Here is a 60,948-nt window from a genome sequence, read left to right as displayed (position 1 = left end):
TAGAACATAAATGAGGTGTAAACATACCTTTGTACCTGCAATATTCCCAGTGCACCAGAATAAACCATCTGCAACTTCATTAGCCTGTTCTAATTAAGGCACATGTGTGCTGACACTTGGAATCCTGCCCTTTGTCTCACTATTTGTGTTGCCACTAGAGGGCTGACTATGAGTCAGAACCTGCCCAAAGCTGACACTGCTATCTGTTCCCTATAACCCTTTTAATTTTCCATCATGGGAAAGAGAGAGAGAGGGGGGGGGGGGATAGGTTCACCATCTGTTTAAATTGGGGTAAAGAGACATGTCGCAGTCTGTGGACACTACATGGTTCCAAAGATTTGCTTATTTATTCATCTGTACAAACATACTGTAGTTAAATCATAATCATCATCTCTATAATATAGATATAAATATAAAAAACAAATTCAGACATGATATATGATCAGGATTAAAGCCTGTTACATATATATATTTTAATCGCTGTCCTTTTTGAACTACATAGTGTATTACTTTAATGTCACACCACCTTTAAAGTGCAGATGTTTAACAGAAGAATGTAGTCAAGTAAAGAATAATAGGGAATGAAAGATATGAAATAACTTCCTGTCACTTCTCAAACCATTGAACTGGTACAGTGCAGTTTATCTCATTATGGAATGTAGTAGTGTTGGAATGTACAGTAAGTATGGTAAAAAAAAAAAAAAAATAGATTTTAAGAGCGATAAGAAATAGTCAAATCTATTTTTGCTTTCTGAGCACTTTCAGAAGGTCTTATTGGTAAATGGTATCTTTAGAGTGTGCTTCAGTGCCAGGGTGGAGTCTACCTGCTCAGCTGAGAGCAGGGTGTGCCACTGTGCAATTGGCCTTCGAGGGTTTGATAACATGTCCGCCCAATGACGCAGCTGGTTCCCTGTTGCATCGCAGCCCAGGAAAATCTTCCCAATGGCATCATTCCTGGTAACCTTATCATGGTCCCACACTGAGATCACCAGCTGCACTCTCTACAAAAATGGAAGTGACAGGGAAAGACAGTGAGTCCAAACCAACAGCTTAATTTAAACGGTTTGTTTAAATAGACATGGATCAAACATTTTTGCAAAATGCTAGTGTAAATTCATATAGCCAGAGTTAATTCACACTCTTTCCATACTGAAACCTAATAAATTCATCTTAAATCAATCAATTACACAGTAATGGCAACAGATCCTATAACATTACCTCAACGAAACTAGCAAATTTGGATGTGTAACAACAAAAATATTTTCTGGTGTAAGTATTTGGCACTAAAAACAGGTAGAGGCTAAAGAATCAAAGTGAGTGCTTAGACTAAATTCAAAACATTTACAACAGGAGAAGATATACTAAGATACCTGGTTGAACAATGATACTGCTTGTAACTGTGACTACTTGAGAATGCAGACTGACAAGAACAAAATACTGGATGATTGTGAGGCCAGTTTGGTTCCTGAAGGATCATTTGGTCTTTATGTCTCATTCTAAATTTTAATTTTACTCACTTGAATCTGTTCAAAAGACACTTCAAAGGTGAATGATTCATTGAAATAGGGATTCAGAGTTTTCTTCTTCACAGATGTCTTCCTTTTTTTCCATTTCCTTTTGTCCAGAATCAATTGGACTTTCACATAAGGATCTGCAGAATTTCCAGTTAAGAAAATAGAATGTTTCAGTGTTCACTGGCATAACAGACAGCTTCACAGGACATTGCTGCATTATGACACACTGACCTGATGAGCCTCCTTGATCCATGCTCCTCAGGTTCTTTGCTTCCAGGATCACAACAGTGAGCTTGCTCGCTGTGGGCACATAGCGCAAGGAGAAGCAGATCTCCCCGAGATGACCTTGCTGAAGAAGAGCATACAAAACAAAATGAGGACCCACACTGCGTTTCATATTCTTCAAGGAGACTTGGAGATTTAGCCATTTAAGTGAAACTAAAACATAGAAAGCGTGGTCCATGTTCTTTGTGTGTATGGACTCAAGTGAGCCATGTACCTCATACTTGGAGGCTTCACTCAAGTCTCTCCATTCCTCAATTACATGATTCCAGTCCACAGTGGAAAGCTGTAACCGGAGTTCGCCGATGACATCATGCTTGGAGAATCTGTTGAAGTCATACACCTGCATCACGAGCGTGGACTCACTGAGCTCAGCCTGGGAAATCTAAACACGCAAAATACACACTTACACATCTACAGCAAGATGGCCCAAACTGTTACAATAAAATGACTCAAACATAAAAAAAATTAGGATATTTTCATACTGCCTTGAAAGCAGCTGTTATGAAATGGAGGATTTCGCTGGAGATTGATGATGTTCTGCTTCTATAGCCCTGTTACCATCATACAGATGTATTGTGAGGGTATTTTAATTGATTAATTGAAATATTCTAAGTTACCTTGTATTTAAATCGTTCATTGAACACTGGGTGGAGAGTTTTCCTGAATACTTTGGTTTCGCATGTTTTGGATTTGCTTGGAAGGATGTAAACTTTAACATATGGGTCTGAAGTTCCTCCTGCATCCATAGCTTTTAAATCAGCAGCTTCTTTAACGCCAACAGTTAGCTTAATGGAAACAGAAGTGCAGTCAGTGTCATTCTAGAGCAGTAGTACTGGCTTGTTGTAGTTGGTAATCTCTAATTTATGACTGTAATTATAAATATTCATATATGCAAAGGAAAGCACAGAAAAGAGATGTTGTAGTCACTCTGAGAGTGCATACCACTCTTGACAAGCCAAAAAAATGAATGAATGAACAAATGAGTATTAATCTGGTTGACTGACACACTAACGAACATCTTAATTAATTGCATGTTAATTATCCTGTAACAGTATTGACTGGTATAACCATATAATGCAATGCTGATATAAGCATGATGTATTTTCTTGACATCTTTTCAATGCAATAAACCACACACCACTTAATTTATGTCTAAAAACTGGTATGTAAACCCAAAGCCAACCTCTGAACTTGGTGCATTATACTCCAGTGAGTAGAGAAGTTTCCCTCTTGAGTTATCAGATGAACCATACTCCACATCATCTGCCTCAGGCTGGACCTGCCAGTCAAAGATTGTATTGGTCAAAGAACCAATCAGTGATGTTACTTTCACCGACCAATAGGTTTGTGCCAAGCTGTATGTAGGGAGGGGTTCTTTAAGAACTGCCTACCAAAGCTGTGGTGGTGGATCCAGTCAGTCCTTTCATATTGATTTGCTGGTCCACCTTCTTCTTTTTCCTCTTTTTCCCTTTGCAGCAACATTTTATACAGATGCACAGAAAACACAGTAATACCACCAGAATGATAACTGCAAAAATGGTGTAAATGGCCCATCTTGGCACTGTGAAGAAACAAAATGGGGAAAAGAATCAATTTAAAGAAAACTTTGTGGCTTCAGCTATTTCCCAGGGCAGCTCCGAGATGCAATTTTGCCATAGCTACCGCTATGGTACACACGTAAAGCATGAGACAAGAGCACAGCCAGGAGGATTAAGAGGAGATAAACTTGTAACAAGTGAAAATTGAGAGTTAAGAAATGTGCGCTTGGGGTGGAATTAGATATGGTGCATGCAACAGGTGTCCAGGCATTGCTCCATCAGGGTTAAAATAGGACAGGCTTAGGAAAGGGATTGAGGCCCCCACAGTGAGTGAGTACTCACAGGGGATCTTGTCCAGGAGATGAGATAGAAACCCAGGGTCAGCAGTGGTGGTGCTGGCAGGGATGGTAGTTTTAGACACTGAGGTAGGGTTTACATTGCTGTTAGACTTCATGCCAGTGAAATTTGATGGAGGTGTCTTGTCTGTGGGAGCCATGGTCTATGGGATGAAATGGACGTAGTTCAATGTACACATAAGGAAAAGGAATTAGTGTCATTCATATCTGAGTAATGCTGCTCCACAGTGCACCCTGCTGGTCAAAGCAATAAATGTGTTTTTATAAAGAGGCGCCAAAGGCCTGTCCATTACATGTAAATGTGATAATCTGCTGGCAAACACCTTAGTATTGGCATAAAATGCACATAAACAAACACAATAAATAATGCTTCGTTTGAGGTTATTAAGTTGAATGTTATACTTTATCTCTTTATGTTTTCCTGTCCGGAGTTCAGATGAGTTTATGTGCTTATTATATTACTGTGTAGATCTCTTCCAAGTTTCTAAATATATGGTACAGTGTTTATTCCCATCTTCTTCCCCTTTCAGACACACACACACACACATACACAACAAACAAACAAACAAATCCAGCCCACACACAAACACAGCCCAAACAGCCTTAAGTGGTTGAGAAATACAGCACTGAATATTATTTATGAAATAATTTTGCTTAACAAACTGTTCTCTTATTAATTTTTTTTTTTTTTTGTCGGGTTCCACTTTTCATGTCATTTTCTCACCTCGAAAACACATGTAAACATACGCGTACAAACACGCAAAAAAAATAAACTCAACACAGACAGACATGATCAGCACAGGCACAGTCTTGGGTTGCTGTTCTCTAACTTCCTCAGCAGTTCCAGAAACTAGGTTACCATGATTCGAAACAGATATGGAGCCACCACCATAATTAAACAACTCCAAGCAATGTTGACAGCAATTCCAGGAGACTTAAGAGAGGGTGTGCTTCAGGGCATGGCGATAACATTCTTTGTCAGCGGTGTTTCCAATTGAAAATGTGGCAATAGGGTAAAGGGAAATAAAGTGAACAACTAGACCCTAAATCTAAAATATGCACCTTCCAAATAGTCACAGAACAGTGAAATACAGCCACTATTACTCGCAGTTTAACTAATGCCCGAATCCCATTTCTCAGTACCAGACAACAGAGCACATCTTTGCCTTGATAACATCAAATACATAATGAACAGGGTTTTAATGTCACACGGAAAAAAGAGAAATATTAAAACAATCTTCGGCTGAAACGGGCTCTCGGCCACAATGAAACAGCCACAGAAACTAGCATATAAATGTAGTGTCTCTCAAATGGTAGTCAAAATCATGATGCTCGAATCTAAATTTTACAGGATCTGCTAATCTATATAGCATTATGTTACTACTCACTGTTCAGTTCTGATAAGTCTTGCTCTGATCCAGACTTTCAGATTGGAAACAGTCTCTATTATGGTTCCAGTGATCCATACTAATGGAGTTTGTTCAGCACAAAAATCACTGAGCTTTGAGGAAGGAAGTTGCTGCCCAACAACAAAAGGCTGGACTGGCTGGTGAAAAAAAAAAGAAAAAAAAAACCCCAACTTTTTCCTAAAATAAGATGTTATCTGGTGAAGCAGAAGGTACATAATTACTTGTGCTCTCTATGTCCCTTTAAACTCATTTTATCTCGAGTTGTCCGAAACAACAAATGGCGAGAAAGATTTCTGATTGCCACGAGCTCTTCCATCACTCCTTCTGATTTCTGATTTAGATGGTAGAGGTCCAGCTGGCATTTTAAACCATGAGTGTAGCATTTTACACTTGTCTGGCATTAAGCAGCAATATCCTCGTTTGGTCACGACTGGACAGTTTAGAAAGACGCTCATATCTCTCCATTACTTGCTGTACTCTTAAAACGGTGTCACCATTCAATCAGTCAGCAAGCCTATTGTGATGCACAGAGGTAATCTATTTAGAACCCAACGCATTTGTTAATACACATTTTCTGGGTTAATTTCAGAGGTGTCATTTTAAACCGCGTAGTATTTGAAGAGTGTAGTTAAAGCTATTTCAGAGGATTTTTTTTCTGTATACTGAGTACAGTCATGTAGTGTTTGCACTTGATAAACATTTCGGTCATTAATTCATGGGCAGAAAAAAGTGTGCTGTAAGATCATTTAAGACAGTTCTCTTTTGAACTGAAAGGAACATTAATATGCTGGAAAAGAAAAAGACAGACAAAAACTTAAAAAGTAAACTTTTAGTCTTTGAGACCAAGTAATGTAAAATACACAATATTATTATCAGAGCTGATTCCAAAGTTATGAATTTTGTAGAAGTTATCAAAAGAAAAAAAAAGACAAATTGACCTACCCTCTGCAGTGGATCAGAAGTTTTCTCTTCAATGCTCCACTTCTCTTGTTTAGACAAAACTTTAATTACCTCATAGTTCCATCCCATAAACCATCACAATATGTTGAGAAAGATGAACAAGAAAGAGGCCATCCAGATACCTCCATCTAGTGTGCTTCCTTAACAGAAGAATGAAAAGGGAATAAATACCTACCCCGCCTTATTAGTACACAAAACTACCTGCAGCTATGTGCCAATAACAGAACAATGTGTCTTTACATACCTGAGGAATGTGAGGGACAACCCCTGGAACAAGGTCAGAACTAATAAGGTGACAGAACATTGTACTCATATAAAACTCTGTGATTCCATATTATTAAAATAAAAGTTTCAGTATTGCATGCGACTTACCAAGCCTGACACCTGGCGCAGTTATAATTAGAACAGTGGTCACTCAAGGAAATAGCACTAACCAAAGGCAAAACACAAATATTAGTCTTTGAGTGGAAGTTAGGATGAAAACCCGTTCTGTTACAATCCAAAATAAACAGACATGTAATCCAGTTTCAGCATAAACACTCATTATCTATTCATTTAACCCCTTCAAGCTAATATTCAAAAAGTTTTCTTCCTTTTTTTTCCTTTTAGAATTCAGCTTTCACAGTGTCAGAATGTTATTGCCTTTGTATGAACATATACAAAATGTCAGAAATGACTGATACTATATCACATTCAGAAGCACAATTTGTAGAGCTCTAACTTATTGCCATAGAAATATGACACATTCAGTTACTATGTCAATACTATTGCTATTTTAATAGTGTAGCAAGCACAGTAGCTGTCATGCATGAAAGTAGGTGGTATCACTTTTGTGTCAAGTCAAGTTTGCACTGAAGTGCTTTTGGAAATGAAGAATGGAGTTTTAAAAAGCAAAAATAAATAAATAAGTAAATAAAACTTGCCAGTATATCTTGTACATAAATAAACGGTTAATAATTTAGGGCCCAACAGTACAGCCTGCCGACGAGGAAAGACAGCGTCCTTAAGAACACACATATGAAAATTAAATTCGCCAATGCTATTGCTACTCCAGAACAATCGGTGGCAGTCTTTGCACCCTCGGTGTTGACAAGAGAAGCAGCCCCAATGTGATAAGGTGAAAGCGCGGATGTTTTCCAAAGTTTTGTGTGTTGGATTTTGTGCAATCTTGCTTCGGACTGCTTCAAATGTTACTCTACTTGGACTACCAAACTGCTGCAAGAGCTTTGTTTGCTGTATATGCATATTGTCAGATTTCATGCATGTTGAGCTGTTTTGGCACACGTTGTTTCGTTCAGCCCTCGGCAAATAGAATCCTTACTTCAAATGTCTGACATTAAATTTCTCTTGACTCTCCGGTAAAATGTAATGTAGTAGCATCTTTAATACTTCGTTTCGTTTTCCATTTTCTGCAGAGTTGCTGACTCCACTTCCGCATTTTCAAGGCATAATGGACACAAACGTACAAAACACTGAGGTGAAACAGCTGAACTCATAAACTGGCACGGTTTTTTTAGAACAGGTTTTTTATTATGACAAACGTACACTGCTGAACATTTCCGTCTCAGTAGTCTTCATTATATTGTCTAGACGTTACGTTCACAATACAGTTGTCTACTGTGTTATTACTCTGTTACATACGAGTGTCAGCGCCAATGTATTCTATTCATTTCAGAAACAGACCCGAGCCCTCGTGATTGCTGTATCGGCACGTGCCATTTTTCATCTGGATCAGACCCCAACTCAACCGCCCGCAGAATCAGAACCTCTTCCTCAGGGCACAGCCTTTTCTTTCATCGAGGTAAAAGTTTCCATCAGGTCAGCCTCAACATAACATGTGAACTTGTAAGATTTGTACAGCGTGTTCTATCAATAATTCTTTCTGTAACTTTCCTTATTCCTCAGGCAGTGAAGTTAGTCAATGAGAGACTTGTCAGTCAGAATCAAAAGGAAGACTTGCTCTTAAATGTGTTCCTGATTGAAAAGGACTATGGGGAACAACAAAAAAGGATAGTAAACAGCGCAATGCATTATGGTACTTTCCTATGCTATTTTTCGTTGACTTTAAATTTTAAACTTAATGGTGACGCCACTGTTATTTCAAGTTCGTTTAAACTGCCTTTGTGTTTTGCAAACAGGACTCGATATTGAGCAGTTCTGGTTTTGCAGTGAAGAGGATTTCATCAGTAGTCTGCAAGAAAATCATGTTTCTTTGTTCCTTTCAACAGACAAAAATGATGTCTACAGTGCTCTACAACACGGTACTTAAATCTTAATGCAAACATTACACTAGGGAGTTTATCTGAGAAGACAGACATGTTGAAACAAAATACCTTTTGACTTGTACTCGACTTGTGTATCGCCTTTACTTGTTGTGCTTGGTTTTACTGTTAGTTTGTATCCGTAGAAGTGATTTAGTAGCAATTTCAAAACTTTTTCAGATTCTTCATAGTGTTACAACCAAATTTGTGGGTGTTGTGGTATGGATGGTGAGGCTGTTTCGTTCTGTGGTCATGTTCAGGGGTTCCAGCAGCAGTACTACACCACCACACTGATCAGCAGCAGCCGCAGCCGCTCAAGGTAGTCTTCTCAGGGGATGTCATTGGCCTCTCTGAGGATACACTACGTAACCTGCCGCATCTCAGTTTTAGTGAATCTCAGATAGAGATCTTCAAAGCTGCAAAGGTAAATCACTTTGAAAATGCACAGACAAGCAAAAGAAAAAGCAAAAACAATGGATAGCAAAAAAGATCACTGTCACACCAAATCCTCATCACCGCCTTACCGCCATTATATCATAATTCAGTCATCAAGATGTACACTCAGGTTCTTTTTTTTTCCCTGTGGTCTGCTCATAATGGCACATCATTGAAAGGACGTGTGAGACAGCTGTATTGTCAAAGTGCTCTACATTGCCATGTCGTGATTAATCTGTATCGATGTTTTATCCGTGCAGAGTTGCATCAGAGAATTCGCTGTGTTGCTTGGAGAAATCAGGAGGAAGTTTGAGCGAGAGGGTGGTCCTTTATGTACCAGTCTCATCACTGTGTGGGGGAACAGGGATGTGTTTGTGAACGCTCTAAGAACCCTGAGAGAATGGGGTCTGGACGTTGATGAGGCCTTTTGCTTGGCTGGGGCCCCTCGCAGTCTCATTCTGGATCACGTGCAACCACACATATTATGTGTTGATGGACTTCATCTGTTAAAGGGTTAATCCACAGCGTTGTGAGGTTATCAAAAGGCTGGGGTTGTGCTTTCTGCTTTTTTTTTTTTCCCTTTTTTTTGGCTTTTTAGGTACTGCCCACCGTTTTTAAGTTTTAGCTTTTGCTATGAGAGAAATGTATATGATAAAAAAAAATAACTGCATGGGTATTTGCACAGGTTTTTTGTATGAGATATTGTCTGTGCCAAAAAAAAAGGGATATTTAATAAATTTCAGGCCAGGGTCTCTTCATCTAAAATATGATACAATCCAATATGGTATTTAGAGTCCTTTGTCATAGTGCCAGTTTGGTTCACGTTACTCCTTATGATTAACAGGTAAATCTGTATAAACTTTGAACATTTTTTATTGGTTTTGCAGGGTCCTTGGTATTCTGTTCTTGGATGTTTTAAAACATCCCATAGCTTTTGGAGCTATGTTTGGTCATTAATGACAGACTTCTGTTATCTACTAGAAAATCACTGAAAGGAGAATTCCTTGCATTTCTAAATATTACTGTCTGTGTTTCATTGTAGTATCTACTCATTACTTCCACTGTCCATTCATAAGAAAGAACACTGTAGTTGGTTGTTCAGATCATTTTATGAGAGCTCAGGTAGGATACACTACATTTTGACATCATTTAACTGTTTATTCATTCTGTAAAATTAAAGAAAGTTCTTTTTCCACGTGAGGTCCTAATGAATACAGAAAACCTAGACTTTTGTACATGATATATTACAATATATAACCAGATGTTTTACAGTCATTGTGAATGACAAACATAGGTCCATTGGTGTTACTTATATTTGTGCATGAGTTACTGGAGGAGAGAACCTTTAGAAAAAAAGACTGTGCACTCATGTGAAGCGTTTACTTATTGCATTAGTGAAGTTATCCTTATACAACGGTTCATTTCCATCCGATAAGAGGCTCTCCCAATATTTTGCATTGCAGTGCGGGGTCTGTGCATGAATTCTGCCATAAAGTTACTGACCAACTGAAAAATAAACATCACCAAACAGCACGGTTATATTCAACTGCAAAAAGGAACTTAAACTGCAATAAACTTTCAAAAGAAAAACATACATAAGCTTGTTACACATTGCACTCTCCTGTGACTGTACTTGTGAGAATGACTTTACAAATACCAGAAATATTTCGAATAAAGAATAATAAAACCGATACAATTCCACAGCATTTTTCTATTAAATGCAGTAGGCAAGATCCTTCAAATGAGCGAAATGTAAATGAACAATTTGCTCAATTGCACTACAGAAACATTTTCATGTTCTACGGAGAATGTATGAGAAGCAACAACCAAGCTGTGAATTAAATCTTGATTGTGCTTCCTTTAAAGTTTAAGGCACTAATTATACATTTCACACTCTCCACTTGACAGTGAAGTAAGAATATGGCGTATCCAATACTAAAGATTTCGCAAAGACTTAACAATTGAATACTGGAATCCTCAAAGATAATGTGGATTCTGTCAATCTCCATATTACTACAATGCGACCTAGGGTAAAGCTCATCTCTAGCTGTAGCAAGCTGTACCTACGCAAATACTGCGAGAAGCTTTTAAAGGGTAAAGGGGTGAAGAAAAAGCTGCATAAACTACATAAACATTTATTGCTTTTCAGCTGCAACCATATGGTTATAGTTATGGCTAGATAAAATATATTTGCAGTCATCTTTGGCTCAAAATCTTTATGGCTAAATACACATTAACATGGGGTACACATGACCAAATATGGTAACTAACTATTAACAATATAATACTTTCAACGTAAGAGGTGAAATACTGATATCACTGACTTCACACCTTAATAGCAGTAAACAGTAGTGAGTGTGACGCCCTGTTCACACGGCAAATAAATCCAGAAAAACAGCTACAAAAGTGAACCAGCTACGTTAGGCACTGGCTTTTTTTGTGATTGTATTTAAGTTTAAGCCACTGCATTAGAATATGTTTCTGAAGAAGTCCATCAACTGATCTTTTACATTAACATGCAATCACAGGTCAGTTACTGAATCAACTACTACATCAACCTGTATCATCAATCAGAGTTAACAACATAGGTACATTTTTTTTCATTCCTTCATATCACGTAATCTTTTGTTGCTGTTGTTGTTCTTTTTTTGTATATGTATTTTTATAAGGCTAATTCACATGCAAATCACAACCCCATGGTGACAGCTGTACCTTGTCAATACCTACTCTAGAATTTCTCTTTTGCAAGAGGCAAGTTCGGAGACAAGTTCACTGTGTCTTTGTTCCATGGGGTCAGTATGTCCATCCACTCTCGTGCTGGACTGGGTATGCATGAACATTGCTTACCCACGTCTACATCCCAAATGCAAAGATATTGTTCAAAATGCGCATGCTTCAAAAGCACTGAATCAGACTACTGCTACGGAGTGCAGTCAGTGGGCAGTTAGTCTCCACAGAGACAGGGTACAATAGAGAGATGGAGCGTGTTTGACAGAAGGACATAGCCTTTGGTACGATGTGTGTGTCCGGGTGGGAAGTGCTGGACATCAGACATAGATGCCCTCAGGATTTAAGCCTGAGGTGACTGGAGTCTGGAGGACGCGTTGGTGGCCTGCTGCTATTTGTGAGGACGCTTGGCGTTTCAAGGAACCAATCATTGGTCCAATATCTGGAGGGAAGGATAAAAAAAAAATTGTTTTAATTTACTCAAGAAGTGTTAGGCTCACGACACCTGAAGTTACACTACAGCCTGAACAACCTAAACTTTTTTCATTTCTTGTAAGCGAATTTGGTGAACTGAAATGAATTAACTTCAGCGGTGCCATGGCAACACACAAATGTTGTGACCTAAATTAAAGCAATCGAACAGGGCAACAGAAGCTCTGGTCTACACTAAACTGAAACACTAGATGTCATAAATGAGTCACTCATTGAAATAAACAATAGTGGGAAGGTACTACAACATTGGAGCTGACAGTTTTAACATACTTTCCTGCTGATTTTTTTCTGGACATCTGAATTTTCAAACATTAAAAATAATAACAATAATTACCAAAAAACCTTAATATTGCAAGGAGTATAGAGGTTACCCAACAGTTCTCCGAATTGCTTCGTACTGTTTGTAAAACAGAAATGAACATACACTAATGCTTCACAGCGATAATCATGCCATTATTTTCATCATAGATCAAATCCTGTTTGAAAGAAAATAAATGCAGAAAAATGACAAAGCATAAACATTGCTTTCGACATTGCTTTCCTGTCTCCAGCACCGTCTCTTTACCAACGTCTGGGTCTCCAAAGTCAATTAAAGAAATGGCTTGCTTGTAAGCGGGAAAGCCATAGTGACTGACGGTGGTCAGGCTGTCTCTAAGCAGCTGTTGCCACAGAAACCATCAGTTAAACTAAAGGGGGTGGAACACATGTTGCTCTCAGCGGTAGAGCTGAGTCATTCTCAGCAGTGTAAGGTGGGCAAGGAATATGAGTATGAGGGTAAAGGAAGTGTCTGAAAAGAATGGGATTGTGACTTAATAGCTTTTTTTCTTCCTTTAATGACTTTAAATCAACATGCAATTAACCTGCTGTGAAGCGTTTACACTCAAAACACAAGTTAATAGTATCAGCATGAAACTAACCTAAAGAACTTTTAATGGTCAAGACCATTTACATATGCTGTTTTGGTAAAACTGAGTTAGGGAGCTTGTTGTCAGTTTTAGGTGCTTAGCCCTGTATGTTCTGAGGTGAAGGCTTTTGGGGAAAAGAAAGACTGGAGAGAGATATACCATCAGTGTCTGGTTTATTAGGTATAACACCATGAAAATGGACTACACCTACAGACGGAGCCTCAAGGCTGTGGATTAATATAAAAAGCATGTGTAGAAGCATCAAGGGGTCCAGTTACAATTCACCCGAATGCTTGTGTGAGCAAAATGACTGACTTCAGTGATTCTGAATGTGGTACATTCATCAGTGCCAGCTGTTCCGGTACGAGTATCTGAAATGGCTGCCCTCCTAGGCTTTTCTTTTTTCTGCAAAATATTACAGAGCAAAAGTGACTCTAGTCAGCAGATGATTGCCAGCACTGGACAACTGTGAGGTGGTTTGACTGAATTCTGGTTCCTTTCGTATTGTTCTGCTGGCAGAGTCAGGATTTTGTGTAAACGTGAATCCGCTGATATATCCTGCCTGGCGTCAGTGGCACAGCCTGGTTGTGGCAATGTAATGTCGGGCAGAATGTTTTCCTGGCACACCCAACGGAGTAATGTTTGAACACCGCAGCATATCTGAACTCTGCTGCTGACTAGGTACATCCCTTCATGGCTACAGTTTACACTTCATCACACGGATTCTTCCAGCAGGATAATGCACCATGACACAGAGCATGCCCTGTCTCAGAGTGGATCCAAGAACGCGACAGTGAGTTCACTCTACCTGAGTGGCCTGTGCAGTCCCCAGACCACAACGCTGTAGAGCTTATTTGGGATGAGAGGGAACAAGCTGTTCACAATATGAATGTGACACTGTCCAATCTGCATTAACTGCATGATACCATTCCATTAGCAAGAAGCAATGAAAGTTATGAGGGGCCCAACCTTGCACTACTACTACTACTGCTATTACTATCTAATAATCTGGCCACTGAGTGCAGCACAGTACCTGTGTCTTCCTTGGTGTGGTTGGCCTCCTCCTCCTCCTCCTCAATGGGTTCAACTGGCAGAACAGTGACTTTAGTGCCAGTCTGCTGGATAAACTGCTGTAGGTTCACTTGTCTAAGCTCCTTGGTTAGCTGCTCCAACTCGTAATGGCTTTCCTGAGAGCAAACAAAAGGTCTCAAGTGAGAAGAGCGGATGTACACCATACTGTTTATTTATTTATCAATTTAACATTATGCATGTTTTCTTAAAAACGTTCCTGCCACCCTTTTTTATATAATAATTTATGATACTACAAGGTATAGGCCTAGTCTCCGTTTCTTGAGTTACTTTCTTTTCCACATAAGCGACTTATTTCTGATCCATTCCTAAGTCCTCAGTGGCTTCAACTCTGGGCAAGGTACGAGGCAAGGTACGAGGGTGGTCCACCTACCTGCAGCCTCTTGTCAGACTGTCCAAGCGAGCGGTCCACAGTCCTGCAGCTGCTTTCCAGCTGGGCCAAGTGCTGAGTCTGAATCTTCAACTCGGTCCTGACCCTTTGTAACTTTGCCTGCACCTCCACTTGGCTGAACTGCTGTGTCTCCTTCATCTCCATCTGCAGCCTCTCAGCCTCCAGTTGAGCCTCCAAGTCTTTCAGGCCATTCAGCCTCTGTGCCAGCTCCACCTCACAGACCTGAAGCCGCTCCTGCAGCTCCTGCAGTCGCTCTTCCAGCTGCCTCTCGCTCTCCATTTCTATCTGCAGCTCGCTGGCCCAGAACTCCTCTTCCTCCATTTCGATCTGGTTGTCACGCAGCTGCTTCTCCAAATACATGAGTTCTTCTGCCAACCCCCCGCTCTCCCCTCCACCTCCACCTCCACCACTTCTACTCCTCTCAGCCCACATCTGCAACTCCATCTCGTAAGCCTTCATCCTGCGGTCTAAGACACCAAGAGTCTCCCTCTGCAGCCTCACCAGACGGGTAAGGTCTTCCATGCGACCGCTCAACAAACGCGGCGATACCGATGCGACGTTTTGGCTGTTGTTCACCAAAACTGCCTGCCATCTGGCGTTACTGTCACTCGCCCTGCCGCCGCTCAGGATGTCCCTGAGGCTCCGGGGTCCTCCGGTGAAAGTGAGGGATTTACGGCGTGGCTCTCTGCGTCGGAGAGACAGGTCTCCTGGAGCACGGAGCTTGGCCATTAGGGGAAGGCTCTGACGGTGCAGGCCTCGCTCGGGGCCACGCAGGACCGGGCCTTCGGATGGGGGCCGTTCGGTCAGGGAGGGGCCGTTGCGGTGCAGGATGAGCTGGACGTCTCCAGCGTACTGGCCCCATGTGTTTAGGGAAGCCACGGGGCACTCATGTGGAGCAAGGTGGCGCTCAGTATCCCTCCACTTCTCTATCAGAGTGTACCTCCCAGTTCGACCTATGAGGGAGAAAATGACCCCCCCCTTCTAATCACTGAAAAATCAAGAGCCACAAGTGAACATGACTTACGCATAGCAGCAAACAGTCTGGGTCTTTTCTTTTCCCATCTGCCTTAATAGAAGCAAGCATAAAGATCAACAGCAAAAAACCTTTTCTGAGGGTAATCTGTCTACTAAAATGTAATATTTCCATTTGGCTAATAACAAGTTAGAACTGTATTAAAAAAAACATTTTTACTTAAAAGTAAAAAGAAACCAATTTGTGAACAATTTTGAGAACAGTACAAGAGGAGCTGAGTGTTATATTTCACTGGAAGGATGAGTCAGAGTTTCCATTTAGCCCACCACTCCATGCTTCACTGCTTCTCTTGCTAAGGGGGTGTAAGGGGGAGTATTAGACACAACTTTTAAGCTGAGCTAAATATAGATTTCAACAATGACGTCAAGTGGATCGTTTTCCATTGAAAAGGAACTGCTTGGAGTTGAAATTTACTGGATGCAGTCAGAAGATGCTAGAATCCTGTCATATGCTCTCCTTTCTGAATGCTTCATTTGTCTCAAGGTAAATGTGTTCAGTTGTTAACTGATCTTCACACAGACTGGTGTCTGCCTGTCTTTTATAGGGTTATCAAACAATACTATAAGTTATATTATTAAACATGTGTTACCGAAGTATTTGACATTATGTAATAATAAAGCAAACTCTGTTCTGTATTTCTAGCTGCTGTTTTTCTCAATTTCTCTAACATTTTTTAAATGTATTTCTGACTGATTTTGATATTCAAAATATTACATTTTTTGTGTAATTCAAACCACAAGTTACCTTTTATGTACACGTCTTACAATAGAAGAACACTAATTCATAACTTCAAATTCAAAACTTTCCTAATATGGCTGTATACTGCGTGAAACCTTTTGAAAGCCACGTACAAACAGCAGTCAAATACCTTACCAATGATACTTCCATACCGATCTGTTTTCAGTTACCAGATAAATATTATTTCGGCATAAATCTGAAATACTTAACGCCGAGTTGCAAGATGCATTGACTAAATTAAAAACAAAACTTTGAGATTTTGGTCCCCTTGACGAACATTTGTCACCTGATTACTCTGCCTAGCATTGGGAATGTAAAAATTGCGCCTGTTGATTCAAAGTATTGAAAGACAGTTAACAATGCACTTCAAAATACAAGCTCTTTTCCTGTCCGTAATCAGTACCTATAGCCTGAGCAAGCGCGATGACCACTTCCTGACAGGTGGTGGCCTCTGTAACTCCGCACACCACACGTTGGACTCCATCCACCCAGACCTTAAGCTCCATCCTGGGTCAAGCACGGTTGTCGGTGGGTTTCATTCCTCCATGCTACAGGGGACGGAGAAACGCAGCTGCAACCCCCCCCCCCTCACAGCCGATTCGTCCTAAAAGAACAAAAATACAATGCAGGGTCAGGAAGAGCTGGGAGCAGGAAGACCTGAGAGCAACACCACACAATGTCCAGAGAGATCCTGTTCTTTAAATTGTCATTAGAGCGTATTTAACTGAGATTCTGTTCAGCATGCTATTGTGAATCATTACGTAGTTTTCATTAGGGCCCTTTCCTGTTTGCTACTTTGACAAATCAATACCAAAAAGGTTTTTTTTTTTTACCTTTAAAAAGTAGCACAACTGTCCCAAGCAACAACTGTTCCTGAACAGTAAAAATTTTGAAATGTGGATGGTGTTAAACCGTAAAGTTTAGTAAAGAATTTGTTAGGGTACTAACAAAGGACTTCTGTATGTGTTCAGATGGACACATTTCTCTTCCAAGAACGCAACCAGGAAACTAAAATAAAATTAAAAAAAAAAAGGAAAAAAGAAAAGCGAAATACAAATCCCATTTGCAAATTTCTGAGAAGAAAAACATGTTTACGCCTACAAGAGCCCAATATAATATGGCCTCAAGATATGAATCATCCTCAAACCTGTCCCTATTTTTAGAGGTTGGCTGAGGAGAGTGAGGATACATAAAATCAGTTGAGCATGGTGAGGATGTCCTGCTGGGTATTCGGAGACCAGCTGGACCTGACACTGTTTCCCTTCCACTCCTGTGAGCAGGATCATTTTTTAGAACAACGGGGAAGGCAAGCACAAATGCTTACGCCAAGGACTTGGCCTGACTTGTGTAGAGGGAAAGGCATACAGCTTATGAGCCTGGTTCAGTTTGATGAAAACCAAATGCCACCCAGACTATATTTGGATATACAGATCACGCATACCTCTGTCAAAATGCTTACTGTTGAGATACGGGATAAGCTATACAGTAGCAACATCAAAGAAAGACCACACATGAGTAAAAGTGAATGTGACATCTAAGGAGTGTTAACAAGTATCGTTGTGTATCTGTTGTTCCTAATTTGTTCTGAGTCGAGTTTAATCTTTTATTAGACAGGTTCTCCTTGATCTAAAATTTCTTTGATTTTGAAAACAACTGAACTCCTTATTGCATCCCCAAACACTGCCCAAAACCTTTACTATATACTTCCTTTTTTCTATATTCCACTGTGACATTTTTAATTTATGTCATTGACGATGCACTTTGGAGATCTCTGAAGCAGTCAGCCAAAGTTGTGTTTTTCCCTGATGACGTTACTGACGACATAACATTTTCTTTTCATCAAATATCTGGTAATGTTTACATGTGATTCAAACAACAGTGATTTCGTTGCATTCATTATTAGAGATAGCTGTCTAAAAAAAAAATCATTACGCATCTTGAAAAATATGACAAACTAACAACAGCCTTCAATGCCATAAATATGTCAACGCTCCAAAAAATGTTGTTGTTGAAACCAGAGTCTCGCGAATGAATAATAGTTTCTGTTAATAGCTCAGTAGGGAAGTACTGCAGGGCACATTTCAAATGACAAATCAAATCTTACAGACGGAATACAGTCTGACAAATTTACAGCATTTAAGTGAATTAAGAACACAGACAGGCAGGCATTCTGAGACAGAATACACGCATCAACGATAGGCCGGCGTGATATTCAGATTTACTCAAAAACCCCAGTTTAGTGTGGCAGTGCTCAACCATACAGCCTCTGAGACTCTTCACAGTGTGCTGGTATGAGGTGAACAGGTTGGCTTACTGCACCAAAAAAAGAAGAGAAACAGAGCCAAATACCGACAGAGGGCTGTGGTCTTTTGATTTTACTGTCCATCCTTTCGAAAGATCAGAATTTGTTTGTGTTCCTAACGGATGGTGTAAAAATTTGCCCTGGTCTCTGAATTTCAAAGAGCAACAAATCCTGTCATGTGTTTTAGAGTTTAAATTAAATGCCTACCTATCATTATAAAATAAATTAGCCACTTTAACAAACAGAACAGTCAGTTCTTTTGACTAGTAAAAGGAGGAAAAGTATAACTTTATAAAACCTTACAGACAAATCAGATTCATATCATGTACATTTTTTGTGTGTGCGTGTGTGTGTTTCAGGCACTTGAGAAGGCTGAAGATGTGACGTGTTCTGCCTCTGAACTGCAGTGACCGTGAGGGTGACAGACAGACCATAAAAGGATGGAGGGACACTGCTCTGCGCTGGCCCACATTTCTGGTCACTTCATCTGTCCTTTTTCAGAAACGCTGACAAAATGTGGATATAGGTCAGACAGATACTGACACACTCGAAACAGAATCATGTTTAGAACATCTGCAAGTCACCTGAACATCTCCAACTCACTTAAATCGATTCCCACCATATGCTTCAATGAGCAAAAAAAAAAAAAGTGGTATATTTTTCAACCCAACTTGACCAGAGTTAAATCAGTTTAAAATAGTGTCAAATTTGCATCTGTGTCACAATATGTAGGCCCATATGAACTCTCTAGCAGTTTGAATAACGTGTGAATTTCTGCTACTAGCCTTGTCTCCTCAAAAGGCAAACGCTGAGGTAAAATATGTAAAGACCTAAAACATAACATTTGGGTTGCTCTGGACCAACTAAAAGGATGTTTTGTGATTTCTCATCTACAGCTGAGACGCCAAGAAACACCCTTCTGGCTTACTGTTGCACTGCTAATGATAACAGAGAGGTACAAGTATATGCAATATATAAATAACAAACTAACACACCCTAAATCTGTCTGGATCACGATAACAGTTCCAACGTGAGAGGAAAAACTGCTTCAATTTCAATGTTATCCACACTTTCAAGAAATAAAATGTTAAAATGTACGAACACCATCAATAATAATCCAGTGCTTCTATTTCAGATGACCTAGTGATCAAATTATTACATAAAACTGCTGACTAGTCTACTTTAGCTACTACTAAAACATTTTAGAATTACAAAAATGAAGACTTTTTAGAGGAGAGTGAGGATACATAAATGAAGACTGTTTTTTTAACACAGGTCTTCATGAGTCATTCTCGTTGGCATTTCACACACGTAAAAGGAAAAATTTCACAATATCTACATCCTCAGATTCTGGATTTCAGCCAGGCCTGAATGTTTTGTCTCCAGAGTATCCCTTTTCGGGAAGTCTTAGTGATGTAAGGCAGCTTAATTATTCAGTGACTTCACTCATTGTTTAACGTCCTTTTGCTAGCAGCAAAAAACAGCAACTGAAAAAAAAGCAACTGAAAGTTAAGATCTCAAAAGATTTGAAGACTGTATTCCATGAATAACATAAAATAAACATAACACAAACACACAGTGACTCATCTGAATACACTGAATTTTCATCTGAGAGGAACACACTGTCCCCAGATACTAACACATCACGTTTCCATAAGGCATAGCGGGCTCCATTAAGGGGAGTTAAGTGATTAAAATGGAATATCTGGTTCCATCTCCTGTGTTAATAGTTTGATGATCTACAAACAATGGGTGTGATGACTTTCAAATCTTGCGTGATATTATCTTGTTGGCTCTTGCCACATCCTGCTGGCCGTAAACCAGTTTGATCCCCAAACTGTCCAATGCAATTTCTGAAAATGAAAATACCATCTTAAGAAGATTAGTGTCAGCTGCTCGGACCGCGGCGATTCACATCATTTATCTTTAACAGGAAGACAGCGCTGACAGCCGCACTTGTGGTAAATTTAATTACTACTCATCCATTTCATGTGTACTGATTATTGTTTAGATTTTCTTGTGTATTCTGGGATTAACAAATACAAAATATGTTGGTTTAAAGTTTTCCTCTTGTTATGGAATGTTCAATATTGAAATATTTTTTAAAAAGTTCCATATTATGTGTAGATTTGTTTTTAATTTCCATTAATGATTAAACATCTGTTTGTAGGCTAGTCTGTTGGCCATCTCAAACACCCACGTCTGTCTCATTATCAACTGAACAGCTTTTTATTTCCATATTATGCATATGGATAGAGACAGAAAAAAGATACTTTGGCTTTAAGCTATCACGCAACACCAATACAATGCCATACCCACTTCAAAGCCACTGCACACGTCTTGATGCTAACAGCTCATCAGCAGACACACAAACAAGCGGCTTTATGATGTTTTGGTTTTCCGCCCTTAATTAGAATGAAACTAATCTTCTCAATACTGTTTCAGGAGCTGACCATCTGGGTGTCGCTTCCCATCATCTGCCTGCGCTAATAATCTTCTGAAATTTTGAAAGTGATATCCAAATGTTATTTACACATTGGACTCAGGTAACAGGAACTCAAGACACAGGCTGAGAAAGTCTTCTGTATCTTGCAACGAATCTCATACGTGTTTCCACAGTCCACTGAGAAGCACTCTCTCTGCAGGGACCTTTTTTAGTGTTGTGGATATTCCAAACTGCAGAGGAGTATTGTAAATGAAAAATATAGTCGAAACAACGCACACCATTTCATTTATTCCTATCATCATTATTTTCTTGCGCTGTGTGTCCCTTGAGGACTAAACAGTTTCGAAAGGATATTTAAGTGGCAAATTAAAATGATGTAAATAACTTTATTCACAGTGCGTCGGGAGGGTTAAAACTGCTTAATATTTGAAAGACCATGAAATATCATGGAATTTGAGAGCAGGAATTTAGTGTTTCTAAAAATGTCCCTCCTCAAAAATACCTCTCATTACCCTGTAAATAAACACACCTTTACTTTTCATGAGACAAATATGCCGGGGTAGGGTCAAGCATGAAACATTAGCACAAAAGAAAATTGGAAACAAATTACAAAAGCCTCATCCACAGAATGGTACCATTTACCCAAAACCACAGAGAACAACGTAGTATATAAAATAATGTAATGGAGTGACACTACTCTGCTGCTAAAATATCTCTCGATCTATTTTCAGTTCAACTTTAATTCACATTGTGCTTCCTGCCATGCTTTATGTAGCCTAATTACTAGTAATTTATGCACTCTGAGGTAATTGGTTGCAGACTTCTCCTGAAATTCAATCCACACAAAAAGCAAATGCACCCTTTAGAGTATTACTGTTACCTCACCATTTGCAAAACTGAGCTTGAAAGAACATAAACTTCGCTTCAAGATTTCATTTTATCTATGTGTGTACCTGAAACAGGAGAGTAAAACAGATAATCCCAGGCTTGAGAGCATCACAAACGCCAATCAACAAGCTACTGCTTATCTATTGAAAAATTTTGGGGGCTACCTAAGGAGACGGTCCTTAATATTGTATCATGAAGAACTGCAGGTATGGTTCACATTTCCCCACATTAAGAATGTTACAGGCTGTAACAAACAGCAGTCATTGGATGTACACCAAAAGTTCACTGACATTACAAAATTCTCAACCACAAAATATTTTATGTCTCTGAATTGAGGAATTGGGACAGACAATGTTCTTTCAGCAATTTTGATCACGGCATGTGCATTTTTTTTTCCACTGATGAGGCACATGAAAAAGCTTGATTAAAGTTTGATTAAAGTTAAGGGCTTCATTAAAGTTAATTTAAACCAAAAAACCAAACTACGGCAGCAAATCACAGCTCTGCACAACACATCTGCGTGACCGCTTGGAATCCCAATGATGCTGTCAGTTAAACTGAATTAGTGAAGTTTTATGTTCTTGTGATGATTTTTGTTTAATCAGCTAAGGATCATTTATTTGACATATCATACCTTATGGCTTTAACTAACTTTATTCTGCGTATAATGTACAGTAAACAAATACAAGGTTTAATAGATAGAAATCAACAACAGCAACAACAAAAGAAACTAAACATAGAAGCAGAAAAAATACATTTTAAGCAAAAGAAGATGATGAAATTATCTGGAAAAAAAAGAAATTCTTTTACTTTATTTCCTGTTTGGGTTCCGCTGATATAAGTGGTACATTTTGTGAAAATAACCAGAGCTGATTAATTTGACCATTGTTTTAGATGTGTTACTCAAAAGAGGTCAAGAAAAACTATTAACGAGAAAACATTGAGGGACTCGTGTCTGACTCATGCAAAAAACAGAGAGGGTTGTGTCCTCAACGTGGGATCTGGAGACCATAACTGCCTCCCAATAAAAGAGCACTTAAGAGAAGGGTTTGCGTTTGACTAAAAAAAAAAAAAAGTGTGACCAAATAATACTTGAATTGCTAGTAAGTGACCTCAAACTCTTGTGCTAAAGCGCCTTGTAAGGCTTCAAACTAAAAATTAAAACATATAATGTGAAGGACTATACCACATTAAATACCAGAGAGTCTGTTATTTTATTCTTCTCTGCCCTTTTTAAACTATTCTGGGGGAACATACCAAAAGCTCTAAAACAAAACCCTAGAAGAGACACAAACAGCACATCCTCAGTTCTCTTATTTAATTTAGTGTGTCGAAATACAAAAGATTTTTGTGTTCTTATCCAAAAAACAAAGCTACAAATGAGACTGGCTTTGACCAATGACAACTTGGTGTAAAGATGCTAATCTTAGCCCCCTTAGCTGGAAACAATGGGAATACATGAGGCTGAGATCTCAGCAAGTAGCCTAATTAGTGCCACAAGTCATAGAAGCCATGGTCCTAAACACAGAAGTACAGATAGCTGTGTATTTTATCATATCTCTGTCAACTCTATCTATAATCATAGCTGGAGTAACGGGGGGGGGCGGGGGGTATAGAAAGAAACGAAAAGACAAAACAGACAGTATATGAATATGTCTTTGTGAAAAGGAAGGTTGCTCGCTTTTGTCTTCAGAGCAGCTCTAGCCTCATTCGAGGCATTGTTAAACACGTTTTGAACTCTTTGTAGTGACGCACTGGATGAAGAAGTGGAAATGTACTGCACACGCTACGTTCCAGGACTCCCATAAAGGCTTGATGTTGTTTAGATTTGATGATACATTACGGCGCTCTTGAACCAACTCTTGATTCCGTTTAACAGTGGGTACTAGGGATGTGTACAAATATAATTGTTCATGGTTGGCTAATCAGTGGCTGGAACGGGCAAAAAAAAAAAATCAGTTTAACTGACCGTTCACAAATCAGCTGTACCCACCGTGCATGGGGTAAAAGCGCCTTCCTTGGCAATAACACTACCATGCAGAGTGATAACTAGAACCAGCGTCCCCTACGAGGTACCTGAATATGTTTAACAATGTGGGTTCAAGGCTTCCTCTGGGTTTCTCCAAACATGAGGCCATCCAGATACAGCAAAAAAAAAAATGAAAGTATCTTGAAACTCAGGCATCGCAGCAGTGAAATGAATCGAATAATTAGAGTTGCTATTGCAAAGTAAGAACAATGAAAAGATGAAAAATTGTGAATCTTTCCTCTAAGCAGCCCTGAGCGCTCCCCCCCCCTCCCCCACATACCCTAGTCTGGAGGTCAGACAGAAATGCCAGAATTGCTAACATCTGGACGGCACGTTTAGCTAGGCATAATACCACCTTTGTTCCTTTGCCATAGATGAGAACACCGAGATAGCTTCTATGTATCATTCTGCATCAAATCAAACAGGTACCGAAAAAGGCAATAATATACCTTGTTGTATCTATATGCTTTACGTAAATTCCAACTACATCCATTAGATATTACTGTTATCAAGGCAGCTCTTACGGTGTTTTCCCATATTCCTGAAGTTCATTAATGTTGACTTGAAAATGAATTAAGGGTAATGCCTTAAAAAACTATGCACCCTTTTGTTTCATACTTGTTTAATAAAAACATTATCCAGATACCTGAAGTCTTACAAGAAATTGCATAGCAGGCTTTCTGTCTAATTGTCAGAGGATAATGCAGTAACTCACAATGATGAAAATGTTAAAACTGGAAAAGTGTACAGGAACACTTAAATTATACAAAAGAAAAACACACTTCCTCTGGATAGTCTGTGGCAGTGTATGTCTAGACATCACAGCTATCTTTCAAGACTTGACTGTAAAAATATGATAGACAATTGAATATAGTATTAATGCACCATTATTTTGCATTAGTATTACTGTCCCTTGTTGATCCATAACCAGATGGACTTTATGTCCTAAAACAAGTGTTAACATGCCCAGTAAAGATATTAAATTTGACAATAAAATATGAAAAACTTTGAACTAATGCGTGAGATCACTGACTACAAACTAAAATGAAGGCATAGCTGGTTTCCTTGTCGCATCAACTGTGGTTTCCAAATATGCATTTAAACTCAGTAAAGATGTAGTGTGATTCTTATATAGTTTAATGATATCACAAAACAAGCTTTAGTATTTTCCTTCACACTGCATTAGCATGACAAATGTTCTTACAGTACCAGCAGAAATTACGTTGGAAAACACACACACACATACGTGTGTGTGTGTGTGTGTGTGTGTGTGTGTTTGTGTGTAAAATATCATATGCCCATACGCATGTTACAACTGGGGCAAAGAGTACAATTGTAACAGCTGTATAATTGCCTTATCACAATGTGCTTATGTTAAGCGTGTATAGTATACTATGTACTGATCGAGTAAATTAAAGGCACGTCTATTACCATCAAGAAAAACATTAACTTCAGCACTGCGAAACGTAACCCGTAACCTGATTTGAAGCTTATCATACAGGAGACCATAGACAGACAGGAGAAGTAGGGAATCGGTAATCTATGCAAAACACTCCATCTGATGAGTAGATTACCCTTGTCGAAGTTTCAGAATTATAACAATGTTTCTCAACACGCAATATCGCGACCCAGCATGTAAAATGATCGAAAAGATGTCTTACCTTTGTGCTGTGGCGCCAACAGATCAAGCTTTCTTGCTCACATCTGCTGGACCCGACATTACCCTGACTGAAGTTTGTATAAGAAATTAGCAGTGGTATGTAAAGTTTTCATTTTTCGAGACCTAACACAACTGAAACAATTACAGAACAGTTGAGAGTAACTAAACGTTTTTTCCTAACGGCTCAGAATAGGAAATGAGCCTGCTGCTTTGTGGAGCACTCTGCGAGGAAAAAAGTTTTCATTCTGTTTTGCAGCTCGCCGTGGTTGGAGAAGTCTGCGGAGAATACCACTATAACCTACGCCAGCAATAATAACATTGCAACGGAACTGAGATACCGCAAGGCATTGTGGATCATTTTAAAGCCATATTCTACCTCACCAAAACATGATGCACCTCGGCAAACACACTGAAAATGAAATGCAGTCGTGACAGTTCATAACACTGTAAATACACTTTGCTAAATGTTTTAATTAACCACAGAAACTTGGTAAGTCACACCCCTACATGTAACCTCCTGGCAATTCTTTTTTTCTAACGACAGTTACTTATTGGTACTTTATTTAGTCAAACTTACAGCAGCTGAAACATATGGGCAGTGTCAGTACATCCATTATTCATTTCTGCGCTATTCTCTTTCTGAGTCGTCGAGGATGGTACTGCTCGGAAGGTTTCCGTAGTACTCCACTGTGGAAAAAAAAAATCCAGCACGCAATAACCAAGCAAACCGAAGATCCCTTAAAAACTGTCAGGAAGGTATTTTTGATCTGGGTTTCTCAAACCCAATCAACCAATTGATGACAGGTTCATCTGATCATTACGTTCCACACTGTGCCTCATTCGTGTGCAAAAGAGATATGAGATTGCAACTGAAAACTTGTCCGAGCTATTTCATAAAATTATCACATGCAAAAACAAAAAACAAAATTATATTATTGTATTAAAATGTTATGTCATCGTTTCCTCTTGACAGGAGTACAGTTTAGACTACAGCTTCTGATAGTAGCTGTATTTTAAATGCCTGCTGGGCGTATCTTCAACTACTAAATAATATTTAAAAAAATAAAAAAGGAAAAATATATTTACTCTTTCACTCAAGTTAACGACAGCGTATTAACTACATATTAACTACCGTGAAAGCAGAAGCTTTAACAATGCGTTGGCAGACGCCTTATTCAGGAGGAATAGAAATAGCCATACTGACCCCTTGTGACATCAGTGAGAAAAATTCTAATGCAGAAAAAGCTGTTTGAACCCTGTAGAGTCTTGACTGTGCTGAAAGTAATGTCTGACTCATGATTATAATAATGATGATGATGATGATGATGAACAAAAGGCCATCATCATCATCATCATCATCACTAATGGTAGGGGGTCACTGTTGTTGTTAGCGCTGTTTGTTTAGGTCGAACTTAGTCTATTCATTCGCCTTAGCTCGTCAAATACATGGTGATCATTTATCAGTTTGACCAACTTTGAGTCATATTTTATGTAGTTAGCTCAGCTCTATAGTTTCTCCTCTCTTCCTCGTCGTCACGATATGATTTGTTTGTCGAAATACAATACACGATATATTAATAATTGTAAATTATCTTAATTTCTCTCACAGAATCCTCTGCGTTAAACATTAGTTTCAAAGGGGCTTGATGGTGTTGAGAATGTTAAAATGCAATGTCAGACAGCGTCGTACCCACTATACGTCAGTTTATTTCACATAACTACAAAGGCTCGATGAACGTTCACAGTGTTTAAGAATCCTGAACAGGCCTTGTGATTGCGCGAAGCATGTGAAACGTTTCGGAGTTGTGACTAACGCGAGCTGGCGTAAGATAATATCTGATCTGACAACACACAGAGAATTACGGTCACAGAAAATGGTACATTTAGACCAAGCTACATTTTTTTCTTATCGACCTTGCCCTACGTAGACGCAAATCAATATCCGTGGTAACTGACAGGGAATTGCCAAATCAGTTCCCGGCTAGAGAATGACGTAACTGCAGCACATTCCAGTTATATTTAGGGCCTATTTAAAGACCGAGCCTCTCTCACTATCCTACTGTTTTTAATGGAAGGCAACAGCTCCTAAACCGGTCTTGGTTAATAGGTGACTACTCCTTGTATAGCTTACTGCAGCGACACTGAGACATCGAATCTCTCTGAATAAAACGTTGATTTATTTTCTAGTGGTATAGTCAAAATTGTGTGTGAACATACATTTTACATAAAAATCGATAAACTTCATATTAACTACCTATTGAGGACATATCGATTTGGGCTGTTTTGTACAGCTGCCAATAGGGGCTTCTGTCATAAAGAAAGATGAATGTTTCACCAGGAAGAAGTTAGGCGACCAACACGTTTTACATAGTCATTTCTAATCTTATAACCAGTTATTGTGAGATACGGACACTAGCCTGCTTTGCTTTCTGGGTAAGCGATCCAAACTCTACACTAAATTGAATCCGCCCATATTTATGTAAAGGCCAACCTCCGTCGAGTACAGGGAACAAGCTGAGGAAGGGTGTTAAAGAAAACGCCGAAGTATTTAACGTTGTAGTTTTCTTATGGGTATTTTGTACATCTCTAAACGAATACTTGGAGTTACTACTTGTATTTAAATTCCGATATGGCAACATCGTGTCTACGGAGAGGACTAAACGCTTGACTTATTATTTTGTGACTCGGACGCGGAACTCAGTACGCCAAAGGTAAAAGGAGACACGAAAATGTTCAGTTTGGATATGTCGCCAATTTGTACCAACCTAACTGGATGAATTTTAAATTATTTTTAAAGCAGCGGTGTCTGTGAGCCAAAATGTTAAACATTTTTAAAGGAATTAATATGTAGGCAAAGCACGCCCTAATGTAACTAGGCCCTGCATTGCAGACCTTTGCGGTAGCCTACTTATGGCGGTGTTTAAAAGATTGAAACTACTTAGCCATATTTATTTTAGTGCCACTGAAACTGTTTAAGTGTATTAGATCGTTACTTTCGATGTCATGTTGACAGAATACATAAAGCGAAAATGCGAAGAACTATGCATGAGTCTGATCGTGTGGTTATTTCGGAGAAGCTCACATCGATTTGGTTCTGACCCGCGCCAGCTTGAAATGTAATCCCCCATAGAGGCTGTCTATTGATTGTTTTTTTGTTGTTGTTGATGATCATTAATACTCACATATGTCAACCTTATTTCGTTAGGCCTACTGAAATACGATTGTCTTAAGCTAAGTACTTTACCGGACATATTCATATGATTATCTGTAGCGTTCCATTCAGTGAACATCCCTTAAATTGGTCCACTGGTTGTCACTACATTGAGTTCTGTGTGAAAAGGGAATTTCGTTTAGAACCAAGGTGTAATATTGCATTTCATTGTATTAGTATATGTTTGATTTCTACAAATGACATGGGTACTAATAACTCACCTTTAACCAATCATTGTCGAGCTTTCATTTTCTGACCTTGTGAGATTGATATGACTTGAGCACTGTTAAGCAAACATGCGCCGATCTACTAGTGAACCCATATTCTATGTAGGCGCAAAAAATGTATTGTGCAGTTTTTTCTGTTTAACAGCGATCATCCTTGAAGCGTCTCCAACAATTTTAAAGACATCACAGGCTAGGGTTTTTAATGTATGAAACAGGGACAGTCTGTGTTTAAGCAAGATCCTGAAATGCATACTATCATAGTTTCAGAATGTACAGAAGTCTGAACGTAACAAATTACTTTAAAATTGTTTGGTTAATGAGTTGGTTTTTGGACTTATTTGCTTATATTGAATTTGAAAAATCCACTGTAGTTTCCACTGCCTTTCAACTTGATGTAATATCCCTGGCAAGGGTTTAATGTTGTCTGTTTTTAGAGTATAATTTTATTTAGGCAATCTGAACATTTGAGAATGAAGTTCTGGATAAGATTCAAGAGAATGCCTAATCAATAGAAAACAAAGTAGAAACACTTGTATATTACAGATAAGTGTAGATATAGGTTATATACATGAGAGCAAGTGTTTTGTGCTAATTATCTTTTTGTTTTCTTTCTCCAGGTGAACAATGACAGAGTACAAACTGGTGGTGGTTGGAGCTGGAGGCGTGGGCAAGAGTGCTCTCACTATTCAGCTCATCCAGAACCATTTTGTAGATGAATATGACCCTACCATAGAGGTAAAGTTTGTGTGTCTGTAAGAAAGAAGAATTGCTTGCCGTTTTTCTCTTACAAGCTTCTCGTACAGGCTTGTGAAACTGAATCTGATGTTGCTATGTAAAAAATGTGTAAAAAATACATTTTGAGCAGGTTTTTCTGGTTATCCACCGTGAAAATGCCAAACAGGCTGCAATTGTGTTTCTTTGTTTGCCTACAAGGCTTTGGGTGAAGTAGCATGTTGAATGTTGTCTGCATTTTCATTCAATATTGGTCAACCAGTTGAAGGATTAAGTTCCTTTGCTAAGCTTCTTGCTCTTGGCATTTTTAACACTTAGGTTTGACTCTGATTTTAACAAGTGGACTATTTTTTTCCCTAGCACTGGTGGTGGAAATGTTTTGGGATGTGATATAGTGTCAAAAACATACTGGGACTCTCACTGACCCCTCCACACATGTATTTCATTTATATTATACAAACTGAGTGGATAACACCCATTTACGGTGTCCCCCTTGAGCATCATATCTTACACTTAGTAGAGACTGGGAATGTAAGATGAAGTTTTCCCAGAGCATTATTGATTGATTTAGCAAGCTTCTGGTCATTTTGGGTCCCACACAGACTCCCTGTTTTTGCTAATTCTTCTCTGAATTGCTCCTCTCCCTTTCCCCTCCTCCTTTAAGCACCTCACTCTCTCTGCCTCCTTCACCATCTTACACTAGCCATAACCCCTCTCCATTAAATACTGTTTGAGCTATCATCAGGTCTCCTAAGTGGCATGGTTTGCTAGTTTGTAAGAAATAATCCAACCACTGTCGCGGTATTTTCTCGCGGTGGTTGTAAAGTTATTGCCCTGGTTTCATAAGGTCATGTACAGGTAGCGTCAGCACTTCTAGAAATCAAACAGTGACGATTTTACAACCATTTTACGAACGATAACAAATCTGTTAGCTGACCAGTAAAAACTCACCCATCAGATATTGTCTTAATGGTCATCTCTCCTTTGCTGAATTACAGCACAATCAAATGTAAGCATTTTATCACCTCGTATAACAGTTACAGGTGATAATTTAAACAGTCTCATTTTTTTGTTAATTGTTAATTAGCTTTTTAATCTGTGCTTAACTAGTCACTCTATCTCAGTCGTCTTACTTGTTCACTTCTGCAGGATTCGTACAGGAAGCAGGTGGTGATTGATGGAGAGACATGTCTGCTGGATATCCTGGACACTGCAGGTCAGGAGGAGTACAGTGCCATGAGGGACCAGTACATGAGGACAGGGGAAGGCTTCCTCTGTGTATTTGCCATTAATAACACCAAGTCATTTGAGGACATTCACCACTATAGGTGAGTTTTGAGGAAACGCTTTGACGGGTAAAGGGTCATCTCAAGTGACTCTTATTTTACCCAAAACATTCTTAAGATGGCCAGAGGGTTTAATTCTCGTTTAGAAAGGAGCGGGTCATTGGTGGGTACCAATAGGTCAGTCACCACAGACCCCTTGCATTGTGATGTTACTGATTCAAGGTGTTCTGTATATGCTTAATGACAGAGAGCAGATTAAGAGAGTGAAGGACTCAGAGGACGTCCCTATGGTGTTGGTGGGGAACAAATGTGACCTTCCGTCTCGCACTGTGGACACCAAGCAGGCTCAGGATTTAGCACGCAGCTATGGCATTCCCTTCATCGAGACCTCAGCAAAAACGAGACAGGTATGGTGAAACCAAGAGAGCAAATGGAGGAGCAAAAGATCTTGCCAAACCACGTCTGCCGTGAGCCTTGATGACTGAGTGTCGCTTAATTAAAATCGTTATGAGTTGTATAAATTGCCTGCTTTTTTTGGGAGGGCCCAAAATCCATTCTCTTACAGAACAGTATATAGGTTGATGGATTTAAAGCTAAACTGGTTCATATGAATTGTTCTATGCATCCTCTGGTAAACTACATAGAATGAAAACTTTTGCTTTAAGGTTTAAAACATATTGCTATTACCTGCAAACATTTTTAACATTAGCATTGGTGGGAATTTTACAAATACAGTTGTTTTGATGTACATCACACTGATATTATACAGTGATTTAAGCCTGTTGTACTTTAGTCCTGTTAACTGATATTGGCGAACATAGGTTTGTGCTTGGTTTCCCTTGGATTCTCTCTGAAATTGATTGGGTGCATTATCAAACAAACAACAAATTGTCCATTTCCTTGGGGGGGGGGGGGGGGGGGGGGGGGGGGTTAACATTGGTTTGCTTGTGCATGGTCTTTTCTGCGTGTTTTTTTATGGTGGCGCGGTTGTCTGATGGACGTTAATTTAAAAAAAAAAAAAAAAGAAAATGCATGATGTGTATTCAGTCTTAAGGGTGTTAATCATGTTATGTATGGTGGCATTATTTGGGTATGGTCAGTGGTATACATAGTGTAATAATCTGTGGTGCTGCTGGGGATCTCTGATGTTCAGCTTTTGAGTTAATCCGTTGCTGCTGGCAGTTCCTCTATGTTTCTCTCTGCAGTGCTCAAATCACAACTCCTAATGGTGCTGGGGATGTACAGTCTCAATGATTAATCTCTCTCGTCCTCTGTCCTCAAACTCGCAGTCGATGGCATAGACCTCAAATTAGGTTTAGCATCATTCCCTTAAAAGGCCAGTTTCTTTGTCTTCAGCTTCTAAACAAACGTATTTCTTTTTATCATCATAACTGATTGGGTAAATCAAATGGCACTTATCAAAATTGGGTCTTAAAATGACATTCCAAGACGGTGGGCTGTTGTACGTTTCTAATCAATATCAAGGGAATCCTGTTATCTTGCTTCAATTCTGTCGCAATCAATTTGATTTAATTCTCATTTTAACAGTGTTTGTAATGCTCTAATCGATGTCAAACTGGCATGTAGAATACTTTGCATATAGAGAGTGTTGAAAACTTAAACACTGCTTGCAAGTTTTGTCTTTGCGAAAAAAAAAAAAAAAAAAAAAAAGGACCAGGCATGAAACATCAGCTAGAACCCAGGCCCTCTGATAGCTGGGAACAGTATGTGAAATCAGCTGTGTTTCTGGAGCCCAAGCCAAGCAGTCTGGTCCCCATACGTTCCCTAAAATTGAAGGGAGTTGTGTTTCGCACTGCAGAGAGTGGAGGATGCCTTTTACACTCTGGTACGGGAGATCAGGCAGTACCGGTTGAAAAAAATCAGCAAAGAAGAAAAGACTCCGCGCTGCATCAAGCTTAAAAAATGTGTTGTGATGTAAAGGGGTAAGTTTGGTCGAACCGCCGTCCTGGTGTGGGGTTTGACATCAGCAAGGTTACTGGAGAAGGGCAAACTGGTTGGCTATCTTTACCCAGCAAATCAACTGGGATCTGTTTGTCAGTGATGCTTGCTTCAACTCTCTCTGATCTTGATTTTGTTCTGATACTTATATATGTATGTATTTTTTTTTTAATTGTTGGCTAAAGCAGTCTCAAGATCATGATTGATTCACTAACTGTATTCCTTTTTTGTCTCATTAAGGGTGTTGATGATGCATTTTATACGTTAGTCCGGGAAATCCGAAAACACAAGGAGAAGATGAGCAAGGAGGGGAAAAAGAAGAAAAAGAAGTCCAAGACAAAGTGTATACTAATGTGAATAGTGCTTCCCTTTCAGTGTAGGCTCAAATAAAATGTAAGAGAATGCATTTTGTACATTACACTAAATTATTAGCCTCCCTGGAGTACATAACTCAACCCTGTTTTCTTGTTTTCCTTAATTTGCTACCTTGAGACAAATAAGCTTTATTTCCTGTTAAGTTACTTGTGCCAGTTGCTCCAAAGTGTTGGTACATCATTACAATATACTGTAACAGACAGGTGGAGGGGGCCGATAAAACTGAACTTTGTTTTGCAATTTCTTAAATGTAGGGGAGCATATTTGGGATTGGTTTATTTTTGTTTTTGCCTTTTATTTCCTTTTTTTTTAATATTTCTAAAAAAAAAAAAGGTGCAAGTGTATGGGCCCTCAGTTGCCTCAGATTCAAGTTTAGGTAAATGCTATTCTGTTAATGGAAAGGGTTTTTTTTTATTTTTATGTAATTTTTGAAAAAAAGAAGAAAAAAAAAAGAAAGAAAGAAATTCCTTTTTTTCTGTTTAATTTGGACAAAACCGTTAGGACCGAAAATGAACCAACGCTTTCTTGGAGAAATTTTTGATATCACCAACATTATGTAATGATTTTTTTTTTTCCTTATTTTGGGGCGTTATTTAATTTATCGTGACTTGCACGACAACTTCCATTCTAGTCAGATAACAAAATCTTGCTTCTAAAACTATGGTCATTTGTGAGTGTCACCTGCTGTCTTTAATATTCCATTTGCATGAGACATTCTTGATTTTCCTGGGAACGGTTAAACAGTCAATATACTGTATTAAAAAGCAGTTTTTATGAGTGGGAATCCTGAACCATATTGGCCTTGTGTATGCATTCTTTCATGTCCCAGCAGATTAACTGTTAGCGTTTTAAAAATTTTGGATTGATGGTATGAATCGATTGAATGCAAGTGCAGTGTACTGTGATTTGAGCCAGGTAGAAAAAAAACAAGACCGTGTTTCTGACTCAGACTGACCCAGATTAACAAAGTGTTCAGATTGGTCATAAAACCATCCAGGAGCACGGATACTCACTCTTAATCTGAAAATCTGTGTTAAAGTCTGACAGACTTTTCCGTGAAACGTTGATCATTAAAATAGTGTGTCTTACAGTCATTACTTAGCATATTTAGAATTGTCTTTTTTTTTTTTATCCACATAAACTTCTTTGCGAAGTATGTTTGATGCCTGTGGAAGTTTTCCTTGAAACATTTCAATAGTAAAAAAAAAAAAGGAAAAAAAAGGCAACCCACTGTAAATTCAAACTGTACTTTTGATCTGTCTGCAACTCCAGATGGATGTTTAAAAAAACAAAAAACAAAAACTAAACAAAATGAAAAATGCCTTTTACTTCTAAACAATGCCAAACAGTTATTATATTGTATGTAATCATGAGGCAACTGTATGTAAACCTATTGGGATAAACCACAGCCTTCTCACTCACTGTATGTTTGATCAGGAGGTGTACTTCTCAAAGATAGAAAGAAGATTGTTCAGTATTTAAAATAATTTGTTGGGCTGCCTCCTAGAGGTCTGAGTAAGGTAATGCAAGTATAAACACTGCATCAGCCTTTTTCTAAAGTGACTTAAAAGTAATACTGCAAGTAAAGAAATTCACAAATGTGGAAGAACCTACCGTAAAACGATCACCTCTCTTAGGGAGGTGAAAGCATTGAATAATGTAGAATGTTGCCTTTTTAAACCAACCGTGTTCTTTTCCCAGAGGTTTTCACTCATTTGATGACCATTGCCTTTCGTTTGTACTTATAAAACTACAGAATGGTGTCAGTGTAAAATTAATAATGCATTTTGAAGAGACCTGGCAAAAAAAAAAAAAAAAAAAAAATCAGCAAATGTAATTTTATGCAATGGGACGTAAGGTTAAATGATGTCTGACAAGTATTTTGAACTAATTTTAGTACCTCTCTCACTCTCTCTCTCTCTCTCCCTTTAAAAAACGGATGGTAATGTGAAAACAGATGTAGCCTGGGTTCATATTAAAAGCAGTCATTTTATGTAACTGCTCTGAATTCTTCCCTTTCCTTTTCCATCTCTCTTTTTTGTGTGTGTGTGTGTTTGTGTGTGTGTGTGTGTGTGTGTGTGTGTGTGTGCCAATAGCAGAACGTCCTCAAGTGAAACATGTACACCCAGAATTTTAACAGCCTTTGTACAGTTGTGATACTGATCGATGCATATTTTGTAAATTGTGCTTCCTTTTGTTGTCTGTTGAAAATGAATGTCACTTAAAGTTGAAATTCACCCTTTGTTAGAAGTGGCTGGAGCGAGACTGGCTCTGGTCCTAGAGGAATGAATGGCAACTGTTCAACGTACTTACGCAATGCTCCATGTGGTGATCTAGAAATCAAGTCTCTATTTTTTGCCATTATTCTCACCACTCCTATTTAATATGTAATAAAATGAGAAAACCCAGTGGCTGGCATTCAGGACTCTTCTTTTCTTTCTATTTTTTTTTCTTTTCTTTTTTTTAACAGGACCATTTGAAGGAACAAGGTTGTGTATCGCTTCACGATTTCCAAAAACACTAGTCATTAACTATTAGACACTCAGCTAGTTTGAAACAGTAGTGACATGTGAGTCGGCACCAGATCCAGCACCATATGTGATTGAGTAAGAGCTCCAAAGTTCAGGAGTCAACGTCATGTGGCGTGCTCCGTGCAATGGACTGCCAATTCTTAGCCAGCATAACTATCCAATTAGGAGGATGGTGTAGAGCCACACATTCAGTTGTGCAAAACACATTTTGTTTTTCTTCAGGGCTAACTCTGTTGTCCATTCACCTGTGGAAGTGTGTATTGCGACTGCTCCTGTTTCGTTTACACCTCCGATGTGTTAAATCTGTTAGGATTCATTTGTAGCCTACCAAGGGATTTTTATCACAAAGGAACTGATTTTTCCGTGCAGACACTGTCGTACATTATGCTCTGCAGACTCCCTCGTTCCTACACCTTCTCATGTGTTTCCTCCGAATGTCCAGCAGGGGTCATTGTTTACCTTGTGTACATCACCAATCGATAAGACGTCACATCTCTGAGCAGTCGCAGCAGCCATCTGAACATGCTCACACTTTTCAGGTATTGTAATTTTTTTTTTCTTAGCGGTGCCTTTGTACAAAAAAAAAAAATCATTTTTCTATGAATTTCCTTAAATGATTCAGCACACAAAAAAAAATCTCTTTTCTTTGTCATCTCCTCCCACCCCATCTCATCCTCTCTCTGTCATCTCTATCCATCCCATCTTCTCTCTCCCTCCTCTGTCTACCCCAAAGTCTCTAACCCCTCTGTCTTCTACATTAACTGTCCTTCCTCCATGTAACACATCTATTATTATATTGTCCTCATAGTCACCTAGTCACCAGTGGTGTTTCTATCTCTTGGTCTCTCTGCAAAGTGGGAGCCAGTGTCATCACTGATACAGCAGTAATGTATTCTGGTTAGCAGTTATGCAGGTAACATTGTAAAAAAAAACTGTAAAAACATGTTACCTGGACATATTTTATGAAGCTCTATTTCGTAGTTTGGTTTATCGAATCATGTATGCATCTGAATGAGGTTACTGAAAAAAAAACCCCACTAAGGCAAAATGAAATTCTGTTTCCTTGACTTTCAGGCAGTTTCTCTCAGAAAACATTATGTAGATCTTCATCTGTATGGTTTTTCTCTTTATGTCGCAGTCAATAGTAGACAAAATACTGTGCTGAGGACTGTGTGATATTTGATTTTTCTGGATGATTGATTCTTTCATTTTCTATCTGCTCTGTTCCCTTTACCTATCCTTTCTCCTCTACCTGCCCTATCTCCCTCTGACAGTCATTTCTCTCAACCTGTACGCTATCTCCTGCAACTGCTCAATCTCTTCCACCCATTCTATCTCCTCGGGCCGCCCCGTTCTCCACCAAATCTATCCCCCTCTAATTCTCGCTCCACTCTTCTTTATAGCGCACCCACATTCTCATTAAATTCTTACATTCATTGCTCTGTCTCTATGGGTTTAACAAAGACGTTATGATTTGGTAACTGATGTGTGAATATTTAAGCCATTAGCAGTTTCTACTGTATGTCTCCTTCACCTACTGATTATCAGCGTTATATCATTAAGCATATTTCAAACTGATTTGCTGTAGCGGTCAAAGACAAACTGAAATGAATTCAGAAACCTTGACAAAGTTTTGTATAACATTTTCTCTTCATTTCTGCTTACTTATTGTTATTCCTTACATTTTCCAATTTCTGTCATTTCTTTTTGTGCAGATTTTTTCATCTTAATTAAGCTCATACGTTTACAAACTTTGCTTACTAACTTTGCATTAACTCTGCATCTCACTGCATTTACAGGCACATATGCCAGTAGACTGCAATAAATGTACAGGAAATGGTTGTAAAATATATTGACTGTAAATTACTTTTAGTGTTACTCCAAATTATGAACAGATGTCTTCATGGAAATTCACCTGAAAACAAAACATGTTCTCTACGGTGCAGTTCACAGTAACAGTAATATCCAATCAAAAATAAATAAATAAATAAACAAACAAACAAACAAATAAATAAATAAAAAGTTGGAAAAAAAAGACCACTTTGCAACATAATGCTTAATGCCTCCCCAATATTCCTCAAATGTGCCTCCATGGCAACCACCTACCTGCTTATATGGCCAGGGTAGCAATGCACTGGGGTAAAGGACATGGGGACCACTTTATCAGCAGAGGCTTACCATCAGCTTTTAAGTTTACTTACTTAGTCATGGCCCTTGCACATCTGAAACCTACAGTGAGATCCAATTTTAATATATATATATATATATTAAATGACTCAGGAGAATTACTCAGGAGAATCGGGAGAATTTTCTTTTTGCTCACTGCCACCCACTGTCTTTTTTTTTTTTTTTCAGTTGCCAACCCAGAATGAAATGTGATCTCCAGTCATTTATTGTAAGCAAATCCATAAAAACAAAAACCTCCAAACGTACAAAACACGTCACATCAGAATGCTCTAAAATAACAGAACCGTAGATAACTTGTGAATTAGGCTTGGTTTTTTCTTTTAATATGAAGAATCTATTCAGAAAGCAAATTGGCACACAGCTTGTTTTCCTCAATACTTGCCTCAAAAACTAGCTCTTTGCATTATATCAAGGTGTAGTTTATGTCAGTATAGTTTCTGACTGCAAAACCCACCTCAGCTATCTAATATATTGTGACTGCATGCCACAACAAATTATTGCTGTTCCACTAACAGCGGCACGGATATGTGCTTCATGACAGTTATATTAGTAGAAATGGTTGACAATATGACAGTTATGGCCCAGTGATCAGCATATATGTGACAGAGTTCTAGAGACTTCGACAAAGACTTTATGGAGCACAAATTCATGTTTTGCTTTTTTTGCTTTTTTAATCGCACAATTAAGTTCACATAATTGTTGCTGTTTTCTTACATTCCCCGTGACACTTATGGCATCGTTAGGGTACCCGTTCTCCCTCAATCCACCCACTATTTCGTCTAATTTTTTTTGGCACCGGTACGACTCCTCCGTAGCATTTCAACAATTATCATACAAATAAAGCACCGCGGAGTCGCCGCATTTCGCTCCTTCACATTAACCTTTAGTCAAAACAAATGAAGTGCCTTTCCTGTCAGAAAAAAAGGGAGGATTAAAAAGGGAGCTGAGTTAAATTATGCAGTGGGGGGATTTCGCCATGACATGAAGCTGAATTTAGACGGGAGAGCATCGCAATGGAAATTCAAGGCTGAGCAGTCATTACAAATCCCCTTGTCCCCCCCCTGAGGCCAGCCTGTGCCAGATTCTGTCAATAAAGCTCTCCCCCTGTGCTGTAATCTGGGGATGGCACTGAGGAGCCTGCACGTCTGATAAAATGCTGGGGGAAAAAAAAAAAAGAAAAAGCACACGGGAGAGAGAGAGAGGGAGAGAGAGAGAGAGAGAGAGAGAGAGAGAGAGAGAGAGAGAGAGCAGTTCCCCACTCATAGGGCCTCTGGTGGGCAGAGAGGGGACAGAAACAATGAATGTTCAAAAATTGATAACAGCCAGGCTCAGACACAGTCATGCATCGAAAACACTCAACTTAAAAAAAAAAAAAAAAAAACCTCTCTGCTCAGCTCTGCTCTGCTCTGCTTTGCTCTGCTCTCCATTGTCGACGTACGTTGAGAATTTAGATCCATGTTTCACACGGGAACGGATACACAAACACATTATTTTTCCCTCTCCCTTTACCTTCTCTCACTCACCGTCTTAGCCAGAGGAGAGCTTTTCTTTTTTTTTCCCCTGTTCATTAGCAGACTGAATTTTGAGTCCTCTATTTCAGGTTCTAGCTTTGTTAATATAAAACAAAGTGGATGTTTTTTTGTTTGTTTGTTTGTTTGTTTGTTTTTTAACTAAGTTCTTACTTCAACTCCTCTAGGCAGCTGGAGGTAGAACAAAACAGATTAGGGTCAAGTAATGACAAACCAGTGGGTTTAGGAATGATACAGATGACATAGCTTAAGAGGCCTTGTTTCTAGAAAGCTGTTTGTAGCCTATAGAGATATTCATATGACAATTATGGGTTCCAGTGTTTTCCGGAATTTTAAAATAGTTAGTCTTGATTTACGTCAAAATACTCCTGTCTAAAAGCCTATCACAGCATACGACAATGACATCTTTAGCATTACTGAACGTGATCATGTTGTTTGGTTATATAAATGTTTATTGAGTATACCCTGACGATGTTTTCTTTTTGAACCTGTGTCCTTTGTTTCCCGGTTTAATACTGATGACTTGGGCTGGGGCAGGGGGGTGGGGTGGGGGGGGGGGGGGGGGGGGGGGGTGGGGGGTGTCAGGACAACCAGACGTTGGAAGAAAAGGGGCAGCCTTGCTCTGAGCACGCTCAAACCAGAGATTCGTACTGGATTCATCATGGGCAACAGGCAGGATATCCACAGCTTTATTACTCCTATCCATCAACATCACTTCATCAGTCTGTGGCCTGGCAAGCCAGAGCTGAGGCCAGTCTCTAAACACCTCTCCATAAGCTCAGGGGGAAAATTTACACCTCCTAACAAACACACACACACACACACACACACACACACACACAAAAACACACACAAAAACACACACACACACACACACACACACACACACATACTTGGGGCTCTTCTGCGTCTAGACACGAGAGGCATCTAGCCCAAACAACCCCAGACGCTCACCCTGCAATTTAAACACTACTTGTTGTAGAGAAACCTCGTGCCTTCATACACATGCACGTACACACACGGTGCAATGGAGGGACCCATAGAGAGATGCTTAGGAAATTAGCTCATCTCAAGTGAGTGCTGTTGTCTCTGCTCTGTTACTTTTATTTGTCTCATATGACTGACTGAGTTCTGGAAGAGGCTGAATCACTTTGATTTCTTTCAACTTTGTTTTGCCATTCACTTTAACCACAAAAATATTTGATCTCTACGCGCCGTGATATTTTTTTTTTCTTTCCTTAGATAGAAGGTCATGTTCATGAAAAAGTCATTTTTCTCAAATGTAGGAAAATTTGTTTTTTCTCAGGTCATATTACATCTAAAGGAGGGGGATTTGAAAGGAGAAACATAAATCAACGACCCAAGATATTTATGTTGTCGTTCAACGATTACTCATCTGCACAAAACAGAGCAAACCAACAGGGTAGTTTAAATTCAAGCGTGACTTTTCTTTTTTTATTTTTTCATTTGAATTGTGGCCCGTGCTCATTTGCCGACTTTCTAAAGTTTCTTTTTTTTTATGTTTAAAGCACTTTGTCATTCAAAGACCTGCATAAATTTAAATTTCTCTACTTTGGCAAAGAGTGATGGTTCAGCTGGAAGCTAAAATAGGTGGATGGCACAAACATACCACAACACTGACTGAATCTATGAATTAGTGACTGGAAAATGTTCACCTGCCTGAATGAATGATGGAAACTCAACTTGCGAACATAAATGAGGCGTTTACAGTTCTCCTCAGTTGTTTACACATGATTCCCAAAACAATTCAACATTTTCTCAAAGCGGCGTATTGAGAGATGCTCTGGGCAGTTTTCATACTTTTAGATTATGCTGCAGAACTTCACACACCCTTGGGCAAACTTAAATATTGGCTGGAAAAACCATTTTGCGCAACGTTCAAAACAGCACGAAATAACCGAGATGACGTGAACTTCAAAACTCCTCGGAACAACAGAGAATACTTCGCAAAAGTTATACGTGTCTTAATTTTATAAGTGAACGTCAACTTAAGAATCCTGAACTGTAAATGTGAATGTGCAGAAAACAAATCTAAAAATGATATCTGAAAATAATATAGTTTCTTTCCACACCTGTGCCCCGCCAAAATAGATTATGCTCAACCTCAGGACACCTTTTTTTTTTTGGTGCTTGCATTATTTAACAATGCATTTCTACTGTCAGTATATGCAGTTTATAAAACTTCCAATTCCTTCAAAATATTTTAGCATATAATTCTAGAATTCCCTAAACTGTATGCTTATTCTTTACCTGCTTTGGATTATAGGATCTAAAAGTGTTTCTCCTCCACAATCAGTTGTCTCTGTTTGCTCCCTCCTACATTTTTCTTTGTTCTGTTTTATATGGGTCTGTAAATCCCCAGCAGGCCTGAGTCACTGTAAGACCTCATTCTCCTTAACTGTACTTCTGGGAATTATTTGTGAAGTTAAGCAGTTTTGGTTGTACATGTACGTGATGAGTTTGATTTGGGGCTATTGGCCATCTGGGTTTTGACGTTAAGAAGTGACTAAACTGAGGTATGTCTTAAACATTTAAAAAGAGAATTGGCTGCTATTCCAACATGACACAAAGGAACTAGAGTGCGCATGTCTGTTTATGTGTGTGTGTGTGTGTGTATTTGTGTGAGTGTATTCGTGTGTGTGTGTGTGTTTGTGTGTGTGTGTGTGTGTGTGTGTGTGTGTGTGTGTGTGTGTGTGTGTGTGCGCACGTAGTTCTACAAAAATGTTTGTGACTGTGAAATGCCAGCTAAAACATCTTATGATTGTGTCTGTGGGTTCAATCAGCGTGTAAACAATTGGGAAAAACTGTAGGTGGTGAGAGAGTGGATATACTCCCCACCATGCCTCATACACTTGTAGTAGTCTTTTTTGTGCATTGCTTTGATACAGGATAGAAATACAGTGCGGTACCCTCTGGGTATGCATTCATATTCACAGCATTCATTTAAGTTGTTCAAAGCAAGACTAAGAACAGGACGGTATAAGAGAGGATACGTGCAAGTGCTCTGCTCTGTTCAGCTCCTGAAATCCCATAGACATCCTTTCTATGCAACATTCAGGTAACTGCCAACCTAAAGGAAACAGTTTGTTATCAAAGCGTACCGAAAGGAATTATCTTCACATATGTATACAGTAGTTCCTGAATTAATTAAGCAAGTAACATTTCATCGTGCTCAATACCATACATAAAAACCTTGGGCATAACCTGTCACGCATTATTTTGGTCGCTACACCCAGAACATGTGACGTTGCTGACTTTGATCCATTGAGGGCTCCTCATCTTACTGATTTTCAAAATGAGGAAAAGTAGCTGAGGTGATGGCGGTCTGAGTGAAGGAGGTCTGGTTGGTTCGACTGTGGTCGAAACTGCATGTTCCACAATTGTCATGTCCTTGAACTAGTTCAGCATGCAAGACAAAATAGACTAGCAATTATGAGTCTGCTGACTGTGCATATGAATCAAAAGTGTGAGGAGGAGGTTTCAACGAGAACAGTCTGTCAAAAAACTTCACAGTGGGGAGTTCTATGATTGAGTTGCAGGCCTGAAATCTCTTAGTACAGCTCGAAATGCATGTTGGTGAGTAAAATGGTGCATATACTGGAGGTAGTGGTCTAGCGACCAGTAGAGGAGCTCATGTGTGGTGCATCTTCAGGCCATTAGAGCGTGAGGTAGATTGCTTCAGATACAAAGCCATTTTGAGTGATCACCTTCATTGTGTGGTGAGGCAGATCTATCCTGATGGGGGTCGTCTCTTCCCCCAGTCACAATATCTCCATCCACGGCGCACAAACAGTTGTAGAATAGAATACTGAGCATGAAAATGGAGTAAATCGTGTGCCACGGTTATCTCAGTCACCAGATCTCAACCCAGCTGTATATTTACAAGACATTCACGAGCAGCAAGTGAGTTTTCTATAAACATCAACATAACACTAAACGACGGAATGACTGTGGATTTTAAACTAGCACAACAATGCATTCAAATACAAATGTTTTCAATTTGCACAGAAATAATTCATCAAGATTTGTCATTATACAGATGCGGAAATGATTTATTAAAAGGGCATTCAGTCATTGAATTTTGTAAGATCAGAGTTCAAAGTAATTACGTGTGTTGGTACATTGGAGAGATTGGAACATTATCTACTATACTGTTATCCACGGCTGTTGGTCTTTCTCTGTGTGTGCAATATTGTCTTCGTGTGTGTGTGTGTAGTCTCGTCTTCATTCAAGTCATGTCACAGGCCAGACACTCTATTGTCAAGAGACGCTTTCATCTGCTGACATCAAATGTTCCTGTCATCCAGTTCAATTATAAAGAGAGAAATAGGCATTGTTACACTCCAAGGATTGATTGAGGACCAAATAAACAAAAAAGAGTGCACTCGAGCAACCAGTAGGAAAAGAGTCTGAAACGCATTCTGAGCTAGATTAGGATGCCCTTAAAGAATTGTCATTACGCCTTCACTAACATGTTACTTTCACAGTCTTTTTTTTTTTTTTTTGTCTCCATATGTTCACAACACAATCATGTGACAATATAGTATTAGGTCAGATCAAAAAAGAGTAGAGTTTAGTCCCTGCTGCAGATTTGAACAGCTTTGTAGAATTTCTCTCAGCTTGTGAATCTAAAGTGGCTCACAAAATCAGATATAACACTAAGTCAGAGTAACAATGGAAAGCCTTTTCTTCCACGGGTGCTCCATGATATTTCAGCAATGTGTGGACAGCATATCCTGACGCATACAGACAACACAAGAAGAATATATCAGTTTATACATTAACAGTCTTATGGTAGTCTATTGTGTATGACAGTAATGTAGATAGTCATTGTGTTACAGATAGCAGAGCAGAACATTCTCATACTCAACTATTGTTATTCTCATCAAATCTGGCTGGAATCACAATAACCTGATGACCAGAGTATTGTACTAACCATACAGCTACATTCATACCGAGCATAAGGTGGATTAGAAAATACATCAGATGTTCCCCTCTGTATTTGGGAGTCCTAATTTGATACTTTCTTCTCCTCGTGTCTTCGTCTCAGTCTCTCTTTTTAAAGTAGCTCGATGAGTCATGATGAGTCAATGATAAATCACGTTGTGGCCACGTTCAGTATTATGTAGCTGAGAGCTAAATGTCTATCTAAGTCATTCAGCTTTTACAGAGCGAAATTTGATTTTGGATGACTGGGCTTTTGGGTCTGGCATTTGGAATCCTTTATTTACACTGAAGTCATCAGACATTTCTCAGTTTCAATTATTTTGTATGGCCGACGTATGCAGTGATAATTTTGTAAGAAAAAAAAAAAAGGAACAACAGCCATTTGCAAAAGCGATGCAAAGCAAATGCACATCTGCAGAAATTATTTATGGATTGAGAGGTTATCTAAAACTTCAGATCATGTTTCAGTAACAACGTGTAAACATTTGGGATATAAAAATGCATATTGTGCACTTAAACCGACCAACACATGTATGTCCTATCATTTTCACCTCTTTACATCCTTTATAAACTATTGCTCTGGAACTTGTTGACTGCCTTACGGGTGAGGGGCGGGGAGAGACAGACCAATCAGATGGAGTTATCCCTTTGTCATGAAGCTTATGGTCATTCATGTGTGAGCTGAGGCTAAGGAACACATTCATCCTCATTTAGTTACGCAGCCACCTCACAATGGTATTCTCTGGCATGAGAGCTGTAGGTAGGTCCTGAGGTGATTACATTCCCCACCTAAGGCATCAATTAACTGGATGAAGCTTCAGTAAGCTGCATTTTTAGTTGGAGTAATTGTGTTTCTACTACCACTGAGAAATGGATCTCACTTCATTTGTGCACTGTCCCACTGTCATGTCAGTACAACATCCACCGAGTAAGAAATGACCTGTTTTATCCTGATCAGCAGAAGGACAGTCACGAGAAGGCAAAAGATTGTAATGTTATTCAAATTTTACATCTGCGGTTTTTGTTTTGCAAAACCCCATAATTAAGTGCTTTTACACAGTGATTTAATTACACTACAATATTGCTATTAATTGTAGCTATCTCTTAATGCACAGCGGTTAATTATGTACACAATAATTAACATACACACAGACACACAGACACACACACGCACGCGCACACACACAGACACACACACACGCACATGCACACGCACACGCACACACACTTACTTATACAAAGGAGGAAAAGAGTCACTATGGAAACAAGAGGAGGAATTCTAAATGCAACATCCTGAGAAGACTGGGTAAAAACAACACAAAAAGACTCTAGAGTTGTGTCTGTCGTGGAGATAGGGAAATTTACAACATCTGATCTCCCTCACTGTCAACGTAAACAACTAGATCAAAAAGTCTTGCCGAGCTTTTACTGATGGCTGTCCCTCGCTCTTTTTACCCTTTTTCCGACAGGTAACAAAAGCATGCAAAATCACACACGTGAGTGTTTGTACAAACAACCCCAAATGTACATTTAAAGGCGTGTGTGTATGTGTGTGTATGTGTGGGTGTGTTATTGCCATGAGTGAATGAGTAAATTGTGTGTGTGGTTTTGGTTTAGCGCACATTACATCACTTTAGCATAGTAATCTATTTTAATAAAAACTGCCACAGTTTTACCTTACAATGATTAATGAAAATCTAGATGATATGCGACAGCAAATTCCACTGGGAGGGAGAAGGGATAGTGATATGTCACTGTGTGTGTGTGTGTGTGTGTGTGTGTGTGTGTGTGTGGTTTCCCCTCCATTACTGTGCGAGCTCTCCACTGACACCTATGCCTGGACACTATAGCACTGTGTAATGTCTTTCAGAACCATGGACAGCATTTGTCTCCCCAGGGCACACACCACTCATCCTGCTGTAAAACTACAGCTTGTGACTGAAGAAAGGAACAGTCTCAGTAGTGCTATTTATTCCACATGATATCTTTTTCACCACAGATGATAAGAGAGATGCACCTTGGAAGAGGTAGGACGAGCATGTGCCTCGGAAAAGGTAATGGAAGTAGTTTGTGTTATGAGAAATCTCTCACAGAGTGCATGTACTGTTCATTTTGTAACCAATATATTCTACCATCTCGATGACATTGTTGGCTTGGGAGGGGTGGCAGAAAGAGAGAAAGAGACAGGGAGCAGGGGAGGGAGAGAGAGAGAGAGAGAGAGAGAGAGAGAGAGAGAGAGAGAGGGGGAGAGAGACAGGGAGCGAGAGAGAGAGAGAGAGAGGCAAACAACGGGAGAGGAAAACCTGCTCTCCTGTAAGGATGATGTCAGTCTCTGCAGCTGAGCCCCAATCCCAGACTCACTGAGCAGAGGACTGACTAACTCAGCTCTGTCCTCTGAGGGGGTGAGAGGCAGAGAGAGACAGAGTGAGACACAGAGAGAAGAGAAGAGAAGAGAAGAGAAGAGAAGAGAAGAGAAGAGAAGAGAAGAGAAGAGAAGAGAAGAGATAGTGGGGATGAGGAATGAAAAGATGCTGGACATTTACAGGTTTGTATACCAAGTTTATCTTTACCAAACTTCTGTTTTTGTTTTTTTTTTTGTTTTTTTTGTTAATGTCAGCTAATTTAATTTTATTTATAAATTTAAACAATTTGGTTGTAGGGGGGATTAAAAATGTTAGTGTATTAATTTGACCATTTCAAATGTAACTGTATGATTTCGGCATAAAGCAAATAAACTAGACAGATCGGTCTGTGAAGGTAGTGGATTGGGTATAGTCAAAATGCTAGCTTACCTCTGCTCAACTGTGTAGTGAGCTGTACCAGGCAGGATACCTGTGAACCACAAGAGGCCCAGCTATGATAAGCTACTATATGAGATTATCAATTTATGAGCATTTATGCCATAAACAGAGCCACTCAGCGTCATTTTCCCCATACATCTCTTGGGCTCCCTAAGATTTTGTCAACCTGAGAATACGCAATGTGACGTTCAATTTCAGTGATATTTCCAGCTGGCGTTCTGAAAATCAAGACTAGACAGAACATATCGTTCATTTACCAAAATACATAGACCTGAATATGAGATGTTTTATGCATGTACTTACATGTACGCATACATATACATATATGTGTGTGTGTGTGTGTGTGTGTGTGTGTGTGTGTGTGTGTGTGTGTGTGTGTGTGTGTGTGTGTATGTATATATACACACACATATATATATATTTATACTACCATACAAATGCTTACATCTTCACCAATGGTCATGGTGTTCTCGTAGTTTGCTGCCAGATATACTTCATGTCTTTGTCGTGACATGCTATTGTCAAATTGTAACAGATCTCGAAGAGCTACTGTTGCTCACATATCATTTGGTACAAAAATCTTAATAAGATCTGCTCCTGAGCTTTGATTTATGTTGGTGAATTTGTCACTTCGCAGCTGATTGAATTTCTGTTAGAGATCTGTTTGTTTTTATGTCTTTGCATATGATGTATTGCGATATCTGTATTGTTACACGCTCAATTAAGAGCAGAGCCACTCTACGCTGTCAATCTTCAACTGATGTAATCTCATGCAAACTGCTCTACTGCGCAGGGATGTCTTCATTTGATCAGATCACTAAGATCAGATTGTCACAGAAAAGAAAAAAATCTGTTGTTTCAACATCAAATGTGTCACAAATATCTCATTACCAGAGGCGATGACATCTAATGGCAAACATATCACAACGACATAGGCGCGCATGTTATTTCTTCTCTAAAATTATCATCATGTCGCTCAAAAATAAAAGAAAACTCACATTTTCAGATATAATGCACATAATGGCTATTTATACTGATAATTATAAAGCACTGACAGCCAGTGAGTACATTGACTGTGCAGAAATGTAAACAGCTGGTCTCCTCTGTGGCCCACATATCTATAGAGGCATTTATATCTGTATTTCCTATGAGGATGTATTTCCGTATAACTGAACTTGCCAAGCAAGTACAGACCAAATGGATGCTTGTTAGTTACACTGAAGGAGTCTTCCCTAGGAAACCGATTCCGACCATTTCATTTATGACAAAAAATGATCGAGTTTGTTCATTCTCTGTGGGAATGGGCAGAGCATTCCTTTCTAAACTTTTTTAAAGTGACAGTTAGATATTATTCAGGAGACAAATTGAATTTTCAGCCATCAGTTCTTCAAGTGTAATTCTTGCTGGACTTGCCTTAGACATAATTACAGAGTTATTATATATTATTAACACTTATGCTGCTACAATCACTTTGCAAAAAGATGTTTGTATTTTTTTTTTCAAGTGTTCCCATAACTGTATTTACTCTAGTGAGTGACTTAACACTCTTACAGTCACTTTAATACTGATTAATTGGCCATGTAGACACATTTAAAAAATGACAGTAGTGGTGGGTGGGTAAAGGGATATGAGAGATAGAGATAGGTAGATGGATTAAGAGAGAGAGAGAGTGGGGGAGAGACATAGACCTAAGTAGATGTTACAACCTGAACAGACACATGTTGGATCGTGGCATCAGGGGCCACAGCTCATTACTGTGATTCTGCTCAAAGGACATGTTTCAATTACCTCGGACACAAACGCCATGGAGCCTAACAGGCAATTATTGGTTTGTTTACATTTCTGCTCCAGAGAAACCTCAATCATTTGAGTCTACCTGGAACATCAAATAAAGAACTTTCAAAGAACTCAGCTTGACTGCAGAGCCTCTCCCTTTCGATGCTCTGACACTAATGACGAGAAAAGAGACTGTAAAGTGTTTCTTGTTAATGATCAAGGTTTTATTTTTCTCTTCTAATAAGTGCACTGAGATCATGTTGTGTTACAGCTACATGTATCGTGCATTTCCTCCATGTTAAAAAATATAGTAAGACAGGAGAAGCCTAAGACTAAAATGTGTCTCCCAAGTGCTAAGAACCATACGCAGTATCTCTGGCAGAGTACACTTGGGATCAGCCTTAAAATACTAATATACTAAAGGAACCATGTCATCATTTCAGCATATGTGTTTTTTCTTGCTTTCTATAATAACTGCTGTTACTCCTCCATGTTGTTGAGGGGCAAGTGCAACACACAGTAAGTAGGTTTCATCATATAGATGAGGTGGCAGGTAGTGAATGGCAATCTTTTGATCATGGTTTCTTTTATCAAACAGTTAGGGGAGGGAATCAAAAGCTGTTTGATTTTCACCCCATATGAGACACGTCAGAGACAATGGGCAGGTAAATCAACACTGAATATCACAAGCTCAGTTTGCATAAAATTATATGAAAATGTCGAGCACAACAACACTTTAGTTCATGCCGGACTTGATTAAGATAAATTGCAGTGCAAAAACTTGATCTGCACTAATGCTGAAAGGGGACTCAGGTATAAGTTTGTTGGAATAAGATGTACTACCATATGTTGTAATATGTATATGCATCCCTCAGAAAGAAAAAAAATGTCATTATGTTATCTTCAACTGTTGCATCTGTGAATAGATGGGACCACATATTCTCAGCTGAATGGATCTTTAGAAGGTGGCAACATGATTTGACCAAATAGGAGTGCATATTAGTCTTAGCAATGTTGTGTTATAGGGAGCTGACAGCTCTCCCTGAACCAAATGAAACCGCATCCATCACGTCCCTTCACTGACACTTTCCCCTGACATTGGGGCTTTGTGATGGAATGCTCAGTAATTTTCCATCTCCACAAAGCCGGGGTGTGCTATTGTGTGGGGCTGGGGGGGCGGGGGGTGAAGGAGGGGGAGGAGGAGATCCTCACTCCCACTAGAGATAGCCTCTGTTCCCCTCAGCCTCCATGTCATTACCACTGACCAGTCGTTCATTTCTATCTGCTCCTGATCTCCCAGCCTCCCTGAGTGGCAGTACAGGCAGAAGCCAAGGAAACCGATGCTATTTCAGGGCCAGACACACCGATAATGTCACTCTACTTCAAAGAGCAGGGCTGTCCTCCTTCCCTGGAGATTTCCCTCACAGATGAGATGATCAGATCAGTACTGACAAGGAGCTATGCAATTATTACTGGCGCTGCCGCTCTGCACAGCTTAAGTGTGAGACAGTCTGTTATTGTTTTTAGAGAATGAAAATCATTAACGTAAATCATATACATACCATAATAAGTCTGTGCTACATTGTGCTGTTAAGAAATGAGCATTAACAATGGGAATAAAATCACTGCTTATCCACAGCAGTCAATTTCTGTTCACTGACCAATCATACGTGACTGAAAAAAAATCTCATTGTACTTGCGTGTGACGGTTAGTCGAAGATGATTTAAAAAATATCTTATGCAGAGGACAGCAACATGTTGTGATTTTCTCCTGCCTGTACGTGTATTTCTTTTTAATGTGTGCTTAAGTCTACTAACTCCATTCTTTCCTTTTCTCCTGCCAGGTAAATAGAATGTACCTGTTGTTGACAATCAGGGAACTCATTTTCTCCTCTGTAGCGTGCCTTGTGTGGTGCTGCTGTGTCTTATGGCTTTTTATTCCTATGTGATTGTAAATTAGGCTCATGTAGGGATAGAAGCCACTAGACACATAGTAAAAACTCAACTTGAGAATACAGTCCAATTGAGCCTGCAATCAAAATTTCAGCCATCCTATTCATGTGTCCACTTACCAGCCACTTATGTTTTGCCGCTTTCGTGTGTCAGTTTGTTTGCAATATCTTTGTCTGGTTTCTCAAGTCTAGTTTCAAATGTACAATGGTTCTGGATAACATGAGAAACAAACTATATGTGTAAAATCAGGGAGACCTCTTGACAATAATCTGATAATTCAGGCACAGCTACAAATTTATTCAGTATATTACACAAAGGAAGCAGACATGATCCGCCTAAACGATTTACATGTTTATGAGGTCTTGTGCAGTATTTACAAATACAGTGTGTTACCTCCCAGTCGCTCCACTCATGAACTGTTTCAAATGCTTCAAAGAAGATAACATACAAATGTGTAGCATGATCCTGTCAAGGAGGCATTTTTAATTTGTATCACTTGTAGTTGGAATGAAAAAATGTAAATAAGTCCACAAGTCTTTGTAGACAGCGAGTGTTATTATCATAGAACATATGCTGGGTGTAAAATATGGTGGTGTTTTACTAATGAGACATGTAAAGAACTCATTGCCTCAATCAATAAGACATTGGTTATAATATCTGGGCAATATCTGGTATCATATGTTTGAAGCCTGCATCATTTCTATTTCTTCTTACTGAATTTCATGCAAAAACATGCATCATTGTGCATATATTAACAAACCACATTTGTTGTAGATTCTTAAACATGGTAAGGTTTGTGTATTGATGAGATTTTAAATTTGACTGAATCATTACTAAACCCTTGTTTAATCCACATTGAAAGAAACTGAACAGATTTTTGTTGTGCTCCAGAATACCTCTCAGAACTGCTGAGAGGTACACACATCTAACTGAAGGACACAGGACAAAAAGGAAAGTAAGACAAATGAAGACTTTTAATAATCAACTTTATATGAGGCACTTTTAGAACCACTTATAAGCCTACAGTAGGCTTAGCAATTCTTTCTTTTTTCCATTCATCTGTTTGCTTATTATTAAAATAAAACTTTGACATTATGCATTGCACCAGAAATAATCTACCTACATTATTATACAATATAAGATACATATAAACAAGATAAAGCACCTTTTGTTCTAGTAAATAATAGTCATACTTAAACAGCTGGAGGACAGATAGATGACCAAGTGTGGCTTTGGTGTGGTAACATCAGTGCATGGTTTCATGATTTCCTAGTAAGAGATACATTAGCAAAAACTGTCCTTGGTAGCACCTGAGTTAATATAACAGATTAAATCAAATTCATTTTGGTCTAGGGAAAAAGGATTTTTTTTAAAAAAGGACTTTTCTTAAAAAGGCAAAATAAACACTTGGAAAAATCATGACTTGGGAAAAAAAACAATCTCCATGTTGTCATACCTTTTGCACAGTTTCTCATTTCTTCAGAAACAAAAGCACCAGCAAGAATTGTTTAATTAATGTAACCGTTACATGTTCCCTTCAGTTAAAGGACACTGTGTTCACATTACATTAAAATAATATAGCACCAGTTACTGTTTATACAAAAGCTAATACAATGAATATCACCGCAATACAGTAAAGTAAAGGAATGAAAAAAAGTAATTCTGTGGTGAATATGAAGTAGGCACATTGACCTGGTCCAGAATTTGGATATCCTTTGGTCTTACTGCTTGAGAGACATCTATGAACATGTGACTGAAAAAAATGCCATGCATTATTAAAAAAAAAAAAAAAAAAATCTGTCCATTTTCAAGTAACATTTTTTCTAATATTTTCTATTTTGTTAATGATATACAGTCTCTGTAACAAATAATGCTCAACTTCAGCATAGAGAAAAGTTCTTTGTACATGTTTGCTGCCCCCCAGCAAATTCAGTTTATATTTAGATGGTCCTCACATTTGTGTGAAAACACATTTACATCAAAGTAAAAAGAAATAAAGTGACTACATTAGGGGTGAAAACACTTCACAGAGGAGAATTATACAATCTCAGTCTTGCTCACTGCTTTCTCCATTGCGCAACAAAAATACTCAATTAATGGATTCAGAGGTGTCCTTTCTTAAAGGAATCTTAAAACTAGTGAGTCTTTGGCCAAACAGCTGACTCAGAAGGTTATTCTGCGATTCTGCTGTGCGGAAGGAATGTGTCTCTACAGATTTAATGACTGACTTGGGTCTAGGTTTGTTAAAGGAATTGTTCATAGAGGACACTGACACCTTGGAATTGGGAGCATGGATGGGTTTGCCACCCTTTTTCACTTTACAATCACCATGCAAATGGCGTGCAATGTCTGCTTTCTTTGGTGGACAATTATCAAGGGAGACTCTCTTCGGTTGCAGGCCCAGAGCTCCTGCTTTGTTCTTGGGGACAATTTTGTTACTGGCTGTGTCATCCTTTACTGACACAAGAACTGAATAGTCACTGGAATTATCAGCTTTCCTTTGCCCAGTTATACTTTCGCACTTGCTGGAACGGAACTTCTTTTTGACTCTTGCATCACAGCCTAAGTTCTCACGTGTAGCTACCCTCTGAAGGTTGTGTGGTGACTTCAGATCTTTCCTTTTTTTCTGTTGTTTCATGGATTCTTTGTCTTCACTTTGAATGGAGCTAATTGGTAAGGGTGCTGTCTCCATGGGTCCAGTGCACCCAGGCTTTGGGTTGAATCCTACTGCTTGTTTATTGGTTTCCTCCAGCTTAGGAAGAAATTCATCCTTGTCAAGACCACTGGGTGTCAGCTCTGCAAAACTGGTCAATTGAAGATCCTGTTCCTTTTCAATACTGTTAATAGTTGTTGAATCTTCTCCCACCTGTTCCTGTTCGAACTGCATTGTCACATTTGGAGATAACTGCTGTTTTGAAAGGTGAGGATTATCTCCAAGTAGGATATCTTGTGGATCTGAGTTGTTCATGTTTTCATCAGTATTATTAATTTGCATGTTATATAGATCTGAGGCTTCTGTCTCCATCTTTTCATCTGTGTCTGCAAAGCTTTTCTCACTGTAATCTTGAAATGTGTGGTCTTTCATCTTGTCTTCAGTTGCAGTACTCTCTTTAGGGGATGAGACTGATGGCATGGCCTGTGTCGCATCACAGAGTGTATCATCCTCCTCTTTAACATGACATACCACAGTCAGTGTTTTGCTATTATCTGTACCTACTTCTTTGGTGTCCCTTTCTGGAAGTTCATGTAAAGGAGAGCCAATACTACTTTCTGCCTTGGGTACATTGTTTGCCACACATGTTTGTTCAGCAGTATTAATTTGCAGTTGACACTGTTCTAACTCTTCCAGTATGTTTGAAAGGTCCTCTGTGACATCCTCAATTTTCACACTGGCATTGTTAGTCTCATTAGATGGTTCATCTACGCTGTTGTGTGACTGATCACCCAAGTTGGGCAATATGGATTTCAGTCCCTGACTGTCAGCACTCTGGTTTAAGTGAAGTGATGCTATGCTAGCAATGCCACTGTCAGAGCTGTTCTCTTGTAAGTTTTCCGTAAGTATTTTCCTCTTCTTGTTTGGTGGTATATCAAATTCATCATTCTTGGAACTGGAGGGCTTGCAAGGCCGAAGAACTCCTCTGAACTTGAAGATTTTATTCCCACCAGACAGATGTTTTTCCATATGACGATCAAATTGCTCTTTCTTAGAAAAGGTGTAGTTGCAAGTGCTACAGATAAAAGACTTCTTAATTACATGCATAACATCAGCACACAACTCACAGGTATACAGCGTAGTGTGCTTAGAGTCAGGCTCATCCACCTCCTCGTGCTCATTTTTCAAGTGATCCCTAAGCTCTTTAGCTTCCTGATAAGAAACCGGACATTTGTGACAGAGGAAAATCTTCTGCAGGCTGTGGACCACCAAATGTCTTTGAAGCTTAAAAGGCTTTGGAAACTGTTTGCCACAGTGGTGACAGTCCCGTGAAGGGTCTTTGCAATTGGGGTGCATCTCAGCATTTTTTGGTGCAGTCTCAACTTTATGTAGGACCTCAAGTGGCATGAATGCGCCATGTTTGCTTCCACCAGTACTCACTTTGGTCTTGACAATTGTACGTTCCTGTCCCTCAGTCTTGGGCTCTTGCACAGTACCATCTAAAGAGGTTTTTCTTTCATCTTTGAATGATGATTTGGGAGTTTCACCTTTAACAGATTTGCTGGGTCTGTGCTGCATTATGGAGGTGATAAAATTCTTCACAGCATTCTCTTGCATGAAGCATCCAGGCATGTCCAGGAGGGAGCTCTGAGATTGACCTTTGCGTGCAAACTGTGTGGCATGCTCACGGAGGTGTTCATTGTACATCCAAACATCAGATATCTCCTTTAGGCACATGCCACAAGTCCAAACAACAGCTTTATTTTTGGCATGCTTCTCCCGTAAATGGTCTCTGAGCTGTTCCCGGGAACTAAACTTGCGCTGGACACACATGTAACAAGTGGGAGGAGGCGATGGATTGTGTGAGAGCTTGTGAAAGTCAAGTTCACCCAAAGTGAGAAACCATGTGAAGCACACCTTGCACTTGTACTGTTTATCCTTAGGCTTTAGACTAGTCTCCATGCGTTTCTTTACTTTACGCTCTGTGGGTTTCTTGCAGGATTCTGCTGAGTCCCTAATCTCTGCATCTTTGGGAACAATTGCTCCAACCAAAGAAATGTCCTTTCCTGGCTCAAAGAACTGTATTTCAGGGAGCTGAAAGGTAGCGTTAAGATTTTGGATATCAATAGTGGGGAAGTGAGAAGCTTTGTCCTGGACACAGGTTGTTCCAGTGTAAGGTACACATGAGGTTACCAACTGCAGTGGGCAAGGTGCTTCGGGAACTTCTACTTTTGTATCCCTTTGGGCTTTGGGAGGCATTGAGGACTCTATAGCAATACTGGTCAAGATATTGGACCCATCTAATGTTACTGAAGGTCTTCTGAGGGTGTCTTCATTCTGATGAAGGAAATTTCTGATGCCAATCTCATCTGTTTCCTCACAGCTATTTCCTTGATTGCCTGTCATCCCGTCATTAACCTGACATATTTTCTCAACAGAACTCTTCAATGTGTTTTTTTGACACATATCAAGCATGATGGCATCATCAATGGATACAGTTTCAAACTGACAATGGCCATTCATACTGTTCATTAACATGTGGTCTCTTTTATTTTCTTCATACTCCTCATTCTTATCAAGAAAAATATGAGAGCCTGGATAGTCTGGGACCACAGGTATAGTGGGCTCTGGTTTGTTCTTTCTATTGCATTTTCCATATACTCTTGTACATTTTTTCCTTTTCATTTCCTCATTTCTTGGGAAAAGCTGTGAGAATGTGTTTTCATCATCAAGAAGAGCCTTTAAGTCGGTTCCAAGCCCTGAGGGACTCAATGGAGGATCCTTGAAGCAATGTGTGAGAGGTTCGATAATAGCTGAGGGATAGTTGTTATTTTCATATTTGATTTCCACTCCGGCATTCCTGAGTTGTTCTGCATTGTTTTTTTCCTGGTCCACAATAGTATGTGTTTCACCAGTTTTTTTCATGTCTAAACAATTTTTGGCCACCTCATATTTTTCATAAATTGCATCATTTGGTCCCCCAATGTCTGATATCTCAGACTGATGGAAGCCTTTTGCTTTTTTCACTGAATCACCTTTATCAAATGCAACATTCCCTTTGTGTTCACTGTTGCCGGCAATTGCTTCTTGTTTTTCAGAGGGTTTGGAGCTTTCTTGCTGCACCATAGAAGGGAAGTCAGGAGAAATTGCCTGTAATATATCTGTTTTCAAAATACTGAGAAGTTCATCTGGAAAGGGATCAGATTTTACTAGTTTGGCAGCAAGACATCCGTTGTTTAAATCTGTTTTTTTGTTTTTCCTTGCCTTGGAAACCTTTTTAGTTTTCTCTGTGGCAATTAGACCTTTTTCCTTGTCTTTACCTTCAGTTGACTTTGACAAACCACAATCACTTGCCATACCTTCAAACATTAATGCTGTTTCTCCATGTTCTCCTTTACCCACAGACATGCAATCCCTTGCTGTTTTCAATAAGATTATTGGATCTAGCTCCCTTTTTTTCTCCAGATCCTTGTCTAAACAATATGACCCCGGATAAATGGAAACATTCCCTTGATTGTTCACTGACAAATTTTCAACTGTTGAAATTCCATCAGCCTTGGCTAAATGCTTTAAGGCCTTATGCCTCTTTAGTCCAGGCACAGTGCGGAAATACATTGAGCATATTTCACATTGAAATTTCCCTGGGGCGGCATGCTGTGCCCCACCCTTTCTTGGAGAGGCTCTCAACTCTGGTTGCTTTGTGTATTGTTCTCCTTTTGATAAGGAAAAGCTTGCACATTTAATAGGAACATCTGGTAGTTCATTTGCACTGACTAGTTGAGCTTTGATAGTTTCCTGATCCTCTGACATAGACTTGTTAAAAGAAAGGTGATGATCTTCACAAGAGGAAACCTGTGAGTCTGCATTGCCAACATCTTTCTTTAGGAAGTTGATTTGCAAGTCCATATAATCAATTGTTTCAAGAGGAGCATGAGAGGTCTCTAGATTGCTTTGAGATTTTGAAAGTTGTCCAGTGTTGGCTGCAGAGACTTCTTCTTTGTAGTGAGAGCAGTTAAGTGAAAGACATGGACATTTGACATTATTTTGGCAATGACTATCTTCCAAAGATAGGTCTCTTAAAGTCAGTCTGCCAGAGTTATCAGGGTTTGTTGACTTAATTTCAGTGCCTGCATTTGCTGGATTCAGCGTACCACTGGATGATAATGTCATGTTGAGAGCAAGGGCACAAGAACTAAGGTCATGCTTTGGGCTTGACTTAATGTTGCACTCCTCAGCTATTCCATTAATTGAGGTTGCTGAGTCTAAGTGTTTGTCACTGAAATGTGGGTCATCAGAAATTTCACTGAAATGCTTTGGGCTCAGTTTGAACTCATACAGCATCTCTTTGGCTGGAGGGGCTTTCAGTGTTTCACAATGTTCAGTTGTTTCACTGAAAGGTAGATTACCAGATATAGTGTTCATAGCTAACAGTGTGCCGGGACTGGACACTTTAGCTTCATTTATTTCCAGATTCAGATGTGGGACCGAAGTTTGGTTAATCTCTGATGCAATGAATGATGAACAATTATCTGATGTCTTGCTAACAGTCAAGTTGTCAGAGCTAATCCTCCTGACTGGTTGTACTTCTTGTGTCAAGGCAGGAACGTCGGTGTTCTTCCAACCATCACTTGATGGACTCTGATTTGACTGCATGGCAGACCTCTTTACATATTCATGTACGGAACTTGACAGTGAGGTAATCATAGGAGGCATATATTCCATACTTGAGCTCTTCCCATGACTTTCCTGTGTATTTCCTCTGCGTGTTACAGATTCATTTGTGTCAGAGTTGTACTGATCTAAGGTATTTCTAAAAACATGATCCTTTTGATTAATTTCCAGCTGATTAGGAGTCACTGCATGAATATAGCTATGTTCTGAATGGCTTGGCAAAGTCTCTTCACCACAAGGTCCCTCTGAGTATGAATATCTTGGACTGTGGGAAACAAAGTCCTCACCAGTTACCAATGAACTAGCTGTTTCTTGCTTTTGAGAGCTTTCCTTTAGATTTGGATCATGATGCAACTCTTTAGCAGTTAGTATTGCTTGGCTGCTCTCCTCTCCCTTGCTTACTGCGGACTCCCCCTTTAGTTCACCAAAGAATGGTGAAACATGAGATTCTTTTGGATCTTGGGGAATTTCCTTTGAGTCTAAATTTGTCTCAAGCTTTAAATCAAGGCCAGGCTCACCTTGTTTTTCTTGGCAAACAGATGTTTTGCATATGTTGGGTTCATTCTTGTGCTCAATGTCGAGTTTAATCTTGAGTTCTGGAGACACTTGAGTTTCAAGTTTGTTAGGTGAGTGACTTTCACAGGTGTCCTCCATTAATTCAATATTACTTTCCCGTAAATCTTTGCCAAAAGGAATAGCTTCTGAATGGCTTTCATTTTTTTCAGTGTCAGAGATGTTATTCAAATCAGGGCTTCTTATTTTACTTGTGATAGACTCGCCTGGATTATTGTTAGGTTCTTCTTTAGTATCTGATGAGTGATCTGTACTCTTCAAACATGACACCTGTTCCTCACATATTCTAGTTTCTGTGTTTTGAGATGCATCTGTAGACGCTACTTTGTTTTTGTCTTGTTTTTGCTCTTTCTCATTGCCTTTGTATTCAATTTGTGGAACCTCTGATTTTGAAGGCTTTGAATGGATAGACTCAGGTAACTCAGATGTCAACAAAGATTTTTTGAAAATAGAATCTGAGATAACCTCTAGGCTTTTCATTAGGTTCTCGGCATATATTTCATTTTCAACCATCTCCTCTGATTTGTTTGTATCTGGGTTCTTAATGTTATCCTTGTTCTCAGTTTTACTACTTTGCATTGTTGTTTGATGTTTTGCTGTAGCTGAACCTGTATGTTCTGAATCCTCCTTTACTCCCAAACTGTCTTGAGCACTCGCATCTGAATGTGTTGGTGTGTGGAGACACTGCTGTCTTCCCATCATCCCAAACTGGAGTGGACTGGACCAAGGTAGTTCAGGTTCAGAAAAAATCTCTGACTGTGAGTCAGTTGGCAAGCTTGGTGCTGCAAGGGCTAAACTTTCTGATGCACAGTCCACATCTATGTTACTCTGTTCATTTTCGGATTCATGGCCCAGACGCAATGGAGAGAATTTGCTCATGGTCAGCTGCTTTGGGAGCTCATTGTCAAGAAGGGGTGAGTTACTCAGTTTAGCTGTTTGGAGCTGACTTTCCAGCTCTGTCACAATTCTCTTTATCTCAAGCTCATCCTCAGACACACAACTGTTTGTATTTGCATTGTAGTCCATGATTTTTTCAGGTAGTGTGAAAGGCACATGATTAAAATTGGTCTTTTTCTCGTTTACAATGTCAGAGTCATCTTTATACTGAGAGATATCATCTGGCAGTACAGGGCTTACATCAACCATAAGACCCCAGTCTCTCTGTTCTAAGAACGGAGAGAAGGATGACTCAAACAATTCCTTTTTGTCAGAGGTGGCCTCTAAAGGACTGAAGCTCTCCTTATTTAGCTGAATGTCAGAGTAGAGGTTGTTGTCAAATCCACCTACTGTTAGGTCTCCAAACATTGATGATGTGTCAAATGACAGTGGCGATTTAATGAGATTTTGATCTTGTTCTAAGGGATATGGCATCAGACATTGCCTCTCCTTCTGTGTAGTTGAGTCATGAAGATTAGTGGGAGATAGGCACACTTCATCCATGATGGAACTGCAAAGTGCTGGAGACTGAGTAAGTAGATCACTTGAAGAACTCTTTGTTTCTTTGATTGAAGAAGCACTGTCACTGAACTTATCAAAATCTCCGGAGGAAGAGTCTGAATCTAAATGTGAGGCCGGACATCCTCTTTCATTTCCTCTCTTGTGTAACCTGTTCACATTTGAAATGACATCTTTTTTGAGTTTACTACAACGACTTGACTCCTTTCTGCTCCTTGCTTCCACAAGATATGATGATGAATCAGTTCCCTTCAAAAAAGTGTTGTCTTTCTGTATTTCTTTCTTATATGAAACAGGCTCATCAATATTTGCCCCAGTGTTTTTGTCACAACCTAAGTGGTCCTTTTCGTCTTGAGGCACTCTGGTGGTTTTTGACATTGCAAGGCTGACAGCAGTTGTAGTGTGCTCTTTTGTAGTTTTTTCAGTTTTGATGTTGATTTTTGAGCATTTCGAAGTAGAATAACTGTATTTGTGTTCAGAAAGGAGAATCTTATCAGCACTGTATCTCTTTGTGTTCTTTGAGAAGGACAGAGCTAATGCTGTAGTGGATTCTTTCCTTATCCTCTGTGGTGACCTCTCATACTCGTTCTGTTCAGAAGAATC

At 39.2% G+C, this 60,948-nt stretch overlaps 4 protein-coding genes across 5 annotated transcripts; 2 read left to right on the top strand and 2 right to left on the bottom strand.

Moving 5' to 3' along the window:
* Positions 1-761: 761 nt before the first annotated feature.
* syt8 (synaptotagmin VIII) lies at positions 762-3,833 on the bottom strand. Its single transcript, XM_030790608.1, has 8 exons — positions 3,680-3,833; positions 3,191-3,360; positions 2,983-3,078; positions 2,417-2,584; positions 2,014-2,181; positions 1,746-1,863; positions 1,518-1,651; positions 762-1,001 (listed from the first exon to the last, which is right to left on the bottom strand). The coding sequence occupies exons 1-8, from the start codon at positions 3,831-3,833 to the stop codon at positions 762-764; spliced, it is 1,248 nt and encodes a 415-aa protein (XP_030646468.1).
* Positions 3,834-7,481: 3,648 nt separating this feature from the next.
* On the top strand, positions 7,482-9,383 carry LOC115826723 (cytosolic 5'-nucleotidase 1A). Its single transcript, XM_030790607.1, has 7 exons — positions 7,482-7,539; positions 7,738-7,863; positions 7,968-8,097; positions 8,201-8,323; positions 8,584-8,747; positions 9,019-9,225; positions 9,357-9,383. The coding sequence occupies exons 1-7, from the start codon at positions 7,513-7,515 to the stop codon at positions 9,381-9,383; spliced, it is 804 nt and encodes a 267-aa protein (XP_030646467.1). The 5' UTR covers positions 7,482-7,512.
* Positions 9,384-10,965: 1,582 nt separating this feature from the next.
* Positions 10,966-25,627, bottom strand: rassf8a (Ras association domain family member 8a). The gene is made up of 5 exons (XM_030790731.1): positions 25,460-25,627; positions 16,537-16,737; positions 14,345-15,315; positions 13,916-14,069; positions 10,966-11,927 (listed from the first exon to the last, which is right to left on the bottom strand). The coding sequence occupies exons 2-5, from the start codon at positions 16,637-16,639 to the stop codon at positions 11,806-11,808; spliced, it is 1,350 nt and encodes a 449-aa protein (XP_030646591.1). The 5' UTR covers positions 16,640-16,737; positions 25,460-25,627; the 3' UTR covers positions 10,966-11,805.
* A 2,334-nt stretch (positions 25,628-27,961) lies between these two features.
* kras (v-Ki-ras2 Kirsten rat sarcoma viral oncogene homolog) lies at positions 27,962-33,298 on the top strand. 2 transcript variants are annotated; one of them, XM_030789636.1, is made up of 6 exons: positions 27,962-28,169; positions 29,514-29,631; positions 30,778-30,956; positions 31,162-31,321; positions 32,734-32,857; positions 33,114-33,210. In XM_030789636.1, the coding sequence occupies exons 2-5, from the start codon at positions 29,521-29,523 to the stop codon at positions 32,851-32,853; spliced, it is 570 nt and encodes a 189-aa protein (XP_030645496.1). In that variant the 5' UTR covers positions 27,962-28,169; positions 29,514-29,520; the 3' UTR covers positions 32,854-32,857; positions 33,114-33,210. The 2 variants fall into 2 exon arrangements, with proteins under 2 accessions (XP_030645496.1, XP_030645497.1); XM_030789637.1 differs by lacking the exon at positions 32,734-32,857 and having other exon boundaries at positions 33,114-33,298.
* The last annotated feature ends 27,650 nt before the right edge of the window (positions 33,299-60,948 follow it).

Source organism: Chanos chanos, chromosome 13, assembly GCF_902362185.1.
Source record: "Chanos chanos chromosome 13, fChaCha1.1, whole genome shotgun sequence".
Lineage (NCBI taxonomy): Eukaryota > Metazoa > Chordata > Actinopteri > Gonorynchiformes > Chanidae > Chanos > Chanos chanos.
This window is presented reverse-complemented; position numbering and strand designations above follow the sequence as displayed.

Bases quoted from the DNA above. Each gene is read 5' to 3' on its own strand.
- syt8 (XM_030790608.1), bottom strand. From the start codon at position 3,833: ATGGCTCCCACAGACAAGACACCTCCATCAAATTTCACTGGCATGAAG. The intron at 3,361-3,679 runs GTGAGTACTCAC...GTTTCTTCACAG, and splicing joins TCTCCTGGACAAGATCCCCT to TGCCAAGATGGGCCATTTAC. The intron at 2,182-2,416 runs GTAACTTAGAAT...TTGCGTGTTTAG, and splicing joins ATGAACGATTTAAATACAAG to ATTTCCCAGGCTGAGCTCAG.
- LOC115826723 (XM_030790607.1), top strand. From the start codon at position 7,513: ATGGACACAAACGTACAAAACACTGAG. The intron at 7,864-7,967 runs GTAAAAGTTTCC...CTTATTCCTCAG, and splicing joins CAGCCTTTTCTTTCATCGAG to GCAGTGAAGTTAGTCAATGA. The intron at 8,748-9,018 runs GTAAATCACTTT...TTATCCGTGCAG, and splicing joins AGATCTTCAAAGCTGCAAAG to AGTTGCATCAGAGAATTCGC.
- kras (XM_030789636.1), top strand. From the start codon at position 29,521: ATGACAGAGTACAAACTGGTGGTGGTTGGAGCTGGAGGCGTGGGCAAG. The intron at 30,957-31,161 runs GTGAGTTTTGAG...GCTTAATGACAG, and splicing joins GAGGACATTCACCACTATAG to AGAGCAGATTAAGAGAGTGA. The intron at 31,322-32,733 runs GTATGGTGAAAC...TTCGCACTGCAG, and splicing joins CCTCAGCAAAAACGAGACAG to AGAGTGGAGGATGCCTTTTA.
- rassf8a (XM_030790731.1), bottom strand. From the start codon at position 16,639: ATGGAGCTTAAGGTCTGGGTGGATGGAGTCCAACGTGTGGTGTGCGGA. The intron at 15,316-16,536 runs GTACTGATTACG...TCTCCCTCATAG, and splicing joins CGCGCTTGCTCAGGCTATAG to GTCGAACTGGGAGGTACACT. The intron at 14,070-14,344 runs GTAGGTGGACCA...GTTTGCTCTCAG, and splicing joins AGTCTGACAAGAGGCTGCAG to GAAAGCCATTACGAGTTGGA.